The sequence below is a fragment of the Solanum stenotomum genome, chromosome 1 (genome assembly GCF_019186545.1).
Source record: "Solanum stenotomum isolate F172 chromosome 1, ASM1918654v1, whole genome shotgun sequence".
Classification (NCBI taxonomy): Eukaryota; Viridiplantae; Streptophyta; class Magnoliopsida; order Solanales; family Solanaceae; genus Solanum; species Solanum stenotomum.
Genome location: NC_064282.1, coordinates 4,756,448 through 4,825,728, shown reverse-complemented (window position 1 = coordinate 4,825,728; position 69,281 = coordinate 4,756,448). Strand labels below are relative to the sequence as shown.

Sequence of the window (69,281 nt, the reverse complement as noted above, 5' to 3'; positions counted from 1 at the left end):
TTTTATCACAAGGACAAGTAAATTTTGGAGAGTGGATTATCTATAATGACGAATCGTTGACCGACTTTTTGAGGGTTCCAAATGACTACATAGATCAAATCAAGTTAACAATACTTGAAATCTATGTTAGGAAGGAGCCTAAGACTAGTCAACAACGTTCTCCTTTATCGGTCAATGTCCATCCACTTTATAAAAAGTGTAATAAAAAGTTTCACTTTATAAAGTGTAAGAAAAAGTTCCACTTTATAAAGTGTAAGAAATAGTTCCATTTTATAAAGTGTAGAAAATAATTCCGTTATATATTAAAATATACATGTTATGAGACTAACAGAAAACGTTTAGAATATTAGATAAAGTGGAATTTTTTCTTCCACTAAACCTATTTTAGTTACTTTCTAAAGTAGTGATTTATTTTGGTCACTTTTATATTTTTGTGGCTTATTTAGGTTCCCAGTTCGTAGTTTGAACAGTGGATTTACCGTTACCTCTACCAATTTAGCAAGTTTTTAAAAATAAATAATATATGTAGAGTAGAGTACCAATTATGGTTGTAAAATTAAAAATAAAATTGGAATCTAACACAGTCATCCTAGGAAAGGATGAGAAGATATGGGACTTACTGTTCAAATCTTTTAAAAAAGAAAAAAAGTATCAACATTTAATTCAGTTTCAACAATTCAAAAAAGAATCTGCAAATAATTCTTAATTTTATCAAGTTTTAAGCACAAAAGGACAAGTGAAGAAGAAGGAGAAAGTCATCAGACACAGTGTGAAAACAAATACCATTATGATATATTGACTTTTAGGGGTCCAGTGAATTCAATAGGGTTGACTGCTCCCAATTTAGTGCAACGAAAATGACACTCTTTTTACATTAGTGTATAAGAATAATATTAAATGGAGTGAATTTTATATTTGCGCTTTTGAAATTCCCTTTCAGTAAGTTTTGAATGCTAAATGGTTAAAAAAAAGGCAAAGATGGTTTTTCTCCAAAGCCCCATATAAATGCAAGTAAATTTATGGTTTAGACAAGAAAAGACAGCTCATATAGCAAACACTTTTCACCTCCGATTCTAAAATGTGGGTTCGAGTATAACAAAAAAAGATGAAAGCTTTTAGAAAGCGGAAGATCCTCCAATCCAATCATGCAACTGAGCCAACTTAATCTTAATGTTAATTGGACCACACCATGATAGAACCAATTCACAATTAATTAGGTGATTGAGCCCACTATCAAATTTATGGAGTCGTATGAGTAGTAGTAATTGTAGCACGCTGATGAGTTATAAACAAGATTCTATTTAATTTACTGTATCGTGAGCTACTGCACTGATCCAAGAATAAAATATTCTTAAGGAAACAAGTACTCTATATCAATCAATATTCTTGAGTGTCTAAATTACTTAGTTGAATACTGATTTTTTGTGCAGCAACCCAAGTACACATATAAGTTAATTTTGAGAGTGACAATACTTAAGAGGATCACTAGAAAATACGTAAGTTGAAAAAAGTAGAGAACATCATCATGATGAAGAAACTTCCTTCCATAGACAGCTAGCTAGCAAAGTACTAATAGCAAGCATTGTTTTTTTTTATCTTAAAAAAAACTACTTATATCGAAGTTGATGAAAGTGAAAAAAAATGGCATGTGAGGTGGGCATGGCTTATGTTACTATGGGGGAACAAAGGACCTGTACAAAGGCGAAGATAATACTTCAGTAATAGAAGAAAAGGAAAATATATGTGGGAAGTGATGAGGATATCACATGGGTTGGTAAAGTTTGTGTTTTTTTACCCTTTCTCTTTCATGCTTATCTCCCACCATAGCCCTAAGTCTCTACCAACAACTTTTACTTTTCTCTCTTTTTTAAAAAAAGTCATGCATTCAACAGTCTCCTACAAAAATACGAGGCAAGTGAGTAGAAGCTTAGTGCATCAAACAACCTTTTAATGCACTTGATTCAAGCACTAGATGCTCTTCATTCAGAAGAATCCAACATGTCAAAAAGACACCAGTGGCATAAATGTTGCATACAAGAGCAAGGCATCAGCATTATGTCATGAAGGAAGTAGATGATTTCAACTGAGAGATGCTTTAATCTGTGCATCCGCAGGTATTCCATACCAGATGGGCAAAGATTCTGTTTTTATCTTCTTGGCTGTATTTAACAAACCAACAAGAAACTGAGAGTACTATCTGAAACCAACAAACAAGATCCAATCTGGTTAACAGCAGATCAAACAAATTTACAACTTTCTTCATCTGCTTACCCATTCTTACTACTATTTTGACTTTAATCTGAACTTAGGAGAAATCCCATTTCTCTAACACAAACAAACTCCAACTAAAAAAAGAAAAGGAACATCTCATAAGAAAGTGATAAAATGGAAAAACTAAGACACACTGCTGTCAACCACATCTAGCAGTGCTCTAACGCAATAGGCTGAGAAAAATGAATATTATCAATGATTTCACCTCATGGCGAAGTTTCTCGACCTAGACTTATGGAAGGTAAACTAAAAATTAACCTCCAGTTGCTCCATTTGCCACAAGGAAAAATGAGCTCCAACGCTTCTGTTGGATTCTGTTTTTAAGAGTATAAGAATTCATACAGGCTCAGGAAGAACCTGAGAATCATTATGCTCTATTTACAGATAAAGATGTAGACAACCAACTATTTATGACTCAATTAATTAGCTCCTAAATAACTTCTAGTGTGTTAGTTCATCAGCAACCCCCTCTTTCCGTATAAACAATTGACCAGCGGCTGTTCCTAGTAGGTTAGATTTCCACCTTCCAGCTATCATGAGTTTTCTCTAGCGCTGCAACCTTAGCCCGGTGAGTGGCAAGTGAAATTGCACTCTTTCCCCTTTCATCTTGAGGGAGCTCACATGCTTCACTTATAGACCCTGATTTCAGATCAGCTGGTGGAATAAAGCAGTCTACTGATAATCCTGGAACGTTGAATGCAACTTCTTCGATTGTCCAAGCTTCTTCCATCCTAGTTTTGGTATGACTCATAGCCATCTCACCAAACCGGAAAAGTGTGACTACAGAACGCCCAGAATGAGCAATCATGATACCTTCCACAGGGCGGTAATCATCTAAGAATGAGTTGATCGTTGTCTCCCAGTAAACTGCATCTGCTCCGTTAGACTGGATCCTGGTGAGATGTGAATCCTCCATGTGAACAAGAAGACCAGTCTTCTGGCTGAAGTAGCCAAACAAGACATGCCTTATGATCTCTGCTGGTCCTTCACTTCTGGCCTTCAATGTATGGGGATCAGCACAGAGCTTCAGTATGAAGCAATCCTCCCCATTGATCTTCTTCTCTCCAATGCATCTTGCGTTGGCAAACATACTGGCAGTGGATCTTGGATCAAGACCCTGTAAATAGAAAGATCAAATTCTGAGACCAGGTAAAGATGAAATAAAGCAGTGAAAAGTATAATACCAGAATCCAAGACTAGTTAAAGTAGTCATATAAGAAGGCAGTAAAGTGTAATCTCAAATATATTTTCACCTGAAGGGCTCGTCGTAGTGGCCTAACAGTCCCTTTTGCAGTATGCGCACCAAGCCAAGGTGTATGTCTCCATACAAGCTTGCCATTGCAACCCGCATGAACCTTGCTTCCACCAACCGCAAGCTCCACATACCACATGTCAGGATTCATTTGCCAGAGTACAAATCCACCAGACTCAGCAGCTCTAGCAGAATTCCTACTCTTTACCACCTTTGTTGGGGTTTCAAATTCAGAAGCTAACATCTTCAGTTTTCCCATAGCATAAGCATTCTTAATTGAGCTCTGTAGCTTTTGCCCACCTGATGCAGCAGTATATTGCTGCAATATGTATTGAGCAGATGATGTTTCCTGTAAAATTACCATAATTAGGATCACAGTCAAGTTTTCAACATTTCACAGTAGGCAGAAAATCCTTAATTCTCTCGGAAAAAATGAAAGAAAACATTAAACAGGAACTTCATTTCATATAAAATTCGTGGGCAGCACATGAGGGACCCGTTAACACAGAACTTCATTACTTGGTCCCAGCAAATGCAGTGCAATGTGGAACCAAATTGTCATATGAACAGTAAACTTAAAATACTCAAGCAAATAAACAACATCAAAGTAGTTGTATCTGCCAAAATTAAGTAAACATAACACTCATAATCATATATGCAAAGAGGGACCAGACCCTGTTAATACATCACTGCTGACTTCTTAAAATAAAAATTTATTATTAAAATAAAGGGGAACAAGTACACCTAAAAATATTTCATCTCAAGCTAACAAAAATGGCGTTTAGCAGATAATCACAAAGAGACTTACGATGGGTGTGTCTTTAATGCTGAGATGAGGCAATGGATCACTGGTACTGACGTGCACGGGGGCGAGAGGAGCACCCATTACACCCAGCAAGAGTCTCAGATCAGACCTCTTAGAGTACGCAGTCGATGCTACCGAGGGTGTCCTGGAGAGCTGCCCTTTCATCCAATGGCCTATACTCGACCCGACCCGCTTCGAATCCCCGACTTCTCCGCCGTCCGGATCCGGACCTTCCATCAATGGCGTCAGCGTCTCCCCTAACGGTCTCAAACTCCCTGATCTTGATATCAACTGTTCATGATTTGGAGCGAAGTTGCTACTGCTGTTACTCTTCTTCCTCCGTAGCAAACTCGTAATGGGTGACCCACTTCTAGCCGGACTCCTCGTTCGTGACCTCCCCGGCGATAACCCACGCACTACCTCTTCCTTTAACGCTGAGAAGAAACCTTGTTTTCTCTCCATTTCCCAAGAAAAGAAAACCCCAACACTTCCTTCCTCTAACTCCTTCCACCAAACAACCTATATCCAATTATTTCAGAGGTAGAAACAACAACAACAACAAGATGAAGAATTTACGGTTATCATGGATGAATTTTTCAGCTGATAAAACACAGAAGAAGGATATTTCTGGGGTTTAGATAGAAAAGATATAGGGGATAGCACAAGTAGCAGAAAATATAGAGTGAGGAAAAAAACTGAAAGGTTGTGAGTGGAGAAGGAAGTTGAGAAGAAAAAGGAGGTTAAAGAAGAAAGAGAGAGAAGGAGGAGGAAGACTGAGTACAACAGTGAGAGTGACAGTGTGAATACGACTTGAGCTAAAATGGGAAAAAAAAAGGAAAACTCATAAAAGCAATATTTTGCTGCTTCACACTATCGAATATGTGGTGCGATAAATAAAGTTGTTTTTCTCTTAATCAAATTAGAGGTCTCTGTTATTTTAGTTATGAAAAAGTCATTCGTAAAAAATATTTTTTAAAAAAAATTAATGTAAAAGTCAAATTTCAATATAAATATCTGATATCGGAGAAAAAAAAAATGTGGGAACTCATGCTCAGCTACCATTCCCTTCACGCGCTACACTTAGTTAGTGGAGTCCCTGCCTACTTCAAAACATTGGATTAATTAGCACTACTAGAGTAGAAATTAATGGTTTCTTATTAGTATAATTAATTGAATATTAGAGCATGATTTAAAAGTGGTAAACAGTAATTTTGCGAAGTTAGCAACTGATGCAGATTATTTTGTCTTTACCACGTTAATCTAGCGCGTGGCTATACTCTCTTAACGGGATTTTTGGAATATTGTTTTATTAATTCTGGTATATATTGAAGTTAAGAAGTTAAAATTCCCAGTAAATAAGGTAAGAAATGTCCTTTTAACTTCTTTATTCATTTTGTTAAAAATGTGATACTCTTGAATAATTTTTTGCCAAACCCCCAAAAATAACTCTAGTATCGTAAATTTACAAAATTAAAACCAAAACTAAACTCTCCAGGGTCAGTATATAGCTAATTAAACTTATATGGATTTTAATAATATAGTGATTAGTTATAAAATTGATGAAATCAAATCGTTTCGAATCTATTTAAAATCAAAAGTTTTAATATAAATTTATAATGATGTCAAATAATTAGGATTTTTTTTTTTTTTTTTGTAAACAATACCAAAAGAATTTTAACTGAACCGAACATATGTGTATGTATGTGTTAAATTTAAATGTAACAATCGAAGTATTAAAAAATTGTCTTGTACCTTAGCATTTGGGCTAAACTTTGTTTAAAATGAGTACAATATCAAATCTTAAATTTATTGTGGCTATAACAACAACTCAAATACTCCACACAAATTAATTTTTCTTGATTATCAAAACTTTAAGTTTAAACATAACTACAAAAAATTAACTCAATCCAATAGTATTAGTTGCAGGTTGCTAGGCTTTGAGGTAAAGTTTCCAAATACATAAGCTAAGCTAGCGTTTGGCCGCAAATTCTTAAATATTCTTGGCAAATTATATTTGGGTGCAGTTTTTGGTGGAGTTTCATCATGTATTTAGTCCAAATTTTCCCAAAAATATGATTTATACCTATAAGTTCTAAAAAATATTTAAAATACTGATAAACGTATATTATCATTTTATAATGAATATGTTCCGTTAAAAAATAACCTTATAATATAATTGATAACAATCAACAATAACAAAGTAACATTATAGGCAAGACAATACATTAATCGGATATCCAAACTTGTCACTGATTCAATTAAAATTATAACCCATTAAACACAAATTGTTCTTTTGTTTCAATTTTATCATTCATATTAGAATTCAAACTTTTCTGGAGGAGGTAGTAACAAATATTAGTTGGAATTAACAATTAATGACTATTTTTTTTATAAAATATAAAAGTTTGGAGTATTTTTTGAATTTTTGAAATTCCAAAATAGTAGAACTTGGCCCAAATACTAATAGTTTTTTCTAGTACTTGGGATACTTTACAAATATATTTGCCAAATTATATGACCAAACACTACTTTTCAAGTTTTTTCCACTTCCCAAGTTTTCCCCTAATTTTTCCCAAGTACTTTTGAATGGAAAAATTAAAGAATAACCATTATATTAGAATGGCAAATTATAATAATATATCAAGAAACACTTTTAAAAATACTAGGAAATAAATGTAAAAAAATATATCTGCCTATTCTTTAACCAAAAGTTTTATATTATTCTTTCCATTCACTTTTATTTATTTGCTTTGAACATTATACGTCCTTAAGATCAATTACTAATATCAAGATTTTACTGTAGTATTTGTATTAATTGATGTTTAGTATCAATTTAATTAGATCTTAAAAAATAATTTAAAGAATAAATAATTAATGTTATAAATAAAATAATGGAAATAATATTTATATTTTTTTAATATATTAAAAGTAACAAATAAAAATGAACGGAATCAATGGTTTTGTAGTAACAGTGAAGCTTTTGATTACTTGTTCTGTTTTGTCTTCTCGTATTGTTCTTTAGATTGCCAAGGAAAAAAAAAGTAGAAATTGCATGTGAGCTATGTTTCACTTAACAAATTACAATATCTATTTATAGGCCTACACCTTTCTCCTATCCAAATTACCATGTATCCAATGGATATGCACACTTTTAGAAAATATATTGAATTAACCTACTCCCTTCGTTTTAATTCTGGTGGCATTTTTTTAATTTTGAGATTCAAAAAAGTTTATTTTTTATTGTAAGTTTTTCATATATCTTTTAATTATTGTGACTGTCAATTATTGTGACTTATAGTACTTTTTACGTAGTTTACAAATATATAAATTTTATTTTTAAAAAATTGAAGATATCATGCGCAAAGATTATTTTTTTTTAATATTTTAATATAATATTTTGTAAGTAATTTAATTTTTTTTGCACTTGGTACATTTTTTAGTATGATAAAAAATATAAATAGCAAAACTCTTAATTACTTATACAATACATATAAATATATCGAACTGTTCAAAATTGTTCCATATTGTACCATAAACATCCCTAAATTTTATCACGATCTTAGTTATATCTAAATAAGAATAAAATCTCAGACATAGTAGGCATAAGTCAGTTGTCAAGATATTCTATAACCTAACTTTGTACAACTAGCCAAATGTGTGGTTTATGAATAAATAAGATTATATGGCGACTTGAACTAACAAATTGAGCTTTAAATGGAGCAAGAAAAAAAGACGTCACATTCTTTGACATTTTTTTTAAATGCTTATTTCTTTTACATAATTGATTTATAATTATTGACATATTTTACTTAAGACGATTATTTATCAAGAATAACTTTTCAATAACAAGTAATAAATTACGTACACATACTTGTGATGTATGAAATTACACTTTAGGGGTGGGGTCGTTTGGTAGAGTGTATTAGAAAAAATATTGCATGTATTAGCCTTGTGTATTACTAGTATCTTGTTTGGTACTCTTTTTCAACTTATGTATAACTAATGTTTGCATTAGTTATACACTCTATTGTGTATTAAGGTCTGCATTGCTAATACCATGAATTTTTAGGTATTAACAATGCAATGGTTTTAATGCATGCATTAACATGATAAAAGACCCAATTGCTCCTCAAAAGTTTTTTTACATCTTTTCCACATAAAAGTGGAGGGTATCTTTGTAAATAATATTTTTAATGCATCAAACCAAACAATGCATTAAAATAATCTATGTATAATTAATGCAAGCATAACTAATACATACATTAATAATGCAAGTAATACTAATACACTTTACTTAGCATTATTCTTATACACTCTACCAAACAACCCCTAAGTATATTATTATTTATCATTATTGAAACTAAAAGAATGAACTTGACACATCGGTTCAATCAATTGACATGTTTGAACTAACGTTAGTTAAACATTTGGTCAAAGCATTTTTGAACTAAGTAAGAGACTGGGTCCTACTACAGCTAAGTGCTTAATTATTAGTAAATACTGTTTATAAAACTAACTAACTAGGTTTACAACTGATAATGATAAGTTAAATATAGTTGCCCATGTGAAAAATGGTCTAGGGCCCAGTTAAAACAAATCTGAATTTGCAATCAGACAACTTTTGACCGTTTCATGATGCTTTTTTTCTCTTATAAATATATAACCATTACTTGACAATTTAATTATTTATTTATTTTGTTTGAACTCAAAACTAAGATATGGTCACAGAACTCGATATCCAGAGCAAATGCTAATGTCTCACTAATCCAATGCATTAATTATTAATTAATGGAATTTGTGATGAAGTAATTTCACGTCACACCCAAAAACTCCCAAACTTAAGGGGCCCAAATAGCGCGTTTTATTAACTTTATTCACTAATTTTATTTTATTTTTGCATACAGCTAATGATGCATTTCTATTTTGTGACATCCACTATACTTTCCCACAAAACATTGAACTTTACTTTATATGTTTTTAGCTTACCTTTTTTGCTACGAAAATGACAACATGTTCTTTTTTTAACAATTCATTTAATTAATATATTCAAGATATCCATTCAAGTTTTAACAGGTTGGATATTGACATGTTATTGTGCTAATATGGAACAGAATAGTGCGACTCAATGACTCCAAATATAGCAGTCTATCCAGTATAATTTTATAAGTGTAGCCGGAGAAAGAGATATATATAATTGTCTATATATTCATCTCAAATATTTTCATCAAAATTGATGATTGAGAAATATGCAAATTTGGAGTTCATATAAGAGAGTTGGATTATTTTTCCAGAAAGTAAAAGAACAATTTTTGATGATTAAATTCACAAACAGACACTTTTCAATCGTTAAAATTGAAAACTATCTAAATATTTGCAAAATTTAAAATTTCATGACATTGTGTAGGAGCTTCGCCTAAGAATTTTGGAAGTCATGATAATATTGACTATTTTTAAAAAAGACACAATTGAAAAGTGATTACTGAGCACTATTAATTGGATTAGTTTTTAATCTGCATGCATCGCAAATCCCTTAAATTAATATAGGGCAAATTACAGAAATCACATATTATTAAGGTAAAATTACAATCTTTCCCTTAAAAGTTTATAATTACAGAAATTCCTCAAACGGATACAATAATATAAGCTCTGATACATTAATTTGATGTGCGAGATACATTAATCGTTAAGTAAGATACATTACATCTTATACATGATACACTAATTTGATGTACATTTTATACATGATACACTAATTTGATGCTCGAAATACACTAATCTGATGCGTGAAAATGAGGGATTTTCGAGATTTGTAAAACTTATAGGGAATAATGGTAAGAAGTAAACTAAAAGGTGGGATTTCTGTAATTTTTCCATTAATATACTCTTTCCGTTTTTTACTTATCCGCCATTTTAAAATAAATTTTCATTCAGTTATGATATATCAAGAAAAGATTAAAAATATATATTATTTTTATTTTACCTTCAACATTAATTATTTATTTCCTAAATTATTTCTCAAAATCTAAGACAATACATCAATTAATATAAGTAATATGATAAAATATTTATATCACTACTAGAGTTTTTTAAATAATTAATTATTATTATTATTATTATTATTATTTAAAGACTGAAATGAAAGTGAATCTTGGCCAGGCAGGGTGAATCTTGAAGGGATTGTTAGATTGGGCAGATTTACTAAAGAGGATAAAATTTTATTAAATAATATTTTATTGCATAAAAGGTTTTAGAAAATTTAGCATATTGGCACATGACATAGTGTGGCCTTCTACAAAGTTTGATAGAGAAATTAGTAAATATATAATGAGAACCTAGCATGGGGACCAAAACATAAAAATACCACATCATGAGATAATCAAATGAAGATGCCTAAGTACTAATCACCATTTAATTTTCTTAATTAACATTTAATCAAACCTTCTGGGTCCTCTTTGCCCCAAATCTAATTAAATTTCACTTTCTTTTTAAGTATGCGTTAATTAAAAAGTTACATACATTTATGACAAATAATGTTTTATATTAGTATAAAATATGTGTTTCTTGCTCAATTGCCATCATATGCGAATATTGTTCAAATTTATATCAAGGAATTGAACATGTAATGAATTTATTTATTTTAATTTTTGTGGTGGACTGCATAGCTATCCAAAAAAAGAAAAGAAAAGAAAAAACAAAAGAGGACCAATTTTATTTTTTGTGTATAGGCAATAATTGAAGAATTCGAGTTGATAATGCTTTTTAGGGGTACTGGTGTGAGGTGTCCATTTCTTTGTGCAGAGGCATAGATTTGCATGTTCCGCCGTTTACTTTATTTTTTTGTTGTTCACCAAAACTAGATTTGAATTCGGAATTGTTGCGTCAAGTGATAAGTAATTCTTCAGTATTTATTAAATAATTTAATTGGGGGCTTAGAGATCAATATAAATATTATACACTGAATAAGAATCGAAAAAAACTAATAATATAAAATTACGACTTGGATATACATTACTTCTATTCTTATTTTGACGCTATAAATCTCACAAATATAACTTTAGATTGAAACATGAATGTGCTCAACGTGACAAGGGTATGGCAAGTTCATGATATACAATATGCATGTTTGTAGAGTTATAAATTGTGAAGTTATAGTACTAAAAGAAGCAACTTTTGGAATGTAATTGAAAATATTGAAGCATACCATACCTTTGTCACATTGAGCAGGTACAATGATAAGTAAATGATTTTTAAAAAAATAAAGAATACCAGAATTTTTTTTTAAATTTTGTTACTTCTCCATTCTCATAGCCCCCATATATATGATGAGATTGAAAATATTGTAGCATAAAATTAGAAAAAGGATGTAATAATATTTATTGATTTTTGGTGTAGAAGCATATTATAAGTATTTATTTGAGGTCACATGGAAAAAGATTTGCTTCAGATTTGCAAACATATTCCAAGATCATCAGCATCTTTGTAACGAATCTTATGAGTTAAAAAAAGCTGTGTCCAAGCTGCGCTATTCCTTGGCGAATGTTACTCTGCTACTGCTAGTCAACTCTACTCATCATGACATTTACAATGTCCGAGTCAGAAATTTCAAATTCGAGCCTTTAATAAAAAATATGTTTTATCTCTAAGATGGAGTTTTTCAGCAGAAATTTGCATTAGTTGGACTCTAAATCAAATACTGAACATTACACGGAAAATGATCATATATATACATGTGTGTGCTCATGTCACAAACATGATTTGCTTTATATTAAGGAAAATACTTATTTGCACTCAATATTTACAAATTAAATAAGGTAAGCGTGCTTAAATTAAGTGAGAATATATATCTCATTTAATCAATGATTAAATGGCATAAGCAAATCCAACAGATCTCAAATTCAAATTTTCTGATCTAGAATAAAAGAGTATTTACCTCTATTATCAGCCAGGTCAATTAAATCTGGGCAAAGTTTTTGTTTTTTCCCTATAATTATTAGGTATCCTTCCCAGTATGATTGATTGATTTATATTATTGTTGGAAATATCAGCTGAGTTGGGTCCATCTATAAGGAATGTTAATTAGCTGGTTAGTTCAATAGCTTATTATCCTTTTAAAATCTAATCCTATTGTATAAATACACTATTATGAAGATAGGAAAACATATTTTTCCTCATTAGATATTTGCTAAAGTTAGTGAAATGTTCTATATCCCTAAAGAATTTATTTTTTTCGATCAAAGGGTTACTTATATTATAATATTAGAGATTAACAGCAGCAATGGGTTCCCTCCTGCAGTTACGGGTGGGACGTTGTTAATAGTTTTGGTCACATCTCGACCCTGGATAATGCAAAAAGGTTCATTTCTAATCCTAGTAAAGTTAGTTCCTAGTACATCCGCATTTAGATAGTGGATAAAGAGAGAAAATTCTCGATGATCGATAATATGAATAAAGTTATTGCTAGAGAAATTTGTAAGTCTCCTAAACTAGTAATATTTATGATTCAAATTCTACCATTACTAACTAAAATTTCTCTAATTCACACTTGATGAGCCTTGTTTGCACGAACATGATCGCTTTATTTGACTCTTCATTTGATGTGAATAGATATTTCTAAAATATGGTACATTTATACATGTAACATGTTGCTCTTTTACCAAACTATAATTGACATGGCTTACGTTTTCACGTGCATATCCATTATTGTAACATTTCTGATTGAACTTGTGATATTTTTATTCTCGTATTTCTTTGTTCTGATTATAGAATGTTTGGCTCTTAGTTTCCATCATGCAAGCAAAACATCAATAAATTGATAAATTTTTCATATATATATACATGGTGGCCCTTTTGTAAATCACTTGAGTCCAAACAGTTCCCCCTTTTTAGCAATCAATGAATGAGAAAACACATCAAGAAGTGGGACTCTAATAGATCTCTTAATTTATCACTTGTCCTCATAATTATATTAGTGGGGTATGCCTCCCTTTTTTCTTACTTTTAGAGAAGGGGGGACACTGTGGACAAATTATTTTTTGTTCCTTCATAACCAAGTCTTCTCATTTAATTTCTTTTTGTTTCTTAATTCATGACTTCTTTTCTTGTAATTCTAAATAAAATTTGAAACCTAAAGTATATCCAAGCCTTGAAAGCACTTATTTATGATAATTTCAATTAGACGATGTGAATTTTGAATTGAGTGCGTGGTTATATATGACCTTGCAACTATGATTGGATCCACATTGTTAACAACATCTTGAATCTTGATCACTTATCTAAACTGTTAGAATTTTGCCTTGATTTTCTTACCTTATTTGAAGTTTATTTTTTCTTAAAAGAAAAGACAAAACATTACCATAAATGTTTTTACTTTTCTTCCATATTTGGTTGATTCTTTACTTAGAGGAAAAGTTAGGAGATCTATAAATTAAAGACCCCTCTTCTCATATCAAACACAACAATAACATCCACAATGCAGTCATTTAGAAAGTCTTGTTTATGGAGAGATTTTCTCTCTACAATTTTAATGTTTTTATTAGTTTTGAAATATGTAGGCCAATTGGTCAAATCATATAATAACATTTTGATTTTTTGTATAAGTCTTTATCATCTGATTTATCAACCATATGATATGCAATTGTAAGCTTCCTCACGACGCCCTAATCACTTTCGAACCCAACATAAACAAACTTAGTACTATTATTTACATTATTTTTCTTTGTTTCAATTTATATTTTATAAGATTCTTATCGATGTTCAACATAGTTAGAATTTTTTCAAAAAACAATAAGTATCATTTCGCAAAGAGAAATGGTATTTGAGGTAAAAACTTTGACCATATAAACGCCAGAAACAAGTATAAAAAGATGAGTGAAAGAAACATATTTTCTAGTTTAGTCAGCGAAAAAAAGAGGTATATATTATCTTGAATTTAATGTTCAATAAAAACTAAAACCATAATTTTTTAAATCAATGCATTCATGATTGCGATGTATGAAGCATGTGCAAGTAGCTAGCATATCACAATAATTTTAAGTTTGGTCGTTCTCGTAATAATTTAATTTGACGCAACGATACTTAAAAGGAAATACACACTATTAAGATTTATTTATTAATTGGTGTTATTTACCATCTTTATTTCATGAATTAATATTTGGGGTTGAAATTAAATTTCCATGACAGCAAGGGTAACACTCAAATTATTTTTTTTCATAAATATGAGAAAAAGGTTTGTGAAGTTTACAAGTAAAATTTAATTTCCACCTCATAAATTAGATTTTGATATCAAAATCAGGCTTGTGATACTAATATAAATACAGAGACGACCCCTTATATGAATGAATTGTGATGTGCATGATTTTTAATTAAACTAGAAATATGTATCTTCTAGATTTAATCTAATATTATTTGCTGACTCTTATACGGTCTACTCCAAAAAAGTTGAATGATACATTTAGTCAAATCTTGTATTATTTATCCCTATAATTTGGTTCAATTCTCACCAAATACATATTTTTCTCCTTCCTTTAGGCTTTAATAATGTATTCATGTCTTGAGAATCCTAAATTCACCTCTAACTCTTTAAATTTAACTATAATTTTCATTTTGACACCTTACCTAAAATTAATATCTATTCCATATCTTTACGAGAGATCACTATTTGTTGACTCATCGAGTATATGAGGAGCCCTCCATTCGATTCTAGTATCCTAACTGGTCCCAAATGAAAATTACAACGTACACTATTATTTAGTACTTCCTCCGATCATTTTTATTTATTCAGTACTTTAAAAAAAAAATCATTTTTACTCAACATTTTTAAAATATCAAGAGAACAAAATTATTTAAACTATCAATCATTTTCTAAAACCTAAAACTATACCTAATACAATAAACTCTCACTAAATTAATACTCGGTCAATTAATAATCTCTCTAAGATAATAATCTCCTCCGATCCTTCTTGGGCCAATGGAAAAAATCATTCATTTCGATAAGATAACAAGATAATATATTTTCAGAAGACCCTTATATAAATATATGGTTCCATTAATATTATAAATTAATAATTTCTTAAAAGTACAAATATATCTAAGAAAATTTAGTGAAATATAATTCTATTATGTTCTTTTTTTGTTAAAATTTAAATTTTGTTGAACCTCATCTTTAACTTTTCTTATTGCATCCAAAAGTTTCGGTGTTGTCTTTTCTAATTGCACCATAAATTTGTGAAGAGTTCTACATGCAAGTGTTTTCTCACGCATAGCTGATTCCAACGGTATTGTATCATCTTCAACTTTATCATCAATATTGTTTTTCTAGTGATATCCACAATTNGGAAAAAATCACTCATTTCGATAAGATAACAAGATAATATATTTTCAGAAGACCCTTATATAAATATATGGTTCCATTAATATTATAAATTAATAATTTCTTAAAAGTACAAATATATCTAAGAAAATTTAGTGAAATATAATTCTATTATATTCTATTTTTTGTTAAAATTTAAATCTTGTTGAAGCTCATCTTTAACTTTTCTTATTGCATCGAAAAGTTTCGGTATTGTCTTTTCTAATTGCACCATAAATTTGTGAAGAGTTCTACATGCAAGTATTTTCTTACGCGTAGCTGATTCCAACGGTATTGTATTATCTTCAACTGTATCATCAATATTGTTTTTCCAGTGATATCCACAATTTGTTCTAAATCTAGACCTCTAAACATGTATAATTTTACCCATTCAATAGGTTATTAACATCCATTTTATCGTGGTAACCGAGATCATTAATCATGACCTCAAGTTCATGAATGACATTTTCACAAGTGAGTTCTTTCAAATTTTTTGAGATTTCATCCCCAAACAATTTTTTGGTGAAACACTCTTTAAATTAATAAATATTAGTTTATCGATTAAATAATACCTCTACAAAATAATAATATTTTATGATTCCGCGTATATTAATTTAGAGAGGTTTTACATAAAAAATGACCCACTATAACAACCTTGCGTTAAACGCGGGATTAACACGTTGCGAGGCAGCTCGACGGCACTAGTTGAACTATTCATTTGGTTCTTTTATCTTTTTCTTTTGCAAGGTGGAAGCATCACAATGGAATTTTCCTCTTTCTTTTTTGCTAACAAGTTGAGCTTTTTTTTTTGTCCCAGTTCAAAATTCACACTATGGAAAAGCTATATACGTCATAAAGTTGTTATCTACATGAACCTTATCTGGAACAATTGCTTTGTTTGTATGTATACTTGTTCTTTCTCATGGTTTGCTTACGCCTACTAAACTAATGCCTTTTGTCATTCTTGCACCAACTAACAATAGGAGCAAAAAGAAAAGGTCAAATAACGAAATTCCCAATCCAAAAACACCACGGGCGGAGGGCTGCTGCCGTGTTTAGTTTAACTGAGTTCTTTTCTTGAAAATTCTGACTATCTTATTGTAAAAGATGTGATCTCTAGTAGTCATTCCTTTTATCTTTTTCTTTTTTTTTTACTACTATGCTCAGTCTATAATCCAAGCATTGTGCTTGACACACAAAACAATTGATGTACAATTTTTAGTAGCATGAGCAAATATAGTAAAAAAAGAGCACAAAAGTGAGAACTAATTAGCATTTCAACTTCTATTCAGTCTTTCAATGCACTCTCCTTCATGAGCCTCAGCCCTCAAGCCCAACTTGGCTATATGTAGAACATTGCCCAATTCAGCATTTAGTCTAGGCCCACTACTACACCTTTCCAGTTTAGTTAAGTACTCTAATTGGGCTGCACAAAGTAGGAATGACACCTTCTGTCATTTTAATCTGAGCCTCTAAATGGTGTGTCCAAGCAAGTGGGAAATTACACCAATGGTTTTACAAATGACATTGAATATTTGATTCCCGCTTGCGCCGTGGACAAACTTTCATGGTTAAAAGTCAAAACTTGCTAACCATCAGCAAGGAGTTTAAAGCAACCTATCTCCAAACTCATTCTTATAAGAGAATAGCATTCCCGTAGTCAATAGATAATATTTACAGCCAATTAGCCTATCATTGCTAAAGCTTAAATGGTAGCGGAATCTTTACACAAATAATTGGTCAAATTTATTATTTTATCTTTTAAACTAGTATACATATATTATCAATAGTTTTTTATTACATAAATTATATATTATACATTTAACGATTGTTTTAATTTATATAATTGGCTGAGCAGCTATTCATTTAATTCCTCCATGGCCGAGTGTAGAAGGTTTGAAGATCAATATGCAAATGCATAGAGACTAGAGAGGTGTAGGCACACGCAGTACATTTTTTCTTCATTGGAGTAGAAATAAGAAGAGGTTGCCGATATAAAACTTGTTAATGTGATCGAAATATATACAAGTTATATAGTGGTGATATATATTATATACAATTATGCATATTTACTATGTATATATATAAAAACTAACTGACGAAAGTGTTAATTATCCCTAGAAATAATTATCAAGCTATCAACCTAATTAGATAGGCAAGAAAACTAGGCAATTACCAGTAAATTTCCTATATTTATTAACAAAAATAAAATAAAAAATCTTTAGATATACGCTTATGCACGTGCAATAGCCAATAGGTATATAGGTCATCATATCATATATATATATATATATATATATATATATATAAGAGAACCCTAGGCCCGTCTACATGGCGCCATCACGAATCAAGATTCCCTTTTAATTTATTTATTTTCAAAACTAGCATTCTCCTTTCACGAAAAGTTGTGACTTTCATGAAAAGTTGAAGAGTTGTGAATTTTTATGAAGAGTTGCGACTTTTATGAAATGTTGTGACCTTTCTGAAGGGTTGTAACATTTCCAAAGAGTTTTTTTCTTTCTGATAAGACACAATAAACATTTGTTCACACTACCCTTTGTTGTCTATAAATAGTGGGATTTCCTCTCATTTTAAAACAACGAAAATTCTGAACTTCTTCTTCTTCTTCTGCATAATTAAATAGATATTCGTGTAGTTTGCTCTTGTTGAGTGGCCCACTTATACCATTGTTTTTGTATCAATATACTGGTGAATAGAATCTTCTGTCCTGAGAGGATCTATTCCTTTAAACATCGGGTTCTACATGGGAATAATTTCCTTAAGAGGTACATTCAGCGGACTCGATTGTTTCTTTCAGTTTCCTTTTACTGTTATATATCCTTGTATGTTTTTTTTTTACAGTCATTAATTTATGCTTATGTTATTAATTGTTGTTTTTGAGTATATGTTTTAAATTTTGTTGTTTATCAAAGTTATTTTTATAAGTATTTGTTTGTACATATTAAATAACACGTGTTAATTAAGTATTCACGCAAGTTTTCTCTACTGAAATTGTTGAAGGTACAGTAAAAAAAAATTCTTAAAGATTTATATTACCATCTCTTGAAGACAAAATTCAAAATGGTATGCCATTGTAAGGATATAAAGACCTTAAAAATCTCATCGCACCTTGATGTGCGAAGTGATCCAGGAAAAAAGACAAAAAATAATAAACTTTTGACATGGGTTCAAGGATGTGACGGATGACCTATAGAGGAATATGACTAGACTGGAACTTCTTTTAATCCCAAAGACATAGATAATTACACAGTAAATTAATTTCTCATATTCAATATGAAATATGGGCAGATTCTCGAGTTTACTGCAAGTTGTAAATACTTTTCTTGAAGTAATAGATGTGTTTCTCGACACATCGATTGGAATAGAAGTGTAGTTTCAAATAGAACTCCATCACTACGGTATGTTGATTTTAAAAAAAACAACCAAACAAACTGAATAATTTTGTGTAATATTTTTCCCTTCCAAGTATATATAATAAGTTGAATTGTTGTCCNTTCTCTACTGAAATTGTTGAAGGTACAGTAAAAAAAAATTCTTAAAGATTTATATTACCATCTCTTGAAGACAAAATTCAAAATGGTATGCCATTGTAAGGATATAAAGACCTTAAAAATCTCATCGCACCTTGATGTGCGAAGTGATCCAGGAAAACAAGACAAAAATTAATAAACTTTTGACATGGGTTTAAGGATGTGACGGATGACCTATAGAGGAATATGACTAGACTGGAGCTTCTTTTAATCCCAAAGACATAGATAATTACACAGTAAATTAATTTCTCATTTTCAATATGAAGTATGGGCAGATTCTCAAGTTTACTGCAAGTTGTAAATACTTTTCTTGAAGTAATAGATGTGTTTCTCGACACATCGATTGGAATAGAAGTGTAGTTTCAAATAGAACTTCATCACTCCGGTATGTTGATTTTAAAAAAAATAACCAAACAAACTGAATAATTTTGTGTAATATTTTTCCCTTTCAAGTATATATAATAAGTTGAATTGTTGTCCAATATGATTCATTCTCCCTTTAATTTTTCATTTTAATAATTACTTATGATACATTTGAGAATGGGGAACTTTAAAATGATATATGCAAAGCAAAATGTAGGGCAGAACTTTTCTACACGTTTGAATTAGAATAATTGTATATCTCAGGTTGATGTTCATTCGATTTCCCAAAAAAACTAATAGTAACACTTTCTGGAAGTAAAAGGATAAATTACAAAATCAAATTAAAGAGATTGATTGAAGGATAAATGATAAGATATTATAACTATCATTTTTTTCTTTACATTATTAATGTTCGTTATTACGTAATTTTGTATGTAAGAAAATATAGTGTTTTAATTTTAATGACTGATAGATTTTAAGTATTATTTTATAAATTCCGTGATATTAAATTTTCGCACGAGTCTAGGATAATTTTACTAGTTAGCATATAATTTTAAAATTCTGGACGTATTATATTTTTTTTTTATAAAAAAAATGAAGCAAAAGTACTCCATTTTATTTTGCTAAACTAAAAGAAGAAAATATTAGTAATTTAGTACTTATTGATTGAAAAAACTGAAGAGTGAGTAGTTATAATTTTTTGTTCACCTTCTTAGAATGGAAACTGATGCAAACAGCAAAAGAGAAAAAAACGAAAAAGAAAAGAAAAAAATTGGAAAGTTCGGGATAAAAATAAAAAATAAAAAAAATAAAAATGAGAAGGGCTCAAAATCATAGAATAAAATGCTGAGACAAATTAGGGAGACTTTTTGATTCCAAAAATTGCTTCTTCGCATGTAACGGCCAACTGTATCGGAGTAATCTAGTCGGTCTTCGGAACTTTGTAATAATCGCACTCACCGTCTTCCCCGCTGTTATCATCGGAGCTATCGCCATGACCACCGGCACCGCTATCTCGTCCTTAGAAACAAGGTGAACAATTTCATTCTCTAATTTTATCTCATCACGTGTATATGTTTGCATTTCAATTTCATCAAATGTAAATCCCGCCGTGTCTGCTTTTGTAATCGCGGTTTTGCTCTACTGGAAATTAAAATTTATGACATTTTTTATATACTATTTTTGTCGATTATGGAGATTTTTAGAGTTGAGATTGCGGCTCGTTGTATCCATTGATTTCTACTGCTTGATATTCTCGGTCCTTGATACTGAACTCACTTGTTTTTAGGTAAAATTATCTAATTTGGATTATCCACGCTAAACTTGACGCTAAATTAATTAGACCGGCATGAGATAGTCAGATAGAGAGAGTGATTTGTTGTCCACCTTCGTTATAGCTGGTAGATATTTGACAACATTGTATAACGCCGACGGATTTGCAGCTAACTCCACGAGGTAGTGCTAAGGTCTGCGTACCTCCCCGCACCTCACTTGCGGGATTTCATTGGGTATGTAGTTGTTGGCCATGGATTTGCAGGTTGATATATAATCATGCCTGAATATTAGTATCATTTTGAGCACGAGGGATATACTGAAGCATCTGGTCCAGAAATTAAGATACTAGTGGAATTTGTGACTTTGCTCTATGCTCCACCTTATTCACGTGTCAAATAAGAGGGAAAAAGTAATACATTTGCAATCTACTTTCATCTCTGAAGACATGATATAAGAAGGACAAATGACAAGTTTAAACAAAATGGAAAAGTAAATTTGATGCCCTCGAAACTCTTAATCAACTTTGATCTCTGAAAACATGATTCTAAGAAAAAGAAATGACTAGTCTAAGTAAAATGAAAATATAAACCTTAATCATGTTCCCTAAACTTTGACACGAAGCATGTTATGCCTCAGGCTGACTTCCAATGTACAAATGCTGGGTTGACTTGCCCTTCTATTTGATAAGATGGCTGATGCTTTATTTTTCTGTAACTTTTATTGTTATTGCTTTGTAATGTTCCTGACAAAGGGTTTGGTATTTGCTATTTTTCTCAAATTGGGTCCAGGTACATGTATTCTTGTCAGGCTAGAGGAGTTCCACCTAATAAACAAGTTCTGTCAGCTCTTTTCAAGGTTTGTGATACTGTAGTTGTCCAGTGTTTACAACCATCTGAAATGCCGATTTTACTATTATTTCATGCTTATTTTTCACTTGCTCAACCTTTGATGTAGGCATCTAACTGCTGAATATCTTCGGGAAAAAGATATTTTTCTTATAGAATCTTTATTGGGGAAACATATAATTTGATATTTGTTTCAAGAAACTATTTTCTTCTAGATGCTAGATAAATGTATTTCCTGGTTTGGGTCCATAAGTGTGGCTAATGCATGATAAAAGGATATGCTTACTGTTACTTATTAGATGAGTTCCTTTATCCTTCTCAGTACTAGCCATATTTTTTGTGATTTTTGCTCCAGAATGTGCTGCTTGTTTCGTCATCTATGTAATCTGAAATCTTACATTCTTACTTCCCATATTGCAACCCAGGCCAAACTGAAAAAAGCCCGCCATGAGGTGTCTATCTTAGTGATTTTGCTGGATGACATCAAGGATACTGATTTCCACCCACTGCTCGATTTGTTGAAGGAAGCTGATCTTTCTGAGATTGATGCAGTAGATATTATAAATAGATCTGTCTGCATCCTGAGTTGGGAGTATCTTCTTGCTTTGGTGCGTGTTAGCAGTAGGAAGCTTCGAGTTGTTGATATCCAGGATATATTGTTTGGAAAGGACTTCTTGCTGTACGTATTGCCACAGTTGTATATTGTATTCCCAACTCTTTGCCACAATTGATAATATGTTTTGTTTTGCCGCAGATGCAACCATATTTTGAATAAGTATATTTGAAAAAGTAAATAAAGAAACAAATGCATTAAACGGTAGGGATTGAACACGCCTTTCAATTATGAAATACGAATTGCATCTGTCGGTTTCTTGCTAACATATAGTCCATCTCATCTATTACCTGTAAAACTTTTTTCCGCTTAGATTTCTATATTTACGTATTTCATGAGAGATGTTTTAGTTTTTACTAATATATACAGGAGGAATCAGCACATGGTACTAAATTTGTCTTACCTTTCTGGCTGGGTTGGTTAAACTCATAAGAAAAGAATATGAAACTTTGATTCTGTCCGCCAATCAGAATTTACCTTCTAAGATTTGTAATTGTCTCAGAATATTAGGGACATGCACGGTACCGGATTGTTTGAATAACTGCCATGAAGATGTTATGAAAAATGAAACTTTTATAAGGAAGATGTAAACTAAATTAAAATACCTTTAACTATTAGAAGAACCTTATTTACCAAAGATCAAGTTTGAAATCTATGGGCTTAGCAGGGGCGGAGCCAAGTGGGTGGAAGGGGTTAAAATTGTATATATATATAGATCTTGAATCTCCTTGGCTTCTTTGTGTGTTTATTCTTTTTATATTTTCAACCCCTTTACTGTAAATCCGGGCTCCGCCGTTGGCGTAGCTGATGTAGATTGAAAATGTTTAGATCATATACTCGAAATATATTCGGAATTAGATTGAACAGAAGTATAAAGGAGAAAGTTGTTTTGTATCAATTATTCATTTGATAAGCATGTCACTATTTCAAAATCGAATGATTCTATAATTGATAATTTTCTCTTATAGTGTGCTGTGTTCGTTCTTCCCCAGATTTTGACTGATGCATATATTGCTTTTTCTTTTGTTTTGTTTAGGCACAATGTGAAATGGATAGGTTCTCCTTTATTCAGTTATTAAGTTGATGTGCATTCATTTCCTTTAGATGTGTTTTCAGGGATCTTGCTCAACGCGGCTTACCATGCCAAATCCTAAATCTGAGGTCCTCCCATTTCCGAAAGCTCAACATGATTGGAAATTTTACGCGAATGCACACTCTTAACTTGGATTTCAGTGCATCACTTACGAATTTCCGTGAGGACTGTTTTACCTGCATGCCAAATTTGAAGTTCCTTTCATTGCGTGAGACAAGAATCACGAATTTATGGACTACCACTGCTGCACTTGCGAAACTCCCTTCCTTAGTTGAATTACGCTTTCAGCATTTCTTACAAGATGATGAAGCACGGAAGCATGCTGCATCAGATAGAAGGAATGATTACTGGGATTCAGATCATATGGAGACTAGTATTCATGATGAAGCACCGTCAGTTAGTGGTGAAAATAGCATGTATAGGATTTTTAATGAAGAAGACCAATATTTGAATAATACTGATATGAATCTTGATGTAAGTAGCGAAACAGAAGATTCATCTGATGACAGTGAAGTGGACTTTTCAAGTCAGGATCGTGAAACAAGTTTCATGGAACTCTTGCCTGATGTACCTCCTGGTTGGGAGGATCTGCTTAATCTGCAAAATGAGGTATACTACATTTATTTTTGTATTATTGCTACATATATAACTTTGCATGGACACTTGACCATATTCCCCTTCTTATTTAAATTGGACTTGGAAGACCAGTGATATAGATAACATAAGTACATATTACTCCTTCTCGTATAGCTCTTTTCTCTATTTTCTTTTTCTTTTCCTCTGATCTTGATATCCAAAAAACTAGGGAGTTGTAGTTACAAATTATCCCATCTTTTAACATCATCATCTGTCTGCTTCTACGAGCTGCTAAAGCTTTGCATGCTAAAATTTGATTTCACTGCCGAACCCATCCCTCAGTGCCCCGTATTTGAGTGGGGGAAAGTGACAATTGTCTTTTTATTGCACCACGACAGGTTTCTTTTGGAACGTTGGAGATGCAGGATGACGAAGAACCATTCTTCCGTTTGTCTGACACACGGCTTCCTTACATTACTCCAAAGAAGTGTATATCTCATAATCCTTCACCGATATGTTTTGAAAAATTCTACCGAGAGTACATGATAGCTTCACTGCCAAACCTGAAAATTCTAGATAACTTGCATATTAGGAAGGTTGACAGAGAAAAGGCCATATTGATCTTCTCAGAAAAATTTGAGCACCTACCATATAAGAGGAAGTATAAGGAGAGTGTTGTCAGCATTCTGCAAAAGCGTGAGATTCGAGCAAACCATACTCATGGGCCCTCTCCTAGGCGAAAGTCGCAATATTTTTATTCTAGGTCATTGTCTGCTGCAAAAGTTGGTTCTGTTGCTTGGCCTGCCCTTCGTCCCCTCTCGATCGTGGGCACCACAGCAAGAGATGATCAAAGAAGCTACCGACCACGCCAATTTGAGTATCATCCATCTGATGCAAGCCTTATGGTTTTTGGAACATTGGATGGTGAAGTAATTGTTATCAACCATGAGAGTGAAAAAATTGTCAGTTATATTCCCTCACTTGGAGCAATGAACAGCGTTCTGGGTTTATGCTGGCTCAAAAATTATCCCTCCAAGGTATATCATGTAAAAGGTGTAAGTTATGACTGTATCTTGTGAAGTAATCACCCTGGGAATTGTGTTCCTTGAAATCCTAATATGTGCGTACATGCTCCTTGCTGTTTATGGTTTACGCCTGATACTATTTATAATTTAGACGCCCATCGTGGTTCATTTCTTGAATAATGTCATCCAAACACTGAATAATAATCCATCTTTTGGGCGCAAGCAGAGGTTGTAATTCTCAAGTAATATCGAAGGGATTTGCCTATATTATGGAAAGTCGATTTCTTTTTGATAAATTGCCATTTGTCCCCCCTGTTTCTTTCCGTGAACTTTTCTGCAGAGCAATTGCCAGCTGCAGTGTAAAGATGCATTCGCCATGCATATTGTTTTTTGGTGTTGTAGGCTTAACCATGCCAAGTCATTGAACTTGAGCAGCTGCCTATTTTGATGAAAATCCTTATGTTTTTCTCAGGTCATTGCTGGTTCTGATAATGGCTCACTTAGATTATATGACATCCGGTTGATGCCTACAACAGCCACAGGCAGTCATCAGAATGCAGGTTCAATTATGTTTGATGACTTTGACCAGTTAACGTCTGTTCATGTCAACTCTACCGATGAATTATTTCTTGCAAGTGGATACTCAAAACATGTTGCTCTGTACGACATTAGCAGTGGCAGACGGTTGCAGGTGTTTGATGATATGCATCGAGAACATATAAATGTCGTTAAATTTGCACACCACTCTCCATCTATTTTTGCCACTTCATCATTTGATCGGGATGTTAAGTTGTGGGATTTAAGACAGAAACCAAACCAGCCTTGCTACACTGCTTTAAGTTCTCGAGGGAATGTGATGGTTTGCTTTTCCCCTGATGACCAATATCTTCTTGTCTCAGCTGTTGACAATGAGGTAATTTATTATAAGTCAAGAGGTTTTGTCCCATTTACCATGAATGATGCTTCAGATCCCTGCTGTTATTGTGCTAGTCTGGAGCTTTTTTATGATCTGTCCCTGTTACAAAATTTCAATGCATAGCACAGAGAAATCATATCATATATCATATTCTTATTAAAAATAACCATATTGAATTGCATATTCTAGTTCCTGGATTTCACCAAAAAACCTTGTCATCTTAAATGGACTTCCACCATCAACCTCATATTCTTTAATCATGGCTCTAGATAGTAGCGAGAGAACTGAGTTCAATCTGATAAAATCATCAAATTGTTGTTGGGAAATGATTAATTTATAATGTGGATACATATTTGTCCAAACCTCACATTGGAAGAGAAACATGGAGAAACGTCACCTATATGCACTAGCCGCTACACGAAGAATTGGCCAATGCAACAGGAGAAAAGAGACTTAAGTAGACTAAGCTCTACAGAATTTAGATTGATGTTTAATACCTACAGCAAAGCTTCTATTAAGGGTTACAGGAAGAGGACAATCGTTCAGGATCAGCTTCCTGGAATATCCCAGGCGGCATGTTCCTGTGAAACCAAAGATTGATATGCAAAAAGAGAGCAAGAACTTCTAAAAGCATTTTAGAAATTCTTATCTTATGACTCTTCTCTTACCATGTTGTTGAAGGATCTATAAAGCTCTTAGCCAGTCGTTATTTACTGAGGAATAACTTCTCCTTTCCCTAATTTTCTTTGAGAAGTTGAAAGAACTTTGAACTTTGTTTCAAAAAAATTATGGCCCACCATTCATGTGGAGGAGTTCTAGGACTATTCTAAGAGGAATATGTACCAAACTGACATAATACGAAGTAAAATGAAAAGATTTATGGAAGTATTTTTTAATGGATATATTATATGCCGCAAAATGTCATCCTTGTCCAAGATTTATTGAGAAGATGGAAAAATTATTGGCAGGTGAAACAACTGTTAGCTGTTGATGGAAGGCTCCATCTAGATTTTAGTATTACTTCAACAGGGAGCTCTCAGAATTACACGCGTTCTTATTACATGAACGGAAGGGATTATGTCATCAGCGGAAGCTGTGATGAACATGTAGTCCGCATCTGTTGTGCTCAAACGGGTAGGCGGCTTAAAGATGTATCATTGGAGGTAACCTGGTTTATTGATTGTCACACTTCAATAACCTTCCTTGCTTTTCTACCATGTCTTACAAATTTAACTGATTCGACAACACGATGACTATCTTTACCATCATAATTGCCACTGGATGCTGTTTGACTTAGATTGTATCTCCATGTTTCTCAGGGAAAAGGTTCAGGAGCTTCAATGTTTGTCCAATCATTGAGGGGTGATCCTTTCAGAGTAAGTCCTCTTTTCACGTGACAAGTTTTTTCTACTTCTCTTTTCCTTTTATTTTTAATGTAAAAATGCCTCTACTAGTTTTTAAGCGAATTATATTCCTCTTTCCATGTGTCAATTAACGAAATTAGATAGCAGCTTATATTAACATTTGGAATTGTAATTATATATCCAATGTTATCAAAGGCGCGCTTTAAGCGCGCTTAAGCCCTGAAGCGAGGCCAAAACGTGTTGAGCGCTTCGACTCGCTTTATGTGCGTTTCAATGTCGTCATCAAGGTTCTAAGGCAAACGTTTACTTGCCAATGAGCCTCGTATGAAGAAGTGACACTAAATAATTGATATTTCACTTTATCATAAATTTTTTTCAATTTATTTGGTCATATATTTGTCATTCATGTTTATAATTATTAGTCTTGGACGAAACATATATATTTGTATTCTTTTCTCCCTTTGCGCATTTTTCATTAAACCCACACTTTATTTGCACTTTGCGCTTAAAGCCCTCACAGACCTTAGAGCTTTTTTGCGCTTTTCGCCTTTGATAAAACTGTATATATCTAATAGCAGTCAGTAACCTATAATACTGACCTAGCTGCATCACTTATAGTCAATGAGTGTTTAAATAGAGACTCGTTAGAAGGAAAATGAGTAGCTCATAGTTGATGTATATAATTATCCAAGGATTGTACCAGACAAAATTTAGAAATTTCAAGTTGAAGAAGTGAGCAGATCTTTCCACTGGTCTGCTTGTGAGCGACTAGCTAATGGGTCTTACATCATCAGTGAAGAGGGTCCGATTAGATTGTTTCAATCTGCCCAGAAATTGTTCTCGTGTGTGAGCGCATGGGAGAGAGATTTTAATGTTGAAATCGTATTTTTATAGATCTAGAGGCTTTTGCTTCCAATCTATAAACACGAGGGGAAAAAAAAGAAGAGGTAAACTAGTATATACAGCACTTAAGTTTTTCAACTTCTTTATCCCCATGAAACTGTCAAAAGGCTTAGTATCTGAAAACATCTATTTAAAGTTTGGTATACCAAACTCAAATATGTAACTTTTTGCACATAAATGATCAGTAGAGACGATGTCTTTGAGTAAAAAAAAAAACATCTATTTGGAAGGAAACATTTGGGTTAACGAGGAAATATCAAATGACATGATTTAACTGTCATTTGAAATAAACACCAATAAGAAACGATCTGTGTGGCTTAAGGACCTTTTTCCCCTTCAAATTGATGATCTAAGCCTATTAGAATGCAATACATAGTATCAACTTCTCCATCTAAACAGGTCTAGTGTGCCAGATATTTAGTTGGACCAAGCTAGAAGTTGAAATATCTTTCATGAAGCTTCTCATGCAACCTTAACTTGACACTTGTATTGGTTGAGATCAGTACAGTCGAGTGTTGAAGGCTGATACAGCAACAAGTCAATCCTTCAAATCGCAGAAGTGTACTGATATTATGTTGTTTTCAGGATTTTAGCATGAGTGTTTTGGCAGCCTATACACGTCCAAGCTCAAACTCAGAAATTGTTAAGGTCAATTTACTGCCTTGAAAAGTCGATTTTTGACATTGAGCTTTTATTTCACCCCGGGTGCGTTATATTCTTTCATGAATATGATGCAGGTAAATCTGCTGGCATCAACTGACCAAGACAAAGGGCACTCGTACACTCGGCATTCTCATCCACAATGTAGTAGCGGAGGCTGATCTTTTTGCATCAACTTAAAAAGGTACTTAATGGTTTATGCATGTCCAGTAATCTTTGTAGATACAATATAGACTAGCTAGGTATTGTAGAAATGGAAGTAGGACAGCAACCGTGGAATCTAGTTTTGCTTCAACTATCTGCTTTTCTGTTTGATCAGCCTGGTGTATGTTGTAACATTTGTATGAAGTACAGTGCTGATTTTTGAGACATCTAAACTGGTTGTGCACAACTAGGAACACTACTGAAGTGTCTTTTTCTCTTATGTTCTCTCATCTTGTACCAATATCAGATATTGTAAAGACTAGCATTCTATGCTGTTGACTGCGGTTTCAGTCCTAAAATTCATGATGCGTTTAAATTATCAATCTAGTTGCACTTGTAATTTAGGTGCATTTTGAGGAGTGAAGAAAGAAAGAAATATAACGTTACATAGATAAATATTATGTATCCAGAAGCTTTTCTCTTAATTTGGCTTTTGAAAACACAAACATTAATTGGTGTATGTACTTAGATGTTGATCCAAATTAAACAAAATCAGTGCTACGGGAGTGATTCGAGAGACCAGTTCAGCACCCAAATATCGTTAATACACAAAACAATGAATCTACCCTTGCTGTATTTTGCACGTAAAGACAAAATGTGCAAGCCCATATTTTACATACAAAATGAATAAGGTGGATTTACGTCATACAATAATGTGCCATCACCATCAGAAGATGGCACCGCACGCCCAGTTTCAGAAAGATGTAAAGATAAGTGATGAGGCAATTGGACGTACGTTTTCTCTTTGCAGAAAAATTCGTGTACTGACCTTGCTACACAGCTGTCTCTGCACACTCTCCTGACTCCTCTGCTGCCTGTGCCCAATTTGTTTTGAATTTAAAAAAACAATAAAAAAATCCAAACAGAAAATAACATCTCCACCTACAAAGTAGGGGTAAAATATGTGTACATTGTACCCTTTCACGGCTTTACTAGAAATATTAAACTGAGTATGTTATTATTGTTGTAATTTATTTTTAAAAAAATGTGCAAGGCATAGCATTTGATTTCTCAGGAGGAGCAAACCTTAGATAATCCATAATTAACGAAGATGCATATTCAAGATTTAAAATCAAAATAAGTGTTGAGATATATGAAAAATTGACAGAAATTTTCTGTTATGGTTTGAGTCGAAGTAATTAGGTGTGGAATTATTCGCTATTATAGTGCAATGGCTTGCGTAACGGAGACCCCCTTCTACGAGGAGCGATGCCATCTGATTGCTTCAGTAGTGGAGCCAAGCAGTATACTTTTAAAATCATGATTTGAAGTAATTGTCAAACACTGCAGTATGCTTTTTCTTATATTAAAAAGATTCAATAGTTTATATATTATCTTTAAAAAACCATCGTTACCCTATTGACATAGTATAATTCAGTTGCATCCCTAACTCCCCCCCGCATTGCTTCACCTAGAAATTTGACTAAATAATTTTTTAAACATTATGTACATCTATACAATGCAATAGGCTGATATTGCTTAAAATATGTAATGTAAATGACACATTAATTCTGAACAGATAAGAAAACTCTCATAATATTCACAACTCAACTGATGAGAACCCATTTTTTTTACTTATTTGAGAACCCGTTATTGAGGAATATAAAAAATAAAATAATCCCTCTACTATACTGCGACGGGTCTATAAATGCACTGTAGCTCCTTTTCTACTTTGCCTTAAAATTCTTAGTTTCCAAAGAAACATTTCTTGAGTTGAGAGCCAAAATGAAGAGGTTTTTGGTAGCTTTTATGTTACTCTTTGCTCTGCTTTTGACATCCTCCTTTCTTCAACCTGCAACCGCCAAATCAGGTAAATGTCATTGCCATTCACTCTAACACAACTTCAAATTAAAAAACCTCGGTTGGCCGGACCACTAAGCTTCCGCTTGTTTTTTTTTTTCTTTTTTAGAAAAAAACTAAATTATATTTAGTCTGTGTCTTTTTCGTCACACGATGACGACAACTCTTGTCGATACGTCAAGGTTTTGCGCATGAAATGTACTAGGATTTAGAGAATTTCTCACTTGAGCTTACTTTTCGAGTTATTAATATCTGTAGTTAATTTTTAGGTGATCTGATATGCATGGTGTAAAAATTCTTTTATGCTATTAATAATTATAGAAGTTGTGCTCAATTTGGTTTGGTATTTGGATGGTACAGTGTACTGCGCGCAGAAATGCGAGGCTCGGTGCTCCAAGGCAGGACTGAAGGATCGGTGCGTGAAATACTGTGAGTTGTGCTGTGCAAAGTGCAAATGCGTTCCAAATGGGACTTATGGTAACAAGCATCAATGCCCTTGTTATAGAGACATGAAGAACTCTAAGGGCAAGCCCAAATGTCCTTAGAAATAATAATAATAATAGTTACCAGATTTCTTCTCCTGCTTTGCTTTCTGCATCTAAAACTTTTAAAATTTTCAGAGAATAAGAGCTCCTTTAGGACTTATTAATGTTTGTATGCAAGTGTTCTTATTACCTATGACAATTGAGATGAATTCTGGACTTTAATTCCTCCCATTTCTTTTTACTGATCAATCTTCTTTTCTGCCACTGTCATTTAAAACAACCTCATTACTCAATTATTCTTGATCCAAGATGTTGTTCTTAAAGGGAACATGAGGTCATACATTTATTAGTAATGTATTAGTTCAAAGTTGTGTATTCTTCAAAAACACTTATTGCCAGGTTAGAGCTGTATTTCAGTTTTGGAAAGAATAAGAGAACAACAGAACCTATTACACTAAATATGTCCATAACTGCTGCAAGCTAGGATTTAACTTTCTTTAATCTTACAACCAAATAAAACACTAGGTGATTTCTTCACATTTATCAAAGTCTTGGTGGAGAGAGACCAGGTTTCCATGGAATTAGTCGAGCTGCGCAAACTGACCAGTGAGATTATTTATTTATTTTTAAAAAAAACGAAAAGTTACCTTATTGAAGTACCGTCTAATAAAGAAAGCACGACGAATGACTTCAAGCAAACACGCCAGAAACAAGATTCAGTTATGCGGTGAAAAAATATCTCATATCGCATCTCAATTCTCACCTATCAACTAGTACAAAATAAGATTTCTCTACACAAAGGTGTTCTGATTAAATCAATGAATTATTTGTTATATCAGACAAAAGACACTCTTGGGGTTCTCCTTCATCCTGTACAAGCACAGCTGTATAACAAAACAACCATTTTCATTTGTTGCAATATCAAGTTAATTCTCTGCTAACACGTCCAAAATATATTGCAACATGGGGATAATTTCAATTGATTCAAACAAATTGTGAAGACATCTAAGTGGGGTTAACTTCACATATGTACTGAACTTTACCCAATATAACAATATAAAGTCACAAAACTGTTTCTAGAGCCCAACATACTCCTCCTTCAGAGAGGGAAAAAGGGAAAAAATAATTAAAAGTAATGAATAAGTATTTGTTCTTCTCTGAATATAAAATGAGTTCTGAAGGGTACATCCTGAACATTTTATCACTAGTTCAAAGTCATAAAATACTCGCACCTAGTCATATATCAAATAAGATATTTTTATATGCTATCAAGAGTCTACAGACAAGCATTTGTAAATCTAAATAACAGGAGTAGACGTACTTGACAGACTAGCATGATGACCATTCTATCGAATATTCCATCAAATAATTACAGAATCGCTTACCATTTGCAGAACCATATTTCTGCCAGCACACTGTAGTCAAACAAACTCGCCTATTTACAAAGTCAACCAAGTTAAACAAGACAAGCGCTCCATCAACTCTCTCAGCCTTGTTTGGCTAAAAACAAGTGTAATCAACTTGCTAATTGCTTGATTCGCTCTCTAATCCACATGGCAAGGACAACAGTACAGTAAGCTCCACCCGATATTCTAGACCTCTAAGGTAGTGCCCTAGCAGCATGCACCTGATGAATTATCAAGGAACAAAGTCAAAGTTCCTATCTTTAATACCAAGTAGGAGTAGTAAAATTCAGCATCCAGCTCAAAGCCAGAAAACCCAGTGGTTTTCAAAATATTGAGAAAAACTAGTACTAACAGTTCGATATCATGAACCAACACAGCAGCACATATAGACAGTCAACAATCAGGGCAGCATGAGTACAGATGCGGTAGATGAGTAACAGATGCGTAAGATTGACAGGAAGACATCTGATCAAACCAGCAAGAGAAAGACTAGAAATGGGGAAAACAGGGTAAAGATTGCACCTAACCTAATACAGTTGGAGCCAGTAAAGCATTTGATTCATACTTGTACATTATTTTTTCATCTTTTGTGGGAAAATCCCCTTCTCTAATCTTGGGAAACTGAGCAACGCATCCACGTAAGCACAAGAATTTTGTTCTTTTGAACAAGCCTTCTAAATCCAATTTTTTTGTCCTTTTATTTGAGTTCATAATAATAACTGGCGGGTTTCATTAATGAAAAGAAAAGCGGAGTCCCGCCATCTGCTAGCATTGTGGTTTTCTATCGATTCTTTATCAATGGCCCACCCTTTCTTTGAACCTTGTCAATGATCGAACTTAAACTTCTTTATTTTGACTTTTACCCAAATACGACATAGTTAGTGCAAACCGGCTATATTTGTGTCCAGGAACTACTCATTTTCAAGAATTAAAAACATACATAGCAATAAAAACTAAGCGCCGTACTCGTTCGTGTAGAAGCCTAGTCAATTAAAGACAAATTTCTCAACATCCCAGTTCGTACAACTAGAAGACTAATAAATTTGCAAACCTAAGCATATAGATCATTGAGAAAGTGTTCTCACCAAAACAACAGACGAGCCAAATAATCTCGAGTCAATGATATCTGAGGTTGGAAGTGAATGGAGGTGTTCTCAACAAGATCGATGGAATCTTCAGCTCCAATATTTACAGTTCCTGCAGAGCTATTTTCTGATAGATCGGGGGCCTTAGAATGCATTCTAGGGGATAGAGTTGCGAGTAGTCCATGGACTACTGAGCGGATGGTCTCCTTTACTTCCAGGGATGTTGGTTCTGATAGCTCAGCAACCTGCATTGATGTGGATAGTGAGCAAAGCAAAGACAAAGGAAGACAATAAGATAGGAATAACGAAGATATAAGTTTCCTAACTTCCAATTCTGAAAGGAAGTGTGTGAACAACCAAGAGATCACGCAACTACAATTACAGGAAAGCTAGAGAACGCATATTAAGAGACAGAAAAAATATAGAATAAGTCGAGATTAATAAAAACTATTGACGGAAAAAACAAGCTGAAATGTTTGTAAAATCAATTAACACCATAAGAAAAAATTTCCCTACCCTGAATAATAAAAGTATGCAATACAAAGAATGGAGAGACGAAGTGCAGTGCGTGATGTGTGGGTTAGGCGCACATCACAGATTTGAATGTGCCACAAACAAAAGCCTAATATTTAAGTGGAGAAGGGTAAGAGGGCAGGCCCATTATCCACCGAGTGTTTAACAGAGTGCCACCGGCCACTTGGGGATTTCTTGGACATCTGTAAGAAAAAAAAGGAGGGCAAGAAGCATTTTTTTTCTTTTCTTGCTATGAATATAGGTGAAGCTGTAAAAGTCTTAGTTCTCACTCTGCGTAGAAAAGAAAACTTGAATAGGTGATATTTCACTTTGAACCCCACATATATTTTTTTACTTTGTCCATAATTCTGTGGTCTCTTTTAGAGACAGAGAGAGTCCAACCTAACAAGGTCCTCTTCCGTTATGAAACTTAAGGCTTTTTTCATAACCTTATCCCGCCCTTTCTCTCCCTAAAATTCATCCAAAAATAAACCTATATTAAAAAATCTATCTTAAATTGCTTTTTTAACTTTCAGTTTCATTCACATCTAGCACATCAGTAAGTTCAGCAAGAACCATATGATTTTTCCTCTTTTTTTTATGGTTATATGCAACAACAACTCTAATGTATCCAAGCAGATTAATGGAAAACAAAGGTGCAGCCATGGAATACATCTTCCCTATATCATTTTGAATCTGTCTCCATCCTCGAATATTTTTCACATACATAAAATGTTAATGCAAAAGATCCATATAAGCAACTAGTTAGGATTAGCTTAGTCAAATATTTTACAGATACATAAAATGTTTATGCAAAAGATCCATATAAGCAACTAGTTAGGGTTAGCTTAGTCATGTTGATACACCTACATTATGTTTAGAATTTGCATAGTCTTTTTAATCATTCAAAGATTTATATGTCAGCAAAAAATATAAAGAGCCTATTGAAAATTGAAATTGAAAAGGGTCCAAATGGAACGAAATGGATAGTGCAATTCATACAGCAAACATCAGCTAGCTTGGCTTGACTCTTGAGACGTAGTAGTTGTCATTGTTGTAGGATAAACTTCTTATGGAGTTGTAAGAAAAGGACAGTTGACATGTTATACAGGAAAAGAACCATTTACCTTCTCCGGAAGCAATGATCTTAAGTAGTCCAACAACTCATTCTTCTCCTCACCTACAAATTGTTGCATCTGAAGAGCTGCACTTTTCCTCTTAACTTCATGAAGTTCCTTCCACACACAAAAACAACAGACATGATAATTTATTGATCGGACAAGATGAAAATATTTAAACAACAAGATATTCTGGAAGTAAACCCTACACTTAAAGGGATCTTAACCATGAATATAAGGTGTATACAGTCTATTCGGCTGGAGTAAACAATATACTGTAAATAACTTTTTATCAGTTTTTTGACTTTGTCAGCTCCCTAGTAAGCATGTGGAAGATCTCTGTACTGGAACTAACCCGTTTGACTTTTGCTTGTAATTTTCAGCATCGATGGGTGCAGTCTTCATGAAGTTTTATTTTCATTGATTAAAAAAAGAATATAAGGTGCATACACTGGAGTGCTGATTCTACCTTTTTGTAAGACGCTAAGCGAGTCTGTAGGTCTAATATGTATTGCTGAGCTTCAGGGGTCATTTTACCAACGTCTGGAATATCAAGTGAAAGTTCACTCTTTCCTTCTGATGTTGGTTGTTTATGTTCTGATTTTTTGCTCGATATATTTTCATTCAGCAATGTCTCATCTCCAACTTTAGAATCTTCAAGCTTTTGTCTACCAATGTTTCTATCATATATTTCAAGGTTCTTTTCAAGACAAAGCCTGTACTCAGCATTTCGTAGTGTATACCTGCAATATTACAATGGATTACATTTTATGCTACACGTCAACTACAAGCATCGAGTTGAATGAGCAACAGAAGCAATTCAAGCTCCTTTTTGCTAGAATTTTGTAAGAATAGTTCATTTCTTCCATCTCTCGCTACTCCGTATTTTTCATTGTTGTTATTTGCACAAAAATAAGAGAGGAGGAATATAGTGTTTGAGGTAACAAAGAAATTGATGCAGTTTAAATCTAACACAACTGCATCCATCGAGTGTTTTAGGTATTACATTGTCTATCCTTTTCAACGTTATTAATATTTTACACAACAGGATCCTTCTTTTTATTTACTTATCAGATAAAAATGGTTGCAGTTCAGTAGGATTTCAATTGTCTTGAATAGGAGAAACGATACCCCCATGCTATAGAAAATAAAGAAAAAGGAAAGAGGAGCACAGGTGGCTGATCAAGCTAATGATACTCCCAAAAGACAATGGCTATTAAGTAAGATGGACATACTGTCTATAATCTTAACCAAATCTTCTTTCCTCTATCTTTGTGTTGATCCCTAAAACTAAATCCTACTAAGCATAAGCATGGTGAGGTTGTGGGCAAGAGGTGCTCATGCTAAAAGATAAAGTATACCCAGTCATCATTGAAGAGATCAAAAGCTTGGAGATTGGTTCCCACAAAGCTTCGATTAGAACTTGAAACTGGTCTGATGGAAGCAAGCCCAACATGCCTGATATAGTTCTTTTCATTGCATCAATGGTTGTGGGTGGTACATCTTTTTGAATAAGGCCCACATCCAATGGCTCTATCTCTTGTATCAAGTTTGAGAGGACTGATTTCTGGTAAGAAACAAAGACGAAAAAGAAAGAGAAATCTTTAATCAAGTTCAGCATTATGCTAACATTTCCTACATGGAACAATTCCCAAGGTTGCTTATTTGTGAATGAATAACCATCAATTGTGCAACATATAGAAAAAAGTACAAACAACAAGCAAATCAAACTTTTAACCCAAGTCATTATTATGAGAATACTATTTTTTCGAATGCAGTAAATAAAACCTCAAACATTTTGCAGTACATCAACAAGTAATGAACTTAAAGAACATAAATGCAATTCAACTCCAGCTGTGATTTCTGTTACTGTTGCCTGCCTACACGAAAAATACTTTTTGAGAAAGTTATCATAGCTTTGCTGAATAAGACAAATGTCAAACCTCTTCAGTTAGTGATCTTCAACATTTTCAAGCATTTTCATTCCCCGTAATAAGTTACAGGATGAAAGATCATAAGCAGCCGTGAATCAACCAAGGATCAGCTCTCATAGGCATCAAACTACGTCTTTAAAATGAATAAAACTCTAAATCCTAAATACTTTGTATTCAGATAAAACTCATCTCCCAACCAACCAGAGAGCATCCAGAATTTAAAGGCAACAAATACGCCAGTGACATATATACATAAATTTCTTCTAAAATAGTCCTTTAAAATTTCAATATGTGTACTCACTTAAGGTCAGGAGGTGACATTAGTTGATTGAATTGCTAAACAATGATCACAACCACAAATCAACTTCCGCTTGGCATAATTAGGCAATTAATTTCCCAATGTATAGAGAGCGATAAGGCAACCTAGTTTAGGTTTAGCAGCAAAACAACAGTAACTCAACTACTACGAAAAACTGTTTATAGAGACATACATATTAAACCAAATCAACAAAATAAAAAAAAGAGAAACAAAAATAACTTATCAGGATATGCAAATTCAGTATCGAAACTAACCTTGGATCGAGAATTCTGATTGCTGGCACTGAAATCATCGTAAGAAGAAGCAGAAATTGAAGCAGTTCGTAAGGTTAAAGATTTATTATGAATTTTGGTTGAACGAAAGGGAAGAGAAGAGAGTGAGGGAGAAATAGATAGGCGTTTGAAATGGCGTATAGGAAGAGGAGAAGTGGAGAGGGAGAAGGAGAAGGCTGCCATTGACAACCACTACTGCTCCTCCTTCTCTCTCTGCCCTCTTTCCGATCCAAAACCAGGAAAACTGGTATATATCCGACCCGACCCGAAAAGGGACGACCTTAATGGCTTAATTGCACCGTAAACACATTCAAAGGATCTAAACGTGTGGATAACGTCGATTGCTTAAAAATGGATGATTTGATAAATACCATCATTTGGCGCTATCCATTATTTTATTTTAATCGTCGTAAAAGGAATTTGTACAGCACATAACTTCTGAATTAGACATTTTACTAGAATAATAGAAAATTATGATTTTACAAGTTACATTAGGTGAGTTATGATATTACATTAGGTGAGTTATGATATTACGTATAATTTTTGTCCAACAATAGTGTTTGAGTGAAAATAAAGAAGAAGAGATGGCCTTTAAAGGTCAAAATCTGACCGTTAATGCCTTTTTAAGGCGTATCACGCTCTTACCTTGTGTGTATCACATGCTCCATGTGGAGTCTTTCCACATAGGATGTCATATCAAAAAAATATTTAAAATGTTGGGTTTGGATGGGTTCAGGGGTCCATATGACAAAAGGGTAAGTAAAAGGATTTACAATACAAACAGATACAAGTACAAGGGTCCACCATAAAATTTTAACAACTCAATTGATTGACAATTTAAACTTTTAGCTTGTTGGAAGGTTGATTCCTTCCTTATAATTCTTTCCCCTATTTCCCCCTCTCATACTCCTAATTTTTAATTATTTAAAAAAAATAATAATAACCTACCCCTTATTTTATGTTTCAACATTAATTTTGGAAAACCATTTTAGACAGTGGACCTCCAAATTCTGAAAAGTTTCTTTATTATTTCATAATTTAAATTTCCATTGAATTCTGGTCTCAATTCAATATGCAGGTTGCAACAACAAATTTTAATTTGAAACTCTTTTTGTTTTTCCCATCGAGGTCTATTAAAAATCAATCATTATAGACAATTAAGATCCGAAAAAAATGCTAAAATAATTATATTATCTGAGAAAAGGACTGGTTAACTTTCTAATATGAAAAGCAAAACTGATAGTAATAATAATAATAAAAAAGGGTCCTAAAAGCATGGCAAGAGTATCTAAGGATAATTTAAGCGTAATTAAATTATAGTATGTTGTGGTATAAAAAAAAAAGAGTTCAATAATGCAATTGAAGTTATCGTGTCACTCCTTCATAGCTAGAGACAGATGCCTTCACTTTCCATGGATGGGATCATGTTCATCACGAAGATATATACTATAGTCTGAAATACATGTACTATACCATTCGTTCAAATTTATTTATCTGATTTTGATTATATAAAATTTAAAAAAATAAAAAAGATTTTTAAATTTTCTAATATTAAAATAAAAATATGTAGAATGTACTAAATATATTTTAATCTTATACCTTAAACATGTCATGCAGAAAATTAGAATTAAGAATTTTTCAAAAAAGAAAGAGACGTTATTTTTTAAATAGACTAAAAAAAAAGTAAAAACAAATAGATTTAACGGCAATTCCTTGTTTCACAAATTCTTCAAAAAAGGAATATTGTATGAAATACTCTTATCAATTTTCTTGACACATTTCTTGTGAACTTATTTCAACAAGTTGATAGGTGTTAAGTACTTCTTATTTCCAATCCTATGTTATGATATGAGTTATTAAGTGAGAAAAAAGAGTGAGAGCTAAAAAAAATATAAGGTAATCTTTTCTTTTTTTAAAAAGGTAAAACTATATCTAATATTCCTTTTTTATGGTTCGTCATTTATTGCCATGAGTTGGCAAACCATATTATATTATATTATACAGCAGACAAACTAACTAATTTTTTATCCATGAATTTCCCATTGAATTTCTGTCTCAAGTCAAGCAGGCCACTTTATACATCAAGAATTTAAGAAATGTCTCCGTTTTCTCAATTAGTCTACGAAAAATATTAACTAGAGACAATTAAAAACTTAATTATTATAAACCCAAAAACAAAGTCGGAAAAAAGAGAATAAACTTTCTGTTAGACGAAAAGCCACAAAAATTAAAAATTGGATTCCTAAAAGTCTGGCAAGAGTATCTAAGGCTAGACAGACTTAAATTATATGTTACACTTATAAAATAAAGCTCAATAATGCAACTAAAATATATATTAAGAACTGATGGGGACCTTCCACTTTCCGTGGACGGGTCATGTTCATCACGAACAGATAATATTTAAAAACATAGAGAAAAATAGTTCTTCCCATTTTCGTTGAATTTTGTGGTAATTATTTAATGATAATAATATAATTATCGTTATTATAATCAGCGACAACAATAAATAGGGATATTTATAATAAACACTCTCTTTTAATTTATTGTAGTGTTTGTATGTCATTATATTAATTTCCACATATTTTTATACAATCAAGTTAAGTTGCATGCAATAACATGTATAACATATTTTAGGAAGCATAATTTTTTATAACCTGAAAAATAATACTCCTATAAATAATTTGTTATAATGAGTTAATTAAACTAGTCTACGCAACTTAAAAATTACTTGGAATATACATTAAATATTTTTAAATAATTGAAGATTTATGATTTTTAATAATCTCTAAATTAATTTATACATTTTTTTCAAAAATTAAAAAGTTGACATTTGAATAGCATGTTCATCTATATCTAGTAAATCACCAAAGTTAGGANAACACTCTCTTTTAATTTATTGTAGTGTTTGTATGTCATTATATTAATTTCCACATATTTTTATACAATCAAGTTAAGTTGCATGCAATAACATGTATAACATATTTTAGGAAGCATAATTTTTTATGACCTGAAAAATAATACTCCTATAAATAATTTGTTATAACGAGTTAATTAAACTAGTCTACGCAACTTAAAAATTACTTGGAATATACATTAAATGTTTTTAAATAATTAAAGATTTATGATTTTTATTAATATCTAATTTTATACATTTTTTTCAAAAATTTAAAAGTCGACATTCAAATTCACATTTAAAAATATAGATGTATATATACAGAGCCTCTTTAGGAGCGGATCTATAGGTAGCATGTTCATTTATATCTAGTAAATCACCAAAGTTACAATAAATAGTAGATATGAATTCATAACTTTAAAAATATAACAGGTTGATGTTAGTGATTTTAAAGATTGAACTCATAAAATGATCGTTTTTTTTTTTTTTTTATAAAGAAAGTAGCTAGATGAGCTGAACTTGGAAGAAAGAAACAGTTCATTTAACAAGCATGGATACATCATTTTCACAGGTTAACTGAGCCATAACGTACAAACCTAATTCTGCCGAACGTCCTCGTCTAGTTACAATCAGGACCCATCTAATCACAAAAGTAAGACAAGAAAATGAAAAATAAAAACAAAAGACAAAAAAAAAAAAGTTTTAGGGAATCACATCCTTCATTGACTCTCCTCTACTGATGCATGCGTAATTAATAAACAGTTCTCCTCCTCAACGACGTCGTTCAGGTGTCCATTGAGGCAAGGATGGGCTAAAGTGTCTTGACATTACTCTTGAGTCAAGAAGTTCCAAAATAGGTGCAAAATTCACACATCTAGGCACCTTATATTGGTTAATTGAAGCACCTCTTGAAATTGCATAATCCATTAATTCTTCAAATGTCCCATTTTTCACCACTCGAATTTCCAATGGACCAATTGAGTTACAAGCAACTCGCCCTTGTCGATACACTGTGTTGAGTGACTCTTCCATCGCTAAACAACATTGGTTCAATACTTCATCACTAGGAGAATTGTTCAAATCCTTCATTAATAACTCCCAATAAATCACGTAATGTCCTGGAATTGTCTTTGTATCTGCATAACTAGTGTACTCGACAACGCTGGTGTTGAACTCCCTGAGTAATTTCGAAGCATTCTCTACGGCTCTCTGTAACTCAGCCTCATCAGTTTTGTCCGAGTCAATGCTCAATAGAACATTTTTTCTCCGGACGAAATGGAACTGCGGGGCTGAGTTGTGAAACCCGGTGACTCGGAGAATGTCTCCGACTCTGTAACGGTATAATCCGGCGTATGTCGTGATGACAAGCTCGTACTCTTTTCCAACTTCAACGTCGACAAGGTCAACGAGATTGGTAGGTGAGGAAGTTGTTGTTGATGTAGGGTCATGGGGTAAAAATTCAAAATAACCCATGTTTGGCATGATGGTGTAGGAAACTTCCGAGGGCTTACACATGGGATTTAAATTAAGCCCAAAGTAACACTCGGAAGCTGCGTACATAGTGCACGCTTTTGGTAATCCACCACTGTAATAATCCAGCGTAGGAATGTACTGAGCCATAGCACCCGTGACGATAACGTCAAGGTACTTCGTCTTAGGCCAAATCCTCGTGATAATTCCTTCCCAATTTTCCTTACAACATTCATTTGCAACAAAATCCGCTAGCTCTGGATTCGGTTTCATGATTTTACCCATACTTTCGCAAACAGAAGAGTTGGTAATTAGTGTGTTCAGAGTTCCAGTTCGAATGTCATGAGCAAGTTGCTCCCAGTGGAGCTGCAAGAACCGAATGGCTCGGACAAGGCCCGAGGCAAAAACAGCTCCGAGGCGAAGAACTTGCTCGCGCTCATAGAGACCGCAGAGCATTTGAGTGTACATGCTCTGGAAAGAGTCAGAACAAAGGATTGTTTCATTTGGGCTTGTGTAAACATTGTACGGGTCATGAGGTCTGCTTTTGAAATGTTCACTTTTGTAATAGCTTGTTAAAACGGGTCGGGCCAATAGCCCACCTGGAGTTTTCGTCTCAGATTTGATAAACAAGAAGTATAGTCCTTTGCCTTTGTCTAATCCAGGCACGTATCTGTCACGTAAATGAAGTTTCGTAAGAAATATGCTTTATGTTTCCCAAATAATTCGGATACCAAAAGAGGTAACGTAACTCAAGTTGCCTTCACATTTATTATACTTACAGGTTCATAACTGGCATTAGAAGACTGTAAAGTAGCTGGCGACGATCCAATTCTTCTTTAATTGTTGGCATCAGTTTCCTTTCACCAGCTGACGTTCCAGAGCTGTTAAGTAACAAATATAAAAACACATATCAATAACTTGCAAAATAATTAATAATAATGTCATATAAATTAAATCGAGTTAATATCTCACTCAACTTTGAAAATTTATCTAACAAAGTCAATAAACTTTGTTTTATATCAATAAAATCACTAAACTTACACATTTCTATCAATATAATCATTCAATCGAATTTACTATTAAAAAAATATTGACATAGCAAAATAAAGCACTCGTATATTTTTATATCATGTAAATACAGACCCACAAATAAATGAAATTAAAGAAAATTCGGACAAACTTAATCACCAAAACAAATATTTTTTTATGATATTGTTGTATAATTTATGTCTTGATTTAATAAATAAATGAAACAAAAATTCTTAGTGAAACATATTTTGGTATTACTGTAATACCATAATTTTTAGTTTGCCTCCTTAATAGAAATTAATACAAGTACTTAAGCAAAACAACAAATAAAATACAAAACAGGAAGAACAACAATAAACAAATGTCGAAAATAGAACAATTATTTATTACTAATTAAGTTCTTCGGCGTGTAATTTATTTAGATGTTTTTTGCTATATATTATAGATAAAAATCTTACTTTTCCTTAGTAATTCCACTGTTTGCTAACGTTAGATTCGTTTAAGTCTGAAAAAAATAATTTTCAAAATTGTTGATAAATAATTTAAAATTTGAAATTGTGTTTGTACATACATTTTAGTTGATTTTTTAAAAAAAAGTTTTGTGAGAGGAAGTGAAATTTCTCTTTAATTTTATTTAATTGTGGATTCATATTTACATGATATAAAAATAATTATTTATTTTGCTATGCCAATACTTTTTTGAATAATAAATTTGATTGAGTGATTTTATTGATAGAAAGGTCTAAGTTTAGTGATTTAATGATACAAAATAAAATTTAATGACTTTACTAAATAAATTTTTAATGTTAATGACCTTTTAAGTTATTAATTCAATTAAATCAAACAGATAGAATAATATATTCTACGAACATAGCGCGTTTGCTTACCTAGTGAGGAATTCAGAGATGGGATGAGCGGATAAGATAGGAGAACGATCGCCGTTAGCGATCCGTTGGATCTCCGGTTGAAGATCTTCATAAGTTACTACAGGAATAATGGATTTAAACGTTTCACGATCAGTAACGCCGTCCAATTTAAAGCGTTTGAGGTATTCAGTTTGGGAGTTTCGAGTCAGTATCTCATCCAATACTCTTTGTTGAACAGCATCTGCATTTCTAGTCATCTCTTCGATGAATTGAAGTGCTTTTACGTCTTTCTCACATGCAGGAGGACCCAACGGAGATGATAAAACCGAATCAACAGCCATATTTCAAAGTTGAAAAAAAAGAAGAAGAAGAAGGTAATTCACCAAAGATTAATTAACTGTTGAGACTTGAGAGAAAAGAAAAGAGATTTTTTTTGTTTGTAAAATTAGAAGATGTGTGGAGGTTGGAGTTAAAGGGGTGTTTAAATAGGGGGAAGAGAGGGGGAAGGTGACACGTCACGTGCCATGTAAACAGTGGGACCCATAAGGGCGGCAAAGACAAAAAGAAGGTTGGAATTGAAGTCGACGCGCGGGGGCCGTGGACAATTTTGTAATATCAAAATGTTGAGTGCAGAGGGGACAAGGTGGGGGCCCAACCACGTCTACAAAGCCCTAATTTAGGGGTGCAACGTGGGGCCCAGTACTGGCCACCTCAGCTTAGGGTTTGGAATTTGGACTGGGTCCCGTAGTGCATCACCCAACCACGCGACTCGTTTCTGGTAAAATTGTTGGACCCCGATTGCGATAGCCCACTATAATTTTCGTCCATATATGTATATAATTAAAGTAAACTTATGTATATATAGTAGTAGATGTTAAATCTGTTTTTGTCTATGTCATACGTTTACTTCTTTAAATTTGCTAAGTAAATTGTAGCTTCGCTAATGGTTACCAGCACAGGAAATTACGCTAGTTCTTTCTGAAGTGTATTATCTTATATTAATAATTTTTTAAAAAAAATAATCAAAAATGTAAAATTTTGCCTTTGTTACTCATTAAGTATTATTTTTTGTTTGGCCCATAAGATAAAATGTGTGAATAATTGAATAGGTTCATTGTTTTGAAATATTTTGATTTTAAATCTTGTAGGCAAAATTTATATATGTGACAACAAAAGCTTTATCTGACGAATTTTTATTTAAAAAAAGTTTATTATGTAACCCTACACCTACAAGCATGCTGCATGACCTATTACGCGCGGGTTTTCGTTATAAGTTATATTATTTAATATAAAATATGAAATTAATATCTTATACAGGAAAACAGACACTTAAATGCTGTGTTTTCCTGCGTGTATTATGCAAATATAACACAAGGTAGGAGAGTGAGAAACAAAAAGTGTTGCTCTTTCTTAATACATATGGCATGCATCGTCCAAACAAAATGATGCATAGATAATAATATTTTAAGTTTTTCTAGAAAATAATACTAAAACAAAGATATTAAAAGAATATTGATATTGTTAGCTGAGAAGAGGATAATTATAATTAAGCTAATAATAAGTCATAGTACATTTTATTGAACAATATCGCAACAACATGCATCTCAAATAATCAAAAGAGCAATTCTCTATTAATTTATCTTGTCATCATATATAATTAATTTATCATAAACGATCACACATGAGATGAAATATATTAATAAATATCAAATTTTGTATGAAATATATTGTAATTCTTACCAAATTTGGAGAGTAGTTTTCTAAAATTAGTTGACTTAACTATGGTTATGATATTTGTTCATATGATATAATCTTAACCTTTAAACTTTAAATATGATACATGTCTCTAATCTAGACGTGCACTTGATGAAATGAAGGAAAGGGATAATGGAGGGGAGCCGGATCCTACTTTTATTTGGTCAATTTAATAATGAATTAATATTATATATCAAAAATTTAATTAACAAAGGACAGTGTTATCACTAGCACTTAAGTTATGGCAAGTTATATCACCACTAGTAGTACTGAAGTACCATTAATTTCCCTAATCCCTGCATAAGTGTCATTAGAGGCACTTACATATTAATACTTAGATTAATAATTAAACATAAACGAAGACTATAAATATATAATTTGTGGATTTAAACATTGTAAGATTTTATATATATACTACCATCAAGGTATTTTAACTTCTTGTATCATACCCGCCTTATTTTTTAAATTACTTATTCCATATATGAATAATTTATGTAATTATTTTTTAGTGATTTAATCAAACTAAAGTTATTTTATGTTGTTATCGAAATATAGAAGTTAAACTCATAATTTATGTGCCTTTTTTACGTTGTACACATGGATGGTTAAAGTACACAATGAGTATCGTGGCATCAACATGGGTTGTGGTGCATTGGCAGGAGTGCTTCACCCTTAACCTGAGGTTTCGGGTTCAAGCCCTGAGTATGGAGAAAATCCAGTTGGGAGCACCACCCTCAAATGGGCCCTGCAGCAGTGGCGTACGTAGCCAGAAAATTCACAAAGGGTGTCCAAGAATCGAAAAGGTAAATATAAATAATTTAATGAATGGGTGCACTAGAATTTTGTAAATCAAACTATGCAACATAAATGATTAATTTTCTTAATTAAAAGATATACCAAAGAAATGTAAAGTCAAACTTCATAATATTTAGCTTTAATATTCATATTCATTTAATAGGAAGTGAATGGACAAAGGAAAAAACAAAGAGAAAATTTAGTTTAGAATGAAATCTCTTTTATGCTTCAAGATTTCACGAACCTCTGATGACTAACAACGAGAAATGATAAATAAAAAGTAGAATTAAACGAATTTTATTAAAAGAAATTTTATATGGAGCCTTTATAAACTTTTAATAGCTTTATAGAATAAATAAATAAATAGGATTTGCTTATAAAATTTAAATTAAATAATTACTTTTGAATTTTATTTAAATTTTTAAGGAAAAAAAATCAAAAATCACATAAATTGGCTACTAAACTTTACTTTCCCTTAATTTTTTAAGCTGTGAGTCTCTAATTTAAGATAATATTATTTTTGAATTATTTTTAAAATAAAAGATCTATTAATTATGATTTAGAAGTTAATTAGGAGTTTTTTGAAAATGTGAAAAAAAGTGTGGTTCAGGGCAATCGAACCCGCACGTAAGGCCACAACTTTGGCTGAGTAACAGAAATCCAGTAGGCTAAAAAACTTTATTGTTCAAGGCTGTCCAAAATGTATTATTTAATTATTTAAAATATTATTTTACTTATATATACGATCTACTTTTTCGACGAAGGATGTCCAATTGGACACCCTCAGCCTAGTGTAGCTCCACCACTGCCCTGCAGTGTGCGATGTGAATTTAGTCGAAGCTCCAATATGACCTCTGCACACCAATTGGAAAAAGAGTATTTTCTAAAAACTCTCCGCTCTAATACATCAAATTATTAATGAGCTTAATTAACAGGTAACGTTCACACTGTATTTATACATTCTTTAATTATTATTTTTCCTTTCGTATAATAGAAACTGCATATTTTGTGGATTTGGACTGTGGAAGCAAAGTGATGGAATAGTAGTAGTAATTAATTAATATAATTGGAAAAATAACGTGGTGGGTAATTTCGTTTGCAGTTCCTGGAAGTTTCTTTTATTTCGAATCACAGGATTATATTGTTGCACATTTTATTTAAATTAATAAAAGAAACCACTAGGAACATTCAGGCGGCGATATCAGTGTTACATTTATTAACTTAACAAATCATCAAAACTAGCTAGAGTGGAACTTATATTAAATTTTCATGTCGTTTTTAGTTATAATTAAAACCTACTTGTAGTAATTAGGTAGAATTCAACTAAGTAATTAATAATAAAGTTAGAGAATAGTAGCTGTCAACTTCATTTTAAAGGTGTTTCACTTTTCCAATCCTCTTTTTTGGCTTTGGTGGGACTGATACTTGTTAATGAAAAATTGTGTTTTCTTTAATAATTTGAGATAAGATCAAGACAGGAACGGATGGTTCAGAAAAACGTTTTTTAATTTAATTCTTCTTTTTTGAAAATGTTATCTTCTTTTGTCAAGAAAATGATACTCCTATAATAAGAAAAGAAATACTACTTTATATACTTATTATCAAATACTCCTATAAAGTATACTTTATGGAGTATATTGTTTATGGTATATCACTGCAATATAAATAGCATTTAGTGGTAATAAATTTATATCAACAAAGAGTAATAAAGTTTTTATCGTCATTAGTTAATTATTATTAAATTAAATATTGTTATAAGTTTTGGAGACATATATAAAAAATGTTAATTATCACATAAAATATCTATTTAACGATAATTAATTAATTAATTGTCGTTAAAAATTATTTTTGGAGCAGAATAAGAGAGACAATAATGGATTTTTCTGACTTGAGCTTGAAACTTGTTTTTTTCGGGTACAATGAATATGGAGCTTAATTCAGAAGAATTTAAAGACATCCATTAATATTGCTAAAATTCCAGATAGAATAGATTCTGCCTTATCCTCCCAAGTACTAATGTTTAAACATGTGTTATTAAAATAAATCTGTGTATAAAGTAATTTTCTTTTTGCAAATAATATACTTTATATGGACATCCACTATATGTATTTTTAACAATTGTATAACTGTGGGCATTTTTTTCTGTATTTTCATATCATATTGTATACCAATATTGTCCGTTGTATTGTTAAATATAACAAAAATACAATAATTGTTCGTTTTTCTTGGTTTAAATACAAAGACGGGGCTAACTGAATTTTAAGTTTATAGATTTGAAATTCGGCCGAACTTGTAGATTATACTCTAGCTACGCCCCTATATCTAGATGTAAGAACCAGCCCACAGTTTCTAAATCCAGCACTAAGTTAACAATAGGCTTTTGGTATAGTTAGAAGTTATTTGCCACGTCGGTTGTTCCTTTTGACACCTTTTTTTAGTTTCTTTGTCGATAACTTTAACACTAAATTAAAGATATATATTCTCATTAATTTTGTTCGAATTTCATGTAGTACGATCTCCACTTTTTTATCTAGGGGGAATATGGATGTTCGTAGGCATATTTATTGTATGTTACGTACATTAAGTATCATATATATTTTGTTGTAATTAACTTGTAATTCTTATTAGTATTAAGAAGAAAGAGTCTGAGGTCGGGTCGGACGACATACATCTTGGTTGGTTCCACCATCACTAGAGATTGGACATATATAAAATCTTTTTTCTAAAAAAGGGATTCTTAAATATATATTTTTAAAATAGCTGCAAGACAAAAATCGAAAGCCCTTCTTTTATTGTTGTTCCTTCCAGATACATGGCTTACATATCCGGCTCAACATTCTTGAAAAACAATCGAATCGAGAGTTCGGGAGCCTGTTGTAATTAACTTGTAATTCTTATTAGTATTACAAAATATAGGAGTTTAAGTTACGCATCCGCACTAACATTACAAAAATTTCATGTCGTCTATGCAATATAACGAGCTACATTATGTTTTATTTTTCAGATTATTATATCAGATGTTGGCATTGAAATCATAGATTACGTGTATGTTACTGCAAATCAATTTAATCTATGCTGTAGTATAACAAATATTTACACCGTAAAGGATGACAAACGAATTTGCACATCCTTATATATCAATTAAGAAATCAAATAGTAAAAAATATCAATTCATTGTAAACCTAGTTATCGTGACCTATAAATTTTAAATTTTAAATTTGTCTGTGAATCGTCTATCGCTGCACAAACATAAAACCACTCTAAATATACAGATAGATTAACAAGTTTATGTGTCACAAATATTCAGGCTGTCTAATTATTCTTACAATAATGCTGCTTCTTCTCTAAGTAGTAACATAGAAATCTTTAAATTAAGATCTAGAACGAACTCTGTGTTCAATAATGTTTTTCCAGTAAGGACATTTCGTACGTACAACTAACCACACGCTTAGCCAACTTATTAGATTCTGATTATCTTAATAGTAAACTAATTAATATTTTATGTTAAACTAATTTGTGGCCAGCCATTATTAGGACATTTCGTACTTCCCCTCAATCCCCGGAAAGGTAGACATAATTTGCTTAATTGGAGTATTTGGTCTTGTTGGTATTATAACAAATAGGTTTAAGCTAATTTTCTAGCTTTTCATTATTTTAATCCCGCGTGTAAACACTAGCTACTATTATTACAAACAATTTAATTTAATAGGCAACTGTACAGATTCCTTTTTTTTCTTATGTTAAAAATCAAATAATGTTCCCAATGTGTTGACTGGTCCTAAGCCCCCCTATAATGTTAATTAACTAAAACGTTAAACGAGATTAATAAAATAACCGCCCACAATAATGATGCCGGCCGGCTTACGAATTAAAATAGTGGCCGATGGATTTATGAACCCGAATAATAAATTAAATTTAAATCTTGAATTTGTCTCTGATATCTAATAGATGTCAAGTCGTGTTATGTTATGCACAAAATATATTTTTTTTGCATAGAAGCATCTTTCATGCTTGATCTGGAACGACATTTGATGAAAGGTACTACTTCAGTGTCATGTGATTATCTAAATATAATGGACATTGGTTAGGTTTTTGTTGATTAATTAATTAATAGCTTAACGATAAAAAGAAGAGCATGAGGCATGAGCATGTACCTAACCCATACTTTTTGTATTAACACAGTCTCTACTATAATGGAATTTTGTTAGAGCAAAGACAAATTAAAGAAAAGTCTTGATTAAACTATTTAACAATAATGTAATGATGATAATTGCTGACATTTGGCATAGAGAGGATAATATAAACTGGATTAGTTTTTGCACTACACGAAAAACACTTATTAAATCAGTATGATAAAAGTAAAGATAACAAAAACTAAAATACATCACATATATAGTTTTTAACCAGTCTCACAAGGAAGTCTGAGACTACGACAACATACTTCGTAGTTTGTACTGTCCCATAAGTAAGGTCTGAACATAAGAGTATAAGTTGGGATTCGGCTCCTTTCCATTTCTCTTCTCTCCATTTTTTTCAAGTTTCTATTTGGATTAGTGACACATGGCATATGTTAAAATAAATGGTTAAGATTTAATTTTTCAAAGTAAATCTCTAACCATGATTTAATTAATAAATACATTATATATTAAGTATTAAAAATTATTATAATCTCACTATTTTAGCAACATATTATCTTGTCCATAAATATAGGAAAAAAAGTTCTCTTCCTAAATATTTTTTAGTACGTAAGATCTTTTTTTAATTTTCTTTTAAATAATCTTTTTATCTAATTATAAGAATAATTAACTGAATAGAAGTATAGAAACTATAATTAACCTATCGTACGTACTGGCATACCGTATCCTTAATCTTATTATGAAATTAAAATTACTTTGTTAAATGGTTTGATTATCTCTAGGGTAATTAATTAATCACTGATCATGATGCCTTTAAAAAAAATTACGACAAAAATTATTTAAAAGAAAATTAAAAAAAGATCTTACGTACGAAAAAATATTTAGGAAGAGAACTTTTTTTTCTATATTTATGGACAAGATAATATGTTGCTAAAATAATGAGATTATAATAATTTTTAATACTTAATATATAGTGTATTTATTAATTAAATCATGGTTAGAGATTTACTTTCGAAAATTAAATCTTAACCATTTATTTTAACCTATGCCATGTTTCACTAATCCAAATAGGAACTTGGGGAAAATGGAGAGAAGAGAAATGGGAGTTAATATCTTAAAAGGTCATTGAACTATGAGAATTTATCAAGTGAAGTCATTGAACTTCATTTTATATCAATAAAATCACTCAACTTAAAGCTTTTATCTTCAAAAATCACTCAACAATATTTTTCATTAAATAAATTTAACAAGACATAATAAATTATCAAAAACACATTATGTTTTTTTTTCTAATTTATTATCAAAATAAATTTGAGATAACAAATAAAATTATTTTATATGCCATGTAAGTATGAATTTCACAAATTGAAATTTTCTATTTTCAACCCGCAACACATAGCCTGCATCATATCCAGGTTGCTTCAATATTCATTTTCTACATTTTGTGCCACTGTTCGTAAACGTTTTTTTTTTGCTAAAAGTAATCATCTATTGATTACTTTGATTAGATACTCCAGTCTCCATATACAAACATATTAATTTAATTATAATATAAACAAATGAGTAATATAGTGTATAACCCAAAACAATATATTAATGAGTAATAACGTGTAGTTTTTATTTATAATTCCTTGATGTGATTTATAGAATTTCATTACATTTATATTGCTAGCTGGTTGTAATGTGATAGTGGATCTCTTATGAATATGAATTTTACACCCAAAATTTATTTTTTTTTCATTTGTAACTGGAAACAGAGAACTGAATCATTGATAAATAGGATAAAATGGCTTTTTTTAAATTATTTATTTGTGGGGTTCATGTTTATATGGCCTAAAAAATTATTTATTTTGTTATATTAAATTGATTTTAATAATAAATGTAGTTGGATGATTTTTGTAGATGTCTTAAATTGAGTGATTTTATTGATATAAAACAAAATTTAATGACTTTACAATAAATTCTTATAGTTCAATGACCTTTTAAGATATGAACTTGAGAAATGGAGAGGAGCCGGATAATATAAGATGTATCCAGATTTTATTCTTATTAGTTTCGCAAGAAATTCTTTCAGACTGCAACAATATACGCAATATAGCCTCACAAGTGAAGTTTGAGAAAGGTAAGATGTACACACTTATCCCAACCAATGAAGTGATCCAATTTGACTATTTTATTATATTATCTTGATTCGTCACTTAATTTTTTTATAGATAAGAGCCTATATATTTTAAATTTTCCTAACTTTCCCTATCCCCTCTTGTCTCAGCAAAAAGTGAATAATTTAGGAAATGGGTTTATTAAACTATAACTCCATCTTATTTCAAAGTAAACTATGTACTAAGCTTTTTTATTCTATTGAAGATAAAAAGTTGTTGTAGAGTTTGGTGGTCTTTCTTGTCTTAGACCATAAAGAAAATGGAAAATAATAACGTTCCCTCAACATACACGTAAAAGTATTGTTTGTTCATTTGAAGCACTTCTTTAGATAATTTTTAGAAAGATATTCGTACCAAATATACCTTATTCAAAAGCCTTAATTTATCAATGGATTTACTTATAGATATGACATTATAAATATTTTATATTATATATGATCAATATACTTTAAGCAGCTATAACAGATAATCCGCTTTATTTTTCAGATTATTGATTCAACCTTCCACATATGTAAATGTCATTATTTATAAGTATAGAAGTCAAACATGAGTTTAATTTTGATCAACAGTCAAAAAGGGTGAATTAGAAAAAGAGGAATCTTTTTTCGAGACCTTTTAGGGCATGTTTTCTTGGTTAGGTATTTATGGAAAAATGACTGTGAAGACCATGACTTATGGTTCCAAAAGCAACAATGGAACATGTCAAGTAGCATTGTGGGTTGTTCAAGTATAATTAGTATAAGGAACTTTAATTTGGCTTTAGTTCCTAACCAAACTTGAAGTTTATTAATTACATGCACTTTATTTCACCCTGTCCCTATCCGTGTGTTATAAACTTTGTTCATATTTGAGTTTGATAATGTTTTACGTGAGTCGATGGTCTATAAAAAATAACTTCTCTATCTCCACAAAATAGGAGTAAATTAAAGTTGTGTATACACTAGCCCACTCCACTTGTAAAATTACACTGAATTTGTTGGTTTAGTTGTTGAACTTTATAATTTGCTATAGTTCCTAGCCAAATTTGAAGTTGATTAATTACATGCACTTTGTTTTGATCACGTCGTTGACTTGTTATAAATTTGTCTAGACCAAGTGATTATGATATTTTTTTATTTGTTTAGCAAATTGCGTCAATAGCTCGTTGTGTGTCGTCTAATTAACCTATCCTTCCACTTGGTTAGGTATGAATGCTTTGTCACTAATTGACATTTGTGATTTTAGTTAGCATGTTTTAAACTTAATTTTTGCCTACACTCTTCGAACTTTCTGAAATAGTAATTACTTAAGAGTGTAATATACGCCAAAGACCGTTGAATTTAACAAATTTTATCATCATGTTTTATTATTTCTAATGCAGAACTTTTAGTCAAGTATATATAAGACGAACAAGAAAATATATTTTGATCATCGCAAAACACATTCTACTATATGATATCAGTGTCTAATGTCTTACTGATATTGTCATATTGATCAACAATAAATTAAACACGCTAATTATGTTAAACTCTCATTTTAATTTTTCTAAAACCTAACCATATGCATACATATATGTTAAGAAAGTGGACATTATACACATAACAAAATTGTAATGGTGAGCCCAAAAAATATGTCTTAATATTATAAAAAGAGATTATAAAAGTGAGGATTATCCAAAATTATAGAAAAACCAAACTAGCAATCCTATAATCAACCAATGAGACTTGATCTAGTATCATGTTAAACACTGGGTCGAATAATTGACATAACATGTTTATAACATAATATGGGACCTGACACTAATAAATAATTATAATACATATGAGTTTGATTGTAAATCAAATTATGAAAATGAATATTGAATATATAATAGCTCAACTTAAAACTAGCTCAAAAGATGAGATCAGTTGAAAACTATCCATAACCATATAAAATATTATAATATAATTTATTCATACTCTCATGTCTCAAGCAATGTGAGAGTGTAACATCATCAATAATTCTGTTTTTATTTTAAAATAAAATGAATGGCATTTACCTCATCATCAATTATTTTGAAGAAAAAAAACTCAAGAGATCATTATTTGTTAGACTGAAAACTCATGCAGAATGGAATTTTTAATCAAAGTAAGTCATTATTAAAATTAATTCATCAAAATAATATGTTTTTTTGAAATTTTACAAAACTAGTATAAATGTAGTTCACATTAACGTTTTAGGTTATATTTTATTCAAAAAAATTCAAAAACAAAAAGACAAAAATCTGACAGATTAAACAGATATAAAACTTTATTGATTGTCAATAACGTTTTATAATTCGTTATTCTGAGACACGTTTTATAGTTAAAATGCGACTCAGAGTAATGTTTCTCTGGAATGACTGAAAATTGAAATTCAATCTTGTACATGTCTCATTCATTATTCAAATTTCCACTATTAAAATGTATATATATATTTACACGTATATTCACTTCATACCCAATGTAATTCCACAAATGGTGAATTGATTTTAATAATGGCCTACTTTGGTCAAAAGTTCCACAATTATATTAGTAATAGTTGTAGCACCTAATTATTCATATATCTGCTCTGTCGAGTTTTTATATATATAATTATTAGATTGTCAATCAATTAACAGTAATTATTTTAAAAAAAAATGATTTTTATTCTAAATAGAAAAATAAAATAAAATAAATAATTATTAATTAAGTGATTATTTCTAGTTGAACTAGAGTATACTAATTGCAACCCAGGAAAAGTATGAAGACTAAATTATTGTGTTTAATACGACTGGCTGAATGAGACCCGAAACGAAGTCGATTGCAATAGTTAGGTCATGTGTTGACTAAACAACAAAAATCTCCACACTTTCTTTTTGTTCATTTTTTCAACACAAAAATCTCCACTTGACTGAATAAACTTTACGTAACAAATTTTGAGACACAAACAGTGTTGTGAATCATATCGATCGGGACTACGAAAACAGATTAATTATGGCCAATTCAACTTTTCGCTGACCGACGAGGCTATTCAAATAGGTACCAATTATTTTCCACAATGCAGCCATCGGCGTATGCATGATTTTTTTAAACACACAATGTCAAAATAATTAAGGTTTTAACTTTGCTTGAATATCTCGTTCTAGACTACCAAGTTAATTTAAACCATTTATTATCATTTTTGTTACAAAATCTTCTCGACAACAATGTCATTTAGAATCGATTCGAATTGGTTCGTGTTTTTAAGTTAAAATAGCCTTTAAAATTTTATATTTGTTTTACTAAAATATGTCAAAGGATGAATTGATAACAAGTTGTACGTGAAAAAACGTGGGAATAATATAATGGGGAGGCAAATGGGAAGCTTCAAATAGCTAGGAATGGGTTGTTGTAAAGAATATCCATAAATTAATTAGTTTGGGGTGGATTTTGTTCTATCTTTTTTCCAAGTCAAAAGAGTGCACGTGAAGGATTACTCATCCATTTGCACAGTCTCCAAAAACTGCCGTCAAGGAAACATCCTCCCCCTATCCTTCTTCACGTGTTTGCAATTCCGAGTCTTAAAATAAATATCGAATATTCATAAAATTCGCCCAAAAAAAATCTAACACTACAAAAGTTTGAGTAAATGATTTTAGGGCAGTTTATTACTAATAGAAATAAAAATATATTTTTTAAAGAAGTACATAATTAAAAGTGTATAAGAAACTACAAAATAAATTGAATTGGAAAATTTTCTGATCATCGCCCTACTTTTTCTTCTTTTTGACCTTTTAGACTTTCTAAACTTTTATTTAATAGTTGCTCGTATATTTTTGACATGGGAGACATTACATGTTTCGTACATCATTTTGCATGTGTAATTAAGTCTCAATGTGTGATATATAACTATATACATATATATGTTCAACATCCTCGTTTTGTACGTGTTACTGTTCAAGTTAGTATAATGTGGGAAATATTATTACTTGTAACATTTTTTTAATGGTGAAATCATAAATTCTAGCAAGAAATTCAAACAAATGCTAGAATAAAACATTTACCTTATCTTAAGGGAAAACAAAAACTGAATGAAAAAGGATCCGACAATATATGTATATGGTACTATTTGAATAGATGAGACATAGTTTTGGATCAATAATTTTAAAAATTTAACGGGTTTAATGATAAAAATCTAAAAATCAATTTGAATAAATTTATATCTTAAATTCATCATTTTATTATAGTACACACATTCTTTCGAAATTTAAAATATGCACTACGTGTCTTGTTAGTCCAACTGAGAAGATATTCTCAAGAATATACTATATGATTATTTGTTCTGGATCAAAGGAAGTGTTGGTATGAAGGAAACTATTTTGCACAATGATAAGTTAATTTCTTTCTTATTTTTTTAAGCTCGTAGAAAATTATTGTTTCAAATAATTTCAAACTCAATTATAATGTTTGGGGATGAAATAGGAAAAATCACACCATATACACATTTAAGAGACAATATTACGAGTTTTAAACCAATTCTTAAAAAAATCTTACTTATAATAGTTTAATTACGGGTTATAACATATCAATTAATTTTAACTTTATTTTAAAATCAATTAAAATTTACTTTATTAAATGATTAATCTTTTTATATTATTAATTAATAATATTAATGAGAGAGAATCAATTTGTAATTATCTATTACACCTTTTAAGGGGATTTTTAACTTATTCAAATAACTTTTATTTATCAATGACTATTGGGGCCTTTAATTTAGAAAAAAAAAAAAAGAATTATCACTATATATTTTAACATGTAATTTTCTCTCTCTTTAATCTATTTTTTTTTTGGCTTTTCTTGATTTTTTTTAATTTTAAATTTTGATATTGTTTTTTTTTTAATCTGATTTTTTTAGAATTAAGAATTTATTACATTATTATTCTCAAAATTCATTCTTCCCGGATTTATTCTTCTTGGATTTATACCCGTTGGATACTAATTTTATACATTTTTATTTTTTGTCTTTGTTCTAAAATTTCAAGTTGGATACCAAGTGTATATAAATTGGATAAAACATTAACTTGTTTTAGATTGTCTAATTTGGTTGAATATCAGTTACATTTTGTTTTTTTTCGTTTTCAAGTGGGATATATGTTGGATACCAATTGAATACAATATTAACTTGTTTAGGTTGTCTAATTTGATTGAAATCTCAACACAAGTTGATTTTTCAATTTTCCAATGGGATATCAATTCAATACTAAATTTATACAAAATGGATACAATATTAACTAGTTTTACGTTGGCTATTTCAGTTGAAATCTCAATTACATGTTTTTTTTTTCAATTTTACAACGGGGACGTCAGTTGGATACCAAATGTATACCAATTTCATACTAAGATTTAACTTAATTTTTCCAGTCAATATCAATCGCATACCAACATTACGTATTTTTTGAGTATACATTTGAAAAACACTGAATACACAAATGATTAACTAGCACACATAATACATATTTTGAAATTATAATTCATTAACTTAAAAGACAAAATAATCAAAACATGAGTTTCCCACAATAAAACAACTAAATAAAATTAAATTATGTCTTTTTTTCAGAAGGGTAATTTGAACATGTCTTCCTATTGTGTTCCTCCCGACGACATGCACTGCACGTAATCTTAGACCTCTTGAATTTCACATCAGCAAACCATTTACAACTTGTGGTCTCCCTACAATTATTTTTGAACCAGACGACAATAATTTCTGCTCCGACACTTTTTGAATTGCATATTTTTCTATTTCACCATAAATTATTGTGTCAAAATTATATCATACAAAAGTACAAATAACTTTTATACATATGCTATATCAATATACAATTTCATGCCATTTTTATGCTTACAAAATTCATACAAACGTAAAAATACATATGTTATTTTAAAACAATTTCATATGTTATTATAGAATACAAAAGTAAAAACACATATGTTATATCAGTATACAAATTTCATACAATTCTTATTCACACATTTCTTACCTATTTCATGTCAAACGTTATCAATTATTCATACTAGGATTATGCCACTAGAATACCAAAATAATTTCAACTTAGAAATATTAATTGTCATTTCTTTAATAAACAATATACCAAATTCATTATATTATTATTCTCAAAATTCATTACAATATAATGTCAAAAAAAAAATCCAATCAAACCAAAAATCGTACCAAAACATTATCGATTGTCATACATGCTTGGTAGTATAAGTACACAAATTCCAAAGAAAAAATTATCTATTTTTTTAACCAAAAATTATCTATTTTTTTAACCAAAAATATACCAAAAAAAAAATGCACCAGACAAATAATGAACAAATTCAATGTTCATACCAAAATATAACATTATACATTTTTAAAAAAACGCCATAATTCAATTTATTATACACAACAAAAAAATCTGAAATTAGTATACAAATTTCATATAATTATTATGCACATTTTTCATGCCTATTTCATGCCAAAATTATACCTATTTCATGACATAAGTCGTCACTTTGTCACAACAGAATCATGACACTATAATATCAAAATAATACCACTTTTAACTATTAATTGTCATTTATTAGACAAACAATATACGAAATTTATTCAAATATAATTCTAAAATCGTACCAACATGGTATAACCAATATACCAAATTCAAATAAATTTTATGTAAGATTTTAACCAGAAACATACAAAAAAATGAATGTTCAAACAAAAATCTATATCAATTTCAAACAAATTTTATGTAATTTCAAAAGTTAATATTCATACCAAAAACGCCATAATTAAAACTATTATTCACAAACAAAATTAGAATATTTTTTTTTCCAGAATCATTGTTCATAATTTTTTTGAACGTTTGGTTTGTATTACAATACAAATAAAAAATCGCAAAGAACACTAACCTGAAGGATCCCATCTACCACCATGTTTTATTAATACTAATAAGAAGCCGTCCAGAAAATAAAGATTATTGAATAAAAACGAATATGAATTAGACGAGAGTGACAAGATTTCTGGAAAAAAATCGAAGAGGGAGAAACGTGGAAGAAAATGGATGAAATCAGAATTTTTAATTAATTTTAACAAATTAGGGTGAAATAAGGAAACTAATTTTTTTTAATTAGTTTGAATTTCCTTATTTTATGCTAATTAGTAATTATCTTCAATCAATTCAAATTTAATTAACACACTTATTTCCCTTTTTTTACTTTTTTTTTTTTCAGAAACGAATTATTTTATTTTTTTCAAAACAAATTTTTACAATTATTTTAAAAAAGCTTTATTTTTAAGAAACTGTTACAACTTGAATTTTTTTATTGTTACAACTTGAAAGTTTAATTCTAATGCTATAACTTGAAAATATTAGAGTAATATATGTCATATATGAAATTTTCACGATGAAATATTAGGTTGATGTTTAATGTTACAATAGTTTACTATTTTTCAAATCTAGGTCTAACATCTTTTTCATAAAAAAAATAATTTGTTTCATATAAATATTATAATTGTAATCTAAAAGGTCTATAAATTATTAGGAAAACACACACGAAAAAAAACATTTAGTAAACAGTCTCCCAAAAAAATCTGTAGAAAAATGACACTGAGGGGAGTGTTGGACCATCATATGAAACTTAACATAAGACTCGTGTTGGGCCTAAAATGAGATTTGATTTGAAACGGTCCACGATCATTGAATTGACATAAAGTGGGCTTATCCAATGGACATTAAAATGACACTATTTTGAAGTGGTCCATCTTAATATAAAGTTGTTGGGCCTAAAAATGACACTTTTGTTGAAGTGGTCCACCGTTACAAGTCTTAGTGGTCGTTTGATAGGATGTATAACAATAATGTTAAATATAAGGGCAAATTATAAAAATCACATACTTTTAAGGTAAAATTACAATCTATCCCTTAAAAGTTTATAATTACAGAAATCCCTCAAACGGATACAATAATCTAAGCGTTGATACATTAATCTGATGTGCAAGATACATTAATCATTAAGTAATATACATTACATTTTATACATGATACATTAATTTGATGTACATTTTATACATGATACACTAATCTGATGCGCTGATACATTAATTTGATGCGCAAGATACACTAATCTGATGCGTGAAAGTGAGGGATTTTGGAGATTTTAAAACTTATAGGGGATAATGGTAATAAGTAAACTAAAAGGTGAGATTTCTGTAATTAATCCTAAATATAATGCATTAGTAATGCTTGCATTAATTATGCAGAGATCATTGCTTGTGCATAGTTTGGTTTATTAGAAATAACACGTCTTGCATATTTTTTTCTATAAAATACTCCCTCCGTCCATTTTTAATTGTCATGATTTCCTTTTTTAGAGTCAAACGATAAGAATTTTGACTAACATTTACGATGTATTTTTTCATCATATTGATATGCAAAAAATTGCAATTTATAGTACTTTTCATATTGTTTTTGAATATCTAATTTTTTTTGTTTAAAAAATTAAATTAATGCAATCTAATTTAACTTTGAAAATTAGTCAAATTGAAGTTTTTTTTTATTCCTAGTTAGAGAAATGAAACTAATCTTGAGATCTTTCGAAAAACGCAACATGATAATTAAAAGTGGATGGAGTGAGTATTTATTTACAAAGATACTCTCCACATATATGGTGAATAAAAGGAAATAGATTTTGCGGGGAAAAAGAGTCTTTAACCATGCTAATATATGCATTAAATCACCTGCATTACTAATATCATAAATTTTTATACATTAGTAATGCACTCCTCAATACACCATAGCGTGGTATCGAACAAGATATTAGTAATACACAAAGTTACAGCTACATGTATTCTTTTTTCTAATACACTCTACCAAATGATCCTTTAATTTTGTGATTATAGCATGTGATATGTTTAAAGATATGGGACAGAGCAAACAAATGTCCTTTATTTTCCATTTATAGAGAGAGTTAATTTTGTTTCCCATATATAGTGATAGATTAGGTTTAATACCAAATACACTGTGTAAATTGTATTATCAGATCTAATAGCAAATAAATTCTAGTTTCATTTTCTTATTTTGGTTATTTTTCCTTAATCCCACTTATTTTTAATCTTCCTTCACATGGAAGCTATTTTTTTTAAATCCATATTTGCTCTAGTTGTCGACAAAAAATGAAAAAATTGTGTAGATGCAAATGATGATTTCCTTTACTTTTTTTACAGACGTTTAATTCACTTAGACTTTAGATAACATTTTAAAGAATCTTAAGACTTTTGACTATATTTTTAACAGTTGAAAATAATAGCTCATAGGTACATTTCAAAGAACCTTGGACTCGATTTTCATGTATCATTTTTAGTAATAATATAATTTTTTATTGAACACTTATAATACATTTATAACACAATTTTAATATATATTATTGAGAACAAGTTATCAAACATATATAATACAAGTTTTATTGATAGATAATACATTTATCATACATTTAAATGTATTTGTAATACATTGTGTCATTTTCTTACCAAAAAAATATAATATATTTTAAAACACATATAATACATTTATATTATATGCATAATTTACTTTTAATATATAGTACAGATTTATCAGTATTTTTATATATTGTTAAAAATGATGGTAAATAAAAAATATATTGTCAAAATCAATAATAATTATTTAATAAAAAATATTTATCTAAGTAATTTTTCCAAAAACAATTCACGGGACGGAGCAAATACATGCCCTTTATTTTACTTTTACAACACAGAGAGCTTGAAAAATTACAACATATAGCGATAGACACGGTTTAATAGCAAATACACTGTATGGACTTAAATTATCATTTTTAATAGTAGCAAATAATTAAACTGCAAACCCATCTTCTTCTTTTGGTTACTTTCTCCTGTAATCCCACTTCTCTCTAATCTTCCTTGGCGTTGCTGCTAATCGCCGCTGAGAGGGGATTGGATCTGGATCGTAGTTTGTGTGTTCGATCTTCACCTGAAGATCTTCATAAGTTACTAGCCGAATATTGGATTTAAAGTTTTGATGATATTCAATTTGAAAGTTTAGGGTCAATATCTCATTCAAGACACTTTGTTGGACAACATCAGCAATTTTAGTGATTTCTTCAATAAATTGAAGTATTTTTGCATCTTTCTCCACTGTAGAAGGACCCAAAGGAGATGAAAGTACAGAATTAATAGTCATATTTCAAGGTAAAAAAAAAAAGGGTAATTTACCAAAACTTAAATAATTTAAGTAACTGTTGAAACTTGAGGGAAAAAGAAAGTTTTTTTTTTCTAATATTAAATTGCTTGAGTTATATGGAGTAAGAAGGGTGTTTAAATAGGGGAGAGAAGGGGAAGACTGAAGAGGACACGTCAAACAAAGTTGGATGGCATATACTACTCTTATTTTTTATTTTTTATTTTTTTTAGGGATAGCATATACTTGGTTCTTGCACAACACGTAAAATACTTTATTAAATCAAATATAAAAGTAAACATAACAAAAACAAAAATATATCACCATAATATTTAATCCATATCCACCGGTCCCGCAAGGAAGTATTTGACTATTAGGAAATAGTTAGTATTGTCTCATAGGCGTAAGTCTGATAAGAAAGACAAAGTGTACGTAGATTCTAACCTTATTTTATAGAAAAGTCTTTGATTACAACATATTATAGTATATAGTTACACAAGTAAGGTCTTCGAAGGAAAAAATATACGCAAATTTTATCCCAACTAATCTTGTGAGGAAGTGATCTTTGACTATTTTATTATATTATCCTAATTTGTCACTTAACTTTAATCAATAAGAGCCTTTGTATTTTGAATTTTCCAACTTGCCCTGTCCCCTCTTGTTTCAGCAAAAAGTGAATAATTGAAAATTTTGGTAGTCTTTCTTGTCCTATTAGAAAATAAAGTAAATGGAAAATAATAGCGTCCCCCCAACAGGCACGTAAAAATATTGTTTGCTCATTTGAAGAACTTCTTTAGATAATTTCTGGAATGACATTCGTACCAATACATTATTCAAAAGCCTTAATTTATCGGTGAAAATTGACGGTAAAGACCATGACTTAGTGCCTGTTTGGATTAACTTATTTTTAGGTATTTTCAATTTTTAGGCACTTTTTTAATTGTGTTAAGGTAAGTACTTTTTAGTTTTAAGCACTTTTTTAGTTGTGGAAGTGCTTGAAAATGTCAGATTCTTAGGCCAAAAAAATTCAAAAATAAGTCAAAAAGTAAAATACCATTCACTTATGGCTTTTAACTTTTAACTTATAAATTATTTTTTATAAGTCCATCCATACCGCCCTTATGGTTCCAAAAACACTAATGGAACACCTCAAAAGGCAAAGTAGCGTTGTGGATGTTCAAGTGTAATTGGTATTAGGAACTTTAATTTGGCTTTAGTTCCTGACCAAACTTGAAGTTTATTAGTTACATGCAATGCATCTTGTTTCACCTTATCCTATCGCGTGTTATAAATGTCCATATTTGAGTTTAATATGTTTTATTGGAATAGATGTTCTATCAGAAAAAAAAAAAATTATTTCCACAAAGTAAAAATAAAGTAATTGAATATATACCACGTCCTTTCCAAACTCAATCGACATGTAAAATTACAGTGATTTTGTTATTGTTGTCATTGACATAAGACGTGTTTCATATGTGATAAGTTTAAACTTTAAAGACAAATTACGGGATAGGACATAAAACATATATGTCCTTTATTTTCCTTTTATAGTGAGTGTTTACAAAAATTGTACTAATAAATAGCGATAGATTAGATTAATTAAGTGCAAATATACCGTGTAGATTGTATTATCAGATTTAATAGCAAATAAATTGTAAACCCATCTTCTTCTTTTGGTTAATTTCTCTTGTATATCTTTGATGACAAATGACTGTATGTTATATTTATATATTTAGATCTTCTTCTTTGTATGTATTTTCATTGTATGGAAGAGATTGAGAGAGAGTTTTTTTATTGGCAGATGTTGTATGTTAAATTATTCGCACAATTATAAGGCTATTAAGCGTGCAAAAATGTATCACTGTATGTGTCAATACATTGAAATTGAGTGAACGCATGCAAGTGATATATGCATAGTAAATCAATACAATAATTATGAATCGTAATTAAATAAGTTTATTATAACTATTAATGGTAATTATACTCTAAATTATAATTATTTAAGAGATTTCTGTAACTTTAATAATGTTGATAAATTAATAAGAACTTAAAACCAAATAATCAAATAGAATTAACCAGTATATCGTTCACACCCTAAATCATGATATCTTCTTATAAAATATCGTAAATATAATAAGACCCCATTTTCGATCTTACTTTTCCTTCTTATGTAACTACTACAATCATTAGTTTATTTTCATTTATTAATAAAATTACATATCACATCCCTTTTTATACCGAGTCGCATGTTATGCCATGCTAGGTTATGGAACTTTTTATTTCACTCGGAAATTGCCCTAGAAAGGCGCATATTTACTACCTTGAAACTATTCTCTTTTTTTTTAGTGGCATTATATGACATTATAAGTTTTTTTTAAAAGAATGATTTCGTATATAAACTTTGTTATTTTTTATTTATTTATTTTATTGTTGTTGTTGTAATTTTCAAAATCCAATAAGAATTTTGTTGGCACTTCAAGAGTGGAACAAAAATAAACACAAGTATCAACTTTCTAGTTGAATATTTAATGAATGTTAATGTGATATTGGGAAGTATGCAACAAGAACGCAAATATCTCTCTCTGTATATATATTCTCGATTGGTACATTTCATATTAAAAAATATAATAAAAAAAAATTGAATATTAAACATCAATTGATTTTGTATGACAAGTCTCAGGGGCGGCTGGTAAGGCTTAAAAAAAAGTCTTTTGCCTTAGGCCCCCCCATTTTTTTAGTCAATTAGGTAGGATTAAATTAAAAAAATAATATTAGAACTAAGACAATAAATGCAAAGGCCCCATTTTTTAGTTAATCAGGAAGGATTAAATTTAAAAAAAAAATTGTTAGAACCAAGACAATAAATGCAAAACGGCTCAATNTGACTACACAAAAATTATTAACAACTTTGCATCTCAAAAAGCTAGAAAAATAGATTTAAAGTAAAAACATTTATAATTTTTTTACGGCCTCTATTTTGATTTGGCCTTAGGCCACCAACGGGTTTGAGCCGCCCCTGACAAGTCTCATGTCAAACGTTTTGGGGAAACTCGTATTATAAAACCTTTCTTAAGACTTACTTATATAGATGACAATACTTTATCAATATTACAAATATAAAGTTTTTTTTTTGTTACTTATATAGTTATATAGCAGTTTTAAGAATATTTTTTTTTATAATTCCTAATTTCACGCTATTCCATTTACTTTAAGATAACAAATTCTTTTCAATTTTTAAAATGAAATGCATATTTAAAATTCCAGATCTTTCTCTCTAGTGTATTCAAATTTTGAAATAGATCAAATATTTTTATTAACAAAACGATTTATGCAATCTTCTCTCAAAATTTTAAAAAATACTACAAAGTATTTATATCAATACAATAGTTTATATTACGTATTTTAAAAAATATATCATTTATTATTATTATTATTATTTATTACTAGTAATCTTATCAAGTATATTTAAATGGTATACTGTATTTATTATAAGTATAAAGGTTAAAAATATTATATTATAGGTATAATTAAAATAAACTTTATATTTTTAAGATCAGAGTGTAAAGTATTTAAACTAAGTATAAAGTATTGTTTGGATCAAAATATGAAGTACTTCATTATAATTTCTAAGTATATCTATTCCAAGTATATATTTTAATAGCAAAATATAAAAAAAAAGCAGTCATACAAGGTATAAAGTATTTATTATAAGCATATTTAGAAAAACACTTTTTTTTACTAGCTAGTAATAAACAGGTATAAAGTATTTTCTACTTATACCTTGCTTGTATTTTTAAGAGCAACAAGATATAAAAGTATTTTAAACTAAGACTCTGTTTGGCATTGCTGCTAAAAACTGCTTATTTTTAGAAGCACTTTTTAAAATGGATTTTTAAAAAAATGCTTTTGAAAAAAATTTGTGTTTGGCTAATTCATTTGAAAAGTGTTTTTGATAAGCAAATCGTGTTTGACTAATTTTTTTTTAAAAGTGCTTTTGAGAGTCAAATTACAAAAAAATGTAAGTATCAACGTACTTTTAATACTAAAATTATTTTATAGAGAGAAACTATTTTAAATATCTATTAGAAATTTTTTAATGAAAATATGCATATTCAAATTTTCAATCAATATTATAAATACATAAATAAATAAATAAAATAGATATTAATATAATATTAACATGATGACTTAAATATAATTCAAAATATCAAGAAAACAAATTTAAAAATTATTCCACAAATTAAACCACTATATACAAAAATTTCACCACAAAAATAAATAAAATCCTTCATATTTTCAATCCTACAAAAATGTTGTTGCTACATTTATTTCTGATTCTGTAAAATAAGACGTAAAATAATAATAGTAAATAAACATAAAATAAAAAATAAAATTCTTGTATGAAACTTAACCAAATTTATGACATATTGATAAATATGTATATATGGGAGGGATATTTTAGTCTCCAAGAAAATAATTTCTGCTTCTGTTTCTACTTTTTTTAAAAAGAAGCATTTTTTAGCATCTTCCCAACAGCAGAAAAACGCTTCTATTTAAAAGTTGTTTGAGAATTCGCCAAACACTATTTATTTTTTTTAAGTGCTTTTATCGAAAAAGAATTTTTGGCCTCCCAACTAGGGTTGTTCAAAACCCAACCGAAATCGATTACCCGAATCAATTTTTTTTATTGGTTTATTAGTAAATGGTTATTGGTTTAGCGGTTCGGATAACGGTTTTGATTTTTTTTGTTATCGGGTTATCGGTTCTTAACGATTTGAGATTTTTTCTTAATGAGCTAACCGATAACCCGATAGTAAATTAAATAATTATATATATTATTTTGTATATAACTTAGAGTTTAGTTTCTTACTTTTATTTTTGGCTATCTCAAAATCTTGGTTATTCTACAATGTAAAAGTGTTTGCTTTTGAGCAAGACGCAACTTGTGAACTCATGTACATGATTCATTCGATTTGTCACCTTGTTTCTAAGTGATTTTCATTAATTTATTTTTGTGTCAAATTTTAATGGTTAAACTGATAAACCAATAACCGATAAGCTAATATCTTAATGGTTCTATAACGGTTTAGCATCTCTACAAACCGATAACCAATAAATCAAACCGATATACTTCAAAACCGAACCGACCGATACACAGCCCTACTCCCAACAACAATGTCAAACACGCTCTAAGTATATCTATTTCAAGTATTTTTAAGAACAAGGTATAAAATATTTTAGACTAAGAGTCCATTTGGATTGACTTAAAAAAAGTAATTTTCAGTCAAAAAAAGTCAATTTTAAATGACTTTTAAGTCAAAAAATAAAAAGTAGGGGGAGACTTATTTTTGGTTTTTGACTTATTTTAAGTTATTTTTTTACCTTGTCAAACACTTGCTAACTTATTTTAAGTTATTTTTTTATTTATCAAACACTTCCAAAAGTCAAAAACAAATTTAAAAGTAGATTTGACCAATTTTTAAGTCAATTTCAAACACCCTGTAAATATATTTATTTCAAGTATTTTTTAGAGTAAGGTATAAAGTATTTTCTATTTATATCTTGGGTACAAATGATGTAATAAGTATATCCAGATGAGGTATTTTAAAGATCAAAATGTAAAATCTTTATGACATATATATATATATATATATCTTATTTCATGTTTATATCAACCATACTTTCAGCACAAGGTATTCACATCACCTTGTCTAACATTCAACTTTATATTATATATATATTTTCAGCACAAGGTATTCAGTATATTTATGGACAAATACTTAATATATTCATTTAGTAATTATATGTCTATAAAAAAGATTGATAATTAAAGAATATATATATATATATATATATATATATATGGTATAGTAGTTAGTAGATGCTGAATGTATCTGTTAGGAATGAAAAAAATTAGTCGAATATGTACTGTCACGATGAGGAGTTGTGTGTCGTGGTTAATGAATTCACATT

General features: G+C 30.7%; 5 protein-coding genes across 6 annotated transcripts; 2 read left to right on the top strand and 3 right to left on the bottom strand.

The window, feature by feature from the left end:
• Window positions 1-2,164: 2,164 nt before the first annotated feature.
• Window positions 2,165-5,106, bottom strand: LOC125842366 (uncharacterized). The gene is made up of 3 exons (XM_049521684.1): window positions 4,332-5,106; window positions 3,525-3,872; window positions 2,165-3,388 (listed from the first exon to the last, which is right to left on the bottom strand). The coding sequence occupies exons 1-3, from the start codon at window positions 4,788-4,790 to the stop codon at window positions 2,783-2,785; spliced, it is 1,413 nt and encodes a 470-aa protein (XP_049377641.1). The 5' UTR covers window positions 4,791-5,106; the 3' UTR covers window positions 2,165-2,782.
• A 15,333-nt stretch (window positions 5,107-20,439) lies between these two features.
• LOC125878505 (uncharacterized) lies at window positions 20,440-29,324 on the top strand. 2 transcript variants are annotated; one of them, XM_049520218.1, is made up of 10 exons: window positions 20,440-20,621; window positions 21,653-21,719; window positions 22,135-22,388; window positions 23,439-24,024; window positions 24,390-25,028; window positions 25,489-25,929; window positions 26,901-27,095; window positions 27,252-27,308; window positions 28,785-28,847; window positions 28,937-29,324. In XM_049520218.1, the coding sequence occupies exons 1-10, from the start codon at window positions 20,584-20,586 to the stop codon at window positions 29,018-29,020; spliced, it is 2,424 nt and encodes an 807-aa protein (XP_049376175.1). In that variant the 5' UTR covers window positions 20,440-20,583; the 3' UTR covers window positions 29,021-29,324. The 2 variants fall into 2 exon arrangements, with proteins under 2 accessions (XP_049376175.1, XP_049376088.1); XM_049520131.1 differs by lacking the exon at window positions 20,440-20,621 and adding an exon at window positions 20,787-20,877 and having other exon boundaries at window positions 28,937-29,323.
• Window positions 29,325-30,701: 1,377 nt separating this feature from the next.
• On the top strand, window positions 30,702-31,573 carry LOC125878238 (peamaclein). The gene is made up of 2 exons (XM_049559480.1): window positions 30,702-30,873; window positions 31,224-31,573. Exons 1-2 carry the CDS (start codon window positions 30,789-30,791, stop codon window positions 31,406-31,408), a joined length of 270 nt encoding a protein of 89 aa, XP_049415437.1. The 5' UTR covers window positions 30,702-30,788; the 3' UTR covers window positions 31,409-31,573.
• A 901-nt stretch (window positions 31,574-32,474) lies between these two features.
• On the bottom strand, window positions 32,475-38,365 carry LOC125873107 (uncharacterized). The gene is made up of 6 exons (XM_049553986.1): window positions 37,978-38,365; window positions 36,832-37,037; window positions 35,940-36,213; window positions 35,480-35,587; window positions 33,840-34,084; window positions 32,475-32,975 (listed from the first exon to the last, which is right to left on the bottom strand). The coding sequence occupies exons 1-6, from the start codon at window positions 38,176-38,178 to the stop codon at window positions 32,873-32,875; spliced, it is 1,137 nt and encodes a 378-aa protein (XP_049409943.1). The 5' UTR covers window positions 38,179-38,365; the 3' UTR covers window positions 32,475-32,872.
• Window positions 38,366-41,407: 3,042 nt separating this feature from the next.
• On the bottom strand, window positions 41,408-44,709 carry LOC125850852 (probable indole-3-acetic acid-amido synthetase GH3.1). Its single transcript, XM_049530700.1, has 3 exons — window positions 44,275-44,709; window positions 43,138-43,239; window positions 41,408-43,028 (listed from the first exon to the last, which is right to left on the bottom strand). The coding sequence occupies exons 1-3, from the start codon at window positions 44,592-44,594 to the stop codon at window positions 41,660-41,662; spliced, it is 1,791 nt and encodes a 596-aa protein (XP_049386657.1). The 5' UTR covers window positions 44,595-44,709; the 3' UTR covers window positions 41,408-41,659.
• Window positions 44,710-69,281: the final 24,572 nt, after the last annotated feature.

Coding starts and splice junctions, on each gene's coding strand:
- LOC125842366 (XM_049521684.1), bottom strand. CDS start 4,790: ATGGAGAGAAAACAAGGTTTCTTCTCAGCGTTAAAGGAAGAGGTAGTG. Junction 3,873..4,331: donor GCATTAAAGACACACCCATC/GTAAGTCTCTTT, acceptor GTAATTTTACAG/GAAACATCATCTGCTCAATA. Junction 3,389..3,524: donor CACTACGACGAGCCCTTCAG/GTGAAAATATAT, acceptor TTCTATTTACAG/GGTCTTGATCCAAGATCCAC.
- LOC125878505 (XM_049520218.1), top strand. CDS start 20,584: ATGACCACCGGCACCGCTATCTCGTCCTTAGAAACAAG. Junction 20,622..21,652: donor ATCTCGTCCTTAGAAACAAG/GTGAACAATTTC, acceptor AATTGGGTCCAG/GTACATGTATTCTTGTCAGG. Junction 27,309..28,784: donor TGAGGGGTGATCCTTTCAGA/GTAAGTCCTCTT, acceptor TGTTGTTTTCAG/GATTTTAGCATGAGTGTTTT.
- LOC125878238 (XM_049559480.1), top strand. CDS start 30,789: ATGAAGAGGTTTTTGGTAGCTTTTATGTTACTCTTTGCTCTGCTTTTG. Junction 30,874..31,223: donor ACCTGCAACCGCCAAATCAG/GTAAATGTCATT, acceptor TGGATGGTACAG/TGTACTGCGCGCAGAAATGC.
- LOC125873107 (XM_049553986.1), bottom strand. CDS start 38,178: ATGGCAGCCTTCTCCTTCTCCCTCTCCACTTCTCCTCTTCCTATACGC. Junction 35,588..35,939: donor GCTTAGCGTCTTACAAAAAG/GTAGAATCAGCA, acceptor TGTGTGTGGAAG/GAACTTCATGAAGTTAAGAG. Junction 32,976..33,839: donor TTGGCTCGTCTGTTGTTTTG/GTGAGAACACTT, acceptor ATAATTCATCAG/GTGCATGCTGCTAGGGCACT.
- LOC125850852 (XM_049530700.1), bottom strand. CDS start 44,594: ATGGCTGTTGATTCGGTTTTATCATCTCCGTTGGGTCCTCCTGCATGT. Junction 43,240..44,274: donor ATCTCTGAATTCCTCACTAG/GTAAGCAAACGC, acceptor GTTACTTAACAG/CTCTGGAACGTCAGCTGGTG. Junction 43,029..43,137: donor CTAATGCCAGTTATGAACCT/GTAAGTATAATA, acceptor TTTACGTGACAG/ATACGTGCCTGGATTAGACA.